At 40.8% G+C, this 71,414-nt stretch overlaps 2 protein-coding genes, 2 long non-coding RNA genes and 1 pseudogene across 6 annotated transcripts; 3 read left to right on the top strand and 2 right to left on the bottom strand.

Moving 5' to 3' along the window:
- Nucleotides 1-3,599: 3,599 nt before the first annotated feature.
- LOC118352243 (uncharacterized) lies at nucleotides 3,600-7,195 on the bottom strand. The gene is made up of 3 exons (XR_004809085.1): nucleotides 6,971-7,195; nucleotides 5,167-5,311; nucleotides 3,600-3,932 (listed from the first exon to the last, which is right to left on the bottom strand). It is a non-coding gene; the product is annotated as an uncharacterized LOC118352243 (long non-coding RNA).
- Nucleotides 5,620-6,554, bottom strand: LOC112673757 (HIG1 domain family member 1A, mitochondrial-like; annotated as a pseudogene).
- Nucleotides 7,196-14,877: 7,682 nt separating the features above from the next.
- Nucleotides 14,878-19,174, top strand: DEFB121 (defensin beta 121). 2 transcript variants are annotated; one of them, XM_025469626.3, is made up of 3 exons: nucleotides 14,878-15,084; nucleotides 16,305-16,458; nucleotides 16,752-17,214. In XM_025469626.3, exons 1-3 carry the CDS (start codon nucleotides 15,027-15,029, stop codon nucleotides 16,849-16,851), a joined length of 312 nt encoding a protein of 103 aa, XP_025325411.1. In that variant the 5' UTR covers nucleotides 14,878-15,026; the 3' UTR covers nucleotides 16,852-17,214. The 2 variants fall into 2 exon arrangements, with proteins under 2 accessions (XP_025325411.1, XP_025325412.1); XM_025469627.3 differs by lacking the exon at nucleotides 16,752-17,214 and adding an exon at nucleotides 17,223-19,174 and having other exon boundaries at nucleotides 14,894-15,084.
- Nucleotides 19,175-25,597: 6,423 nt separating this feature from the next.
- Nucleotides 25,598-38,814, top strand: DEFB119 (defensin beta 119). 2 transcript variants are annotated; one of them, XM_025469624.3, is made up of 2 exons: nucleotides 25,598-25,890; nucleotides 27,037-27,322. In XM_025469624.3, exons 1-2 carry the CDS (start codon nucleotides 25,836-25,838, stop codon nucleotides 27,261-27,263), a joined length of 282 nt encoding a protein of 93 aa, XP_025325409.1. In that variant the 5' UTR covers nucleotides 25,598-25,835; the 3' UTR covers nucleotides 27,264-27,322. The 2 variants fall into 2 exon arrangements, with proteins under 2 accessions (XP_025325409.1, XP_025325410.1); XM_025469625.3 differs by lacking the exon at nucleotides 27,037-27,322 and adding an exon at nucleotides 38,557-38,814 and having other exon boundaries at nucleotides 25,684-25,890.
- Nucleotides 38,815-41,852: 3,038 nt separating this feature from the next.
- On the top strand, nucleotides 41,853-49,340 carry LOC118352229 (uncharacterized). Its single transcript, XR_004809019.2, has 3 exons — nucleotides 41,853-42,574; nucleotides 45,463-45,553; nucleotides 48,369-49,340. It is a non-coding gene; the product is annotated as an uncharacterized LOC118352229 (long non-coding RNA).
- Nucleotides 49,341-71,414: the final 22,074 nt, after the last annotated feature.

Below are 71,414 nucleotides of genomic sequence, written 5' to 3'. Positions count from 1 at the left end.
AAGGGGGTCCTATTTTCTGGGGTTGTTGTAGAAGCTAAAGAGTTAAGCAGAAAGTTGTATTTATGTGTTTTCTCTCTCTCCATCTGTAGGTCTGTGCAATTCTGACACTTAGCACATACATCAGCATGTATAGTTTAGTGGGCTATCTTCACCCAGAAGGTGGGTACTGCCTGGCTTCATATCTTTTTGCTACTCTCAGCTAAAAGCTTGGCCCTGCCCTGGCCCAAGAGTCAGAACTGAGAAGGGGTTTCAACAGCATTAGCCCTGCAGTTTGGGGCTTGACACCAGGACTCCCCCCAAATGTGGTTCCTCTTCTGGCTCTGATTCCAAACCTGGGCATTCACTGTGGGGCTGAGTACTTGTGTGATTCATTTACCAGCTACTAAGTCCTTTCTACTTTCCCCCTACATACCTGTTCCCTGCCTCTTATCTACCCTTTCCTCACCCCAGGAGAGTTCTCCATCAGTGTGTACAGGAAGTACAACTTTGTTTTTTATAACACAGTCTGTATCACTTATAAACCTTCATTCCTCCAGATAGTGGAAATTTGATTTCTATCAAATCAGGGTCCCCTGATTTCCTAAGCTCCTCAAGGAACTAAGAGGGGGGAGTGATAGCATCAAAATGGTGACATAGGTCATTCTCAACTTCAGTCCTGTTCACAAAAAGACCAACTAGCAACTATCCATAGACAAAACAGCTCTGTGGAAATTCCAGAACCTGGGGGTGAGATGGAAACAACCCCTGGACCTCAGAAACAGAGAAAAAATTTACACTCTGATGGTACCACCCCTCTCCCAGGCCAGCATAGTGCTATACCAAGAAGGACCCCATGGGTCTAGGGTTTCTCCAGGGAGAGAAAGAGAACCTAAAGTGGACATCCAGCTGGGCCATATGGGATGCTTTCAGAGGGGCTCACTGGGGTCTTGCTTCATGGGGATTACTGTGAGAATCTGCAGGACTTGACTACAGAGAAACAGATAGAGATGGAGAAGGGGGCAGGGCTTATAGTAACCAGTACTCAGCTCTTGGATTGCACTGTTGCTTGCGGCAGACCTGAGCAGAGATCCCAGCCAGCATTTCTGGCCTCTGTAGAGCCAAGCCAGTGATCCCAAATGGCTAGGGAGCTCAGTTAACAGTTCACTTGATTTATGTTTCCAGCCAATGAGCCACACCAGCCAGAGTGCACGTCCTATGGCCTGCCCAGGCAGGGAAGCAAATTTGCAGTCCTGCCCAATTGTTGAGGATAGCCTCCAGTTCTGCTGACCAGGAGTCTGGCCAGAGGACCTGGGCAGCCACAGAGCCTATCCTACAGTTATGTTTGGGCAGGGAGCCAAGCCAGCAGCTCTGCCCAACTGTTAAGCATATAGCCTCTGGCCTGACAAAACCAGGGAGCCTGGACAGTGACCTGGGTAATTTCTGAACCCAGTCTATGGTACTTCCCAGAGGAGGAGCCTAGCCCACATCCTTGCCCTGCAACCCAGCCCAGCCCAGCTTACAGCCTTGCCCAGTTGTTGAACATAGCCTGTGACCTCTCGCAGGCAGGGAACCCAGCCAGTGACTCCACCCACTTGTCACACATAGGCTATAACTCCTCATGGGAGTCTGAACAGCAACCCCACTGACCATGGAGTACAGCCTCTAGTGCCACCCAACTGTGGAATACATCTGGAGGCACTGCTTGACCAGAGTATGCCCAGCAGCTTTGTCCAACTTCAGAGCAGGCAGTGGCCTTGCTCAAGTTTAAGACACAGCCTAAGCCCCATCTGACTGCAGAGCACAGCCTGAGGTTTCATTAGACTGCACCACAAAGCCCTGCTGCAGCTTGACCTGAACATGGAATCCAGTCAGTGGTGCCATCTGGCCTGGGAGTAAAACCCAAAACCCCACTTGACCAGAGGTGATTATGGAGCCCAGCCTTAGCCGGGCCCAGCTGCAGAGTATACCCAGTGGTATCATCATGTCAGGAAACACAACTTAAGATTTCATCCAACCAAAGGTGATTGCAGAGCCCTTGTAGTGGTCCCATCTGACCATGGAGCACAGTTAGCAGCTCTGTTTGAATGCAGAGCCCAGCCAACAGGCCCACCCAATGGTGGACTCCAGCCAGAAAAGGCATTTCCCCCACCCCCATCTTTCCCCTTTCCATCTCAGAGCATGTCATACTTAGCTGTGAAAGTTTCCTCAAATCAGGAAAAAGACAAAGGTGCCCACTCTTACCACTTAAATTTAATATAATACTAGGAGTCTTAACCAGAACAATCTGGCAAGAAAAAGAAATGGAAATGAAAGGCATCCAAATTGGAAAGGAAGAAATAAAATTTACTCTGTTGATGGATGACATGATCTTATACATAATACATCCTAAAGGCTACACCAAAAAACTTAAATCTAATAAACAAATTTAGCAAAGTTAGAGGATACAAAGCCAACATAAGAAATCAGTTGTGTAGGGCAGCCTGGGTGGCTCAGTGGTTTAGTGTTGCCTTCAGCCCAGGGTGTGGTTCTGGGGACCCGGGATTGAGTCCCATGTCGGGCTCCCTGCATGGAATGGAGTCTGCTTCTCCCTCTGCCTTTGTCTGTGCCTCTCTCTCTCTCTCTGTGTCTCTCATGAATAAATAAATAAAATCTTTAAAAATAAAAAGAAATAAGTCATGTAAAAAAAGAAATCAGCTGTGTTTCTGTGCACTAACGAATTATTTGGAAAATATAGAAATAAAAACAACCCCATTTACAACAACATAAAAAGCTATAAAGTACTTCAGAATAAATTTAACTAAAAAGGTGAAAGATCTGGATACTGAAAACTACAAGACTTTGTTAAAAGAAATTGAAGAAGATACAAATAAATGGAAAGATATCTCATGTTCATGGACCAGAAGACTTAGTATTGTAAACATGTCTCTACTACCCAAAGACATTTATGGACTCAGTGCAATTTCTAGCAAGATTCCAATGACATTTTTTTTTTTTTTACAGAAATAGAAAAGACAATCCTAAAATTTGCCTGGAACCACAAAAGATCTTGAATATCCAGAGCAATCTTGATAAAGAAGAACAAAGCTGGAAGCATTGTACTTCTTGATTTAAAACTATTTTACAAAGCTATCTATGGTAATCAAAACAGTGTGAAACAGACATAAAAACAGACACATAGATCAATGGGACAGAATTGAGAGTCAAGAAATAAGCCTACACCTATATGGTCAACTAATATTTGACAAAGGAACCAAGAATATTCAACGGAGAGAAGATGGTCTTTTCATAATTGGTGATGGGAAAACTGGGTACTCACATGCAAAAGAGTGAAAATATCTTTCACCATTCACAAAAATTAACTCAAAATGGATTAAAGACTTAAATGTAAGACTTGTACCATTAAACTCCTAGAAGAAAACAGGGAGCTGTTTTAGGAAATTGCAAAGGTTTTAGGAGCTCAGTCCAGGAGACAGGGACAAAGACCAATATATATATTTCTTTTCTTTCATAATGGCCAACCTTTATTAGTAATTACTATGTATTAGACACTCTACAAGTACTTTATCTGTATCATTTTTGTCAAAGAAAAACTGGACTTGAACGTAGTTAAAAGTGGTAAAAACAGATTTTATTCAGGATTATTGCAGCAGGGGAAAAGAAACCCCATGGTAAAATGGGGCTCAATTCTGAACATGGTGTGGGCAAGTGGGAATTTGCAGCCAGGGAGCAGGGTGAGGGTTACAGGTTGGAAAATTGCCAAGAAGAAATGTCTTAGTCCATTCATGTTGCTACAACAAAAATACATAAACTGAGTGGCTTATAAACAGCAAACAATTATATCTCACAATTCTGTAGGCTGTGAAGTCCAAGATCAAGGTGCCAGCAGACGCAGTATCTGGTAAGACTCTTCCTCTGTAGGCAGTTGTCTTTTCTCTAAGCTCGCATGGGTACAGCTGAAGGATTGAAGGAGCTGTCGGGGGTCTCTTTTATAAGGGCACTGATCTTATTCACAAGAGATCCCCCCTCATGGCCAAAAACCTCCAAAAGACCCTACCTCCCACACAGTGGGCATTAGGATCTCAACATACAAATTTGGGAGGGGGATGCCACGAACATTTAGACCACAGCAAAACTCATCAGGGGTGGGTGTGGGGGCAGATTCTGGCTAATATGACCCAGCAGGATTCTTGCTGAAGGCAGTGTGAGCAGACATCATCTGTGGGACAGTGGAGGCTGAGGAACCCGATGAGATATCAAGGGTGATCAGATATGGAGGATGGGGGGATTCCAGTTAGACCAATTTAGCAGAATTCTCGCTAAAACTGGGCAATGCAGAGACAAACTGGAAAGCCTAAAAGTTGAGACCCAGTTGAAAAAGAGTTTGGTTGAGACCAAATTGAAAAAGAAGCTGAGCAGAGTTTGGTTGAAAGAGAGAGAGTGTTCATCACTTTGTGTAACTGAAGCTATACTTTTTTGCAATTTCAGCTATTGTTTTATTATCAACATTATTATCAGCAGCGGTGGATGCTGCTGATGCCTTGCCAGACTCCTTCGTGACCAAAGGTTCCCATCCCCAGTTGCTGCTGCAAGGGTCACAGCTGCTCCCTTTTCAGGAGAATTGCCCTTGGCTAGATGACATGGGCACTGCCTTACCCAGAGGCTTACATAACCTCCTCTCAGGGGCAGTCTGTCCCCCAGGCTGACTGACACAGAAATGTATGAGGATGGTCTCCTTGCCTCAAGGTAGGACCAACTCTGGTACAATTCATGCTGCAGGTTCCCTGTGAGGTCAGGCTGAAGATGCTCTCCAGCTGGGAACACATCCTTGCCTAGCTCCTTGTACACACACAAATATATATATCACCCAATTAATAGGGAGGTAGACCTAGGCTATCACCCAGATAAGTCTACTCCCAGTGCCTCTGCTCTTAACCATGGCAGTATCCTACCTTAGGTGCCTTGGTTATCTTAGGTTCCAGGTTATTAATGAGGGTTCAAATTGAAGGACCACCTAAGTTTTCTCTGACTCAGAACATGTTCAAATTTGGAGGGAAACTTTGTATAGATAAGCTACTGGGCCTTACACTTCTTTAAACATCTCCTTTGAAATGTTTGCTGCTTTATTTTATTTTATTTTATTTTTTTGCTGCTTTAATGAAGGAAGAGAAGTATATTGAGAGATCTCACCAGAATAAGAGATCACGTTGCCCTGCATTCAGTGTGGAGAGAAGAAGCTTGGGATGTTTAGTTGGAGAAGAAAAGACCAAACAGACCCATGGTAGCTGTTTTCTAGTACTTGACACGGAGTTGTTTCTAGTCTCATTCTCTGTAGCTGTTAGGGGGCAGAAATCAGGATGATGGGTAAATGTCACAGGAAGGTAAATTCTGGTTCAATAGAAATAACCTCCTAAAATGACAGGAATCCAGGGATTGAATGTGTTATCTTGACATGTACTAATTTGTCCATCACTGGACATGTTTTAAAAGAAAAGATGAGGATTGTTTAGGGTCAATTTTTGCTTCTGATCTGTAACAGATGAGACAGCCTCTTAGTTCTGAATTCTAAGAATCTATGCTCAAAAAAAAAAAAAGCCTCCATATTGTTAACATCACGGATTTTCTTTTCTTTTTTCTTTTTTAAGTATTTTTCATTTACCTTTGCATTAGTACTTAAAATACACATTTCTATTTCAAGATGACATTTAAAAATTCTAATACAACAGCAGCATAAATATAACTCTGCAATTACAAAAAAAGCTAAACTGGGATCCACAGTTAAGTTATTCTCATGTTTACAAGTATGATTCTGAAATAAATACTACTTCTAAGCAGCTGTTATCGGCTTTTTGGGTTTGGTTTAAATACACATATTTTCAGTTGTGGGGAAGCTTATATTCTTTGCACTGTTCTGAAAGGATTAAGAGCCCTAAAAACTGAAGTACTCAGTCTGCAAAACAGGCAGAAAAAAGTTAAGTAGGATTCCTATATAACATCAAAAGCATATGATATTCTGCAGCAATTGGAAGTACTTCAGAATTGGCAAACTGTCCTCTTTACAACTAATTTTAACAGAAGAGTTTAAGAAGGAGAATATTTTCTCACTGCATGTAAAAGTGACATGTTTCTTTAGTGCTAATTTGACTCCCGTGAATGACCTAGCTAGTTAATTGGTCACAAGTAATTTGGTTACCAGGCAAATCAAACCTAACTAAAAAGCAAGCACCACCAACAAAACCAAGACAGCTTTTCTTCTTCTAAGGTTTAGGCTTTGCCCAGAATTCCTTATACATGGAATAGCCCATACCAAGAGTCATTGCTCCCACGACAAAGCCTTGGGCTGCCACACGCATGTGGATCAGGTGAACAGACATTTTAGTATTTCCCCTGCTCTTTAATTTATATAATCCATATGCGACGATTGCTGCAAACCCCGCCATTCCAATGGTAACAAATGGTGCCTCTCTAGCTTTTCAGATAAGTTTAGATCCCTGATCTTCATCATATGAAGAAAGAAAAACATCTGTGCCAGTTGACATTGTGACTGAAGAATCCTCCAAAGACAACGCTCTGCCCAAACTCCAACCGGCTTCTGGCTCTCACCCATGCCCGCAGTGCAGCCGCAACATCACGGATTTTCAACATGTTTTTAAAGCCACAGAAAACTTTTAAAAAGCAAAGACCTGAATGGAATTCAGACAGATCAAAGGAAAGATGCTTAGGTTAAAGCTGGAAGAGAAAGGGAGGGGCCAGAGCCCTACCTTCTTAGCCTCTCTGGATTTTCTGATTTTGACCCCAAAACCAACTCTAAGTTTCTTATATTTGCGTTCAAGATTTTAAAATCCTTAGGGCCAGGCAATTCTGCAACATTATATCATGCATGAACTCCCAGCTATAGCCATGCCATATTTTCATTGTTTCCAAATGGCTCACAAGCCCTCCAGTCGCCACTGCTCTGCTCAAGGGGCTCCCCTACCCACAACAGCTCCCCTACCTGCAATACGCTCTTATACCCTCCTCTCTGCCATTTCTCTGAAGTCTGTCTTCTTTCAAGGCTCTGAAGAAGGTCCTCCATGAAGCTCTGCTGACCCCTCTGGCCTTTGCAGATTGTCCCATGTTCTGTTCTACTGGAATATGGTTTTGTTTTGTTTTTGATTGAACACAGACAACTTTGTATTGTTTTTATTCATGTGGCCATTCCACCTGACCACTGTAATGATGTATGTAGAGGTTGTTAATACTATTCAGCAAATATTTCCTGCTTTCTGCATTTAGTATCTCTGCCCTCTTGTGGTTGAATGGGGCCTAGGCCCAGGTCACTGTTGTAGCCAGTGAGTTATGTCCAAGGTCAGGGCATGAAACCTGCAGTTGAAGACCCACCAGAGGTCTGTTTTTCCTCTGCCATGGTGATTATCAATGACTGAGTCGCTATCAATCAGTTTGGTTTCCTGAGTTAAAAGATGTAGAGCAGGGTCCTCAGCCAACCTGCAATGGACATGTAGCATGAATGAAAAATAAACTTTTGTTCTTATAAGCCATCAAGTCTTGTCTTCCCCCTTCACTGCATCATAACTGTTGGGCCGATAAACCACCAAGATTTGTGAATCCGATAAACCACCAAGGAGCCGACACTGATGCAAACACACGAGGGTTTATTTACAAGCTTGAGCTTAGGTCCAAGTTTGCCCTACACAGTGGAGCAGGGACTTGGACCCCGAGACTAAGAGGCGTAGCAGTTTTATAGGGGCCAGTGGCAAATGGGATTGTAACATACGCAGAAAGTTGCACAGTCATGTGGGTCCACACGCAGGTGGCCAATTGAATTACATTTTACCCTATAGTATCCATTTGAACTGGCCTATTACTTTGGTCAGAATTGGCGGGCAGTTTTGGTGGACACAAGGCGGGGTTACATTGTTATGAGCCGGTGTCAGGTAAGGGTGTGCCCAGCAGCCTTAAGCAATAAGCAGGTCATGTGGGAGTGATGCAGGAGGTGGTGGGTGCAGCACAAAATGGAGTTAGTCCTGCTCTGCTAGTCCAGGGGTAGGGGATTTTTGTTAAATTTCCTGGGTCCCACAATAACCTAGTTTATCCTAATACAGTTGACTACTGGGGGATAGTATCCTATAATGTTTTGTATTTCTGATGCTCAACAGAGCACCTTGTTCATAGTTGATGCTCAATCAAGATCTGATTTATTTAGCGAACATTTCTTAAGTGTTTTTTGAAGTTCATTTAAGAATGATTGCTTTCCATTTTCCTGAAGAAGCTGTGAGCATTTTAGGGACAAGAACCCCTTGGATAGTTCCTCTGCCACTGTGTCCTGGGTACCAGTCCACAGGAATATAAATTGAGGCCTGCATAGGGGGGATATGTTGTGTGTAGGGGCCAGTTAGAGAAAGACATTCTAGGAGGGATGGAAACATGACCTGATCTGGAGACAGCAGTGGTTGGTTCCTGGGAAAGAAGACAAATGAAATGATGCATTGAGAGAAAGAGCAGCTTCTAGAAAGGTTTGGGCTGCAGCAAGGAAGCCAGTGAAGTAATCCTAGGAGGCACAAGAGAGCTAGAAACAAGGATACACTTGGAAACTCTGATACAGTCTTTCACTGGAGCTCAAACAGAGATACACTGTATATGCTCCAGACACAGAAGACAGATCAGTCCTTGAGCCTGGATTCTGGGTAAACACTCTGGATCTTAGACTTGACATTAGTTTAGTTTTGAAATTTTCAACCTTGATTTGAAAAAGCACAGTGAGCAGAGAGGTCTCTGAATCACTGACATCCTTGCCCCCTTTATTGAATACTGATTTTGTCAACAAGGGAGGAGCCAGAAGAGTCGCAGGGAGGAAAAAGGTCAACAGTCATATGCTCCAAGAAGTCCAGGCAGGTGAGAATTCATGGTAAATACTGACAGCTATGTCACCAGGGCTTTCCTGTATGCCAGACATTGCTCCATGCACTTTATGGGTATTGCCTTATTAATCTTCACAGCAAACCTCTGAGGTCAGCAGTGCTGTCTCTATATTAGAAATAGAAAACTGAGGTTCAAGGACATTAATTGGCTTAAGGTCACATGGATAATGATATATATATATATATATAGTGGAATATTAGCCATAAAAAGGATTAAATCTTGCCATTTGCAACAACATGGATGGAGCTAGAGTATAATGTTAAGAGAGATAAGTCAGTCAGAGAAAGACAAATGCCATATGATTTCACTCATACATGGGATTTAAGAAACAAAACAAAGGAACAAAGAGGAAAAGAGAGAGAGAGGCAAACCAAGAAACAGACTTAACTATAGAGAACAAACTGATGGTCACCAAAGGGGAGGCAGGTGGGGGATGGGTGAAATAGGTGATGGGGATTAAGGAGCACACTTGTTGTGATGAGCACCAGGTGTTGCAGGGGTGCTAAATCGCTGTATTGGACATCTGCAACTGTATGTTAGCTAACTGGAATTTAAATAAATATAAATAATAAAAATTATTTTATCATTTATTTAAATAATACAAATTTAAATAATTATAAATAATAAAAAGTTAAAAAGAAAATAATTATAAATAATAAAAACTTAAAAAGAAAAATAATTATAAATAATAAAAACTTAAAAAGAAAAAGTCACGTGGCTGAGAAGTGAGAAAATGAGGATTTAAACCCAGATCTGTTTGTTTTCGAAACTTTCTTCTTCTTTTTTTTTTTTTTTTTTAAATTTGCCCCATGCTGGCCCTGGTGATAGGTTGTCATACATCATTTCAAGAAACTTGAAGAAAAAGTGCCCGCGTATCTGCTGCCATTGCTAATTACTCATAGCACCAGGAGCCAGAGAGCAGGAATGTAATAGAGATAAACATAGAAAGCCAGAAAATCTCCAAGCATCATGTGGGCCAGTAGTCTCATCATCTTTCCCCACCAATCTCCAATGTCCCCACTCCCAAAGACTGCAATGAAGCAAAATGTAGATGGGAGAGTCTCCTCTACTACTGAAAACCAGTGTTGATTCTGCTAAATAATGCACATAATGGTTGCATGTCCTTCCTTTGTTAGGCCATTTATTCTGCTAATCAGCATCCATAAGAACAAGCACACAGGGTTATGATGAACTTCTCTACTAGGAGAAGTAGATCTTGAAACAGTTTAGTGGAGAAAAAACTCCATGCTTTTCAGGGTTCTTTGGATGTACAAAGGAAGTCCCTTTAAGCCTAAGGCTTCTGCATGAATGGGGCTCCCACAAGATGCCCTCTTCTCTCTCTCCAGTCTTTAATGACTCTAGGAACAATCTTCTTCTCAAGAATGGAGGAAGTTGTGCCTTGGTTTTGCCTGGAGTCTTGTAAACTCAAATGGCACTTTGGGTTTCTTTTCAGCCACCTTTCTGGAAGGAAAGGAAATGAATTCTAGTCCATAGGGCTGATTTCCTTACTAGTAATCCATAGAAGAAAAAAGCCCTTGTCAAGGAGCACTTTTTTTTTCTTTTTTTTTTTATTTATTTATTTTAATTATTTTATTTTTATAAATTTATTTTTTATTTGCGTTCAATTTGCCAACATATAGAACAACACCCAGTGCTCATCCCGTCAAGTGCCCACCTCAGTGCCCATCACCCAGTCACCCCCACCCCCCGCCCACCTACCCTTCCACCACCCCTGGTTCGTTTCCCAGAGTTAGGCGTCTTTCATGTTCAGTCTCCCTTTCTGATATTTCCCACTCATTTTTTCTCCTTTCCCCTTTATTCCCTTTCACTATTTTTTATATTCCCCAAATGAATGAGACCATATAATGTTTGTCCTTCTCCGACTGACTTATTTCACTCAGCATAATACTCTCCAGTTCCACCCACGTGAAGCAAATGGTGGGTATTCGTCATTTCTAATGGCTCAGTAATATTCCATTGTATACATAGACCACAGCTTCTTTATCCATTCATCTTTCGATGGACACTTTCTTTTATTTACTTGACAGAGAGATAGAGAGCCAGAGAGTGCGCACGTGTGCGTGTGTGAGTGTGTGTGTGTGTGTGAAATCACAGAGGGAGAAGGAGAAGCAGGCTTCCCAAAGAGCATGGACTGGGGGCTCCATCCCAGGACCCTGGAATTATGACCTGAGCCAAAGGCAGATGCTTAACTGACTGAACGACCCAGGCTCCCTGACTATTTTCTTTCTTTTAGTTCTCTGTTGCAAGGATTGAGTTAATTATTTACAGCAAATTTGTTGTTGTTGGTTTTATGCACAGCCCTTCTCTTATTTTATTTTTACTGATTTATTGATTTTTTTAAATCCCCACAATCAACTCCCAACCATGTCCTTCATAGGCAACTCTTCCAATGGTTTTTGTATTTTTTTAAATATTTAATTTATTTATTCATGCAGGGAGCCCGATGTGGGACTGGATCCCAGAACTCCAGGATCATGTCCTGAGCCAAAGGCAGATGCTTAACCAGGCGTCCCTCTTCCAATGGTTTAATGTGTACCTTTTTAAAATGTAGGTATTTTTATTTTACATAAGTAGCTTTAGGTCGTATATGTCATTCTGTTGCTTATCTTTTAAAACTAGCACTAGTTTTTAAAGAAGTCAACTTTACTCAGCTATGATTTCCACAAAATAAAATGTACCCATTTTTAAAATTGAAATTCATTTGCCAATGTATAGTAAAACACTATACTTACATCAGAATGCACCTATTTTAAGTCGGTAAATTTTAATGAGCTTTGACTCCTACGTGTAGAACATTCTTAAAGTTCTCTCGTGTTTCATTTCAGTCAATGCCTACCCTACCTCTTCTCACCAGCCCCAGGGAATCACTGATGTGGTTTTGTCTTGTTTTGTTTGTTGGTTTGTTTGTTTTTTTGTCACTGTAGATTAGACTTGTCTTCTCTAGAGTTTCATACAAGTGGATTTATTCAGTATATTCCCTTTTGGTGTGGCTTCTTTCATTCAGTCCAATGTTTTTTAGATTCCTGCATATGATGTACAGCAGCAGTTAATGCTTCTTTGTTGATGAGTAGTATTCTATTAGATGGATAAACTGCCATTTATTTCTTTGCTACTTGATGGATATTTAAGTTGTTTCTACTTATGATAAATAAAGCTGTTATGAAAATGTATGTGCACTTTTTGGGATAGATGTAACTCTTTCTTTATCTTGGATAAACACCTAGAAATGGAATTGTTGGATTGTATGCTAAGTGTGTTTAACTTGATAAGAAATCATCAAACTAAAAAACAAACAAACAAAAAACCAGGGTGCCTGGGTGGCTCAGTGGGTCAAGTGGCTGACTCTGGATTTCAGTTCAAGTCATGATCTCAGGGTCCCGGAATTGAGCACTGCGTCAGGCTCAGTGCTAAGCATGGAGCCTGCTTAAGATTCTCCCTCATTCTTCATTTGCCTCTCTCTCCCCTACCCCTGCCTCTCTTTCTCTTTTTTCTAAAATAAATCTTTAATAAAACCCCTAAAACCAAACCAAACCAAAACCCCCATCAAAATGACTTTCAAAGGGGTGATATCTTTATAGTGAGCACTGGTTTTCAACATTCAACCATATTTATTTTTGTGCATCTAATTCTCCAGCTTATGATAGCTCTCACCATATTCCCTAATGGAAAGTGTGGAGATTTCTTTGGACCATTTCTGGGTCACAACAAATGCTTAAACTTAATTCAACTGCATGTCATTAGATTCCTTCCATCTCAGAGTAGGAGCTAGGTTTTGTGGGGCCTGCCACTTTTAGAATTTGAGGATTCTTTTTAAGAATAACAGAAGGGGTGCCTAGGTGGCTCAGCAGGTTAAGTGCCTGCCCTCAGCTCAGGTCATGATCCTGGAGTCCAGGGATGGAGCCCTACATCAGGCTCCCTGCTCAGTGGGCGTCTGCTTCTCCCTTCCTTTCTGCCCCTTCCCCTGCTCCTTTTCTCTCTCTGTCAAATAAATAAATAAAATCTTTAAAAAAAAGAACATAAAATTACAAGCTCAAAATTAGGTCCAAAAGTGAGTATGTATTGAGAATGAGCTAAGCAATTACAATAGATGACTGAGACCTTTTAAGATCATTAGCCTGAAATGCTTACTTACTAACATTTCCTGATTACAGCCTGTTTCTCCTCTTTAGCTAGAACATTCTAGAATTCTTGACACTCATAAGAATCCAAGCAAGCGATAGGCCTTGAACCTACATGAGCTTCATAGTCTTTCTTCTTCTGGTCCACACTCCACCAGCAGTACATGAGGATTCCTCTCTTCTCATTTCCTTGACCTCATTTGGCATTATTCAGCTTTCTAACATTTGCCAGTCTAGAGCCAGCCTGCTGCCTGATTTTGCATGGCCCATTAGTTAAGATTGGTTTTTACATTGTTGAATGGTTGAAAAAAAATGAAAGGAATAATGTTTAGGGAAGTGTGAAAGTTCTATGAAACTCAAATTTCAGTGTCTATAAATAAAGTTTGATTGGAACACAGCCACACTCATTTGCTCATACACTGTGGTTGCTTTTGGTCACTATCTGGGCCTTTGCAGAAAAGGTCTGATGACCCGAGGCCTAGAGGGTTAATTTTTCCTGGAGACAACAGTCCTATTCCATATATGAGAGGAGATATTCCTTCTGTTGGTGTGCCCCCGTTTCTGCCCATTTTGAAATGATAGCTCTTCCTATTATTATTGTTATTATTATTATTATTATTTAAAGATTTTATTTATTTATTGATGAGAGACACAGAGAGAGGCAGAGACATAGGCAGAGGGGAGCCTGATGTGGGACCTGATCCCAGGACCCTGGGATTATGACCTGAGCCAAAGGCAGACACGCAACTCCTGAGCCACCCAGGCATCCCAGTTCTTCCCATTATTGTACTAAAAAGCATTTGGCTCTTTTCTGATCTATGTGCTGGCCTTATGTACCAGTAAGCCATTACTATATATCCTTCCACTCCCAAACTCAGGGCCTTAACACAGAAATGCTTTATTAATACTCAGGTGCCTGCAGCTAACTGGACTTTGGCTGGATAGCTCTGCTTGGGGCTGGAGTAGCTGGGCAGCTTTATTTCTCACTGCAAATCTATGGGTCAGCTGGAGTAGCTCTACTCCATGTATCTCTCATCGTCTTTGGACCACTGGGTATGTTCTTCTCATGGTGACAGCAGAGGCACAAAAAGGCAAGTGAAAACATTCATTGCTTCTTAAAGCCTAGGCTCAAAATTGGCACATTGTCACTTCTGCCCATGCATCATTAGCGAAGCAAGTCACATAGGCAAGACAAAAGGGAGGGAGAGCGAAGCACATCCCTCCTGGAATGAGACCTTACAAATGTGTGGATTCAAGGAGGGGTGTAAAATTGGGGCCAATAGTACAGTCTACCATGTGTCATAGGAAACACCACGATGGGAGCAAATGGCCTTTCCTTTGCCACCTAGGAAGATGCTACTTGTTCTTCTCGAACACACATGTTAAAAGTAAGGTCTGTGGCCTTCCTGCTCATTCCACTCCACAAATGCTGATATGTGAGCTTCTAGTGGCGATGGCCATGGAGCTATTAGGTATTTCCCTCTGCTTCTGCCCCTTCTTTACTATCGTCTAAATGAACCACCAACATATGGGACATCCAAGGGTGACCTCACGGCTGGAGGGAACCCAAGGAATACAGAAGTATCAGTCCTTTTCTGTCTCATTGCTCTCTCTTTTCTTTTACCAGACATCATGAATTAACAGTAAAAACGTTTCCCCCTTCTTGGCTCCCCGGTTATATTATAAACCTCTTCAAAGGCAAGCCTATGTCTTTGTTAACATCTTTGTTAACATCTCTTCCCCCTGTCCTGACCTCCTCTGGAAGTGCAGACAAGGAGGTATATTCAGTAGCCAATCAACCAGTGTGGTTGACTACTTGCCTGTCTGTCTAATCTTAAATGACTGTTCCCTTTCTGGTTCACTGATCATGGGCCTGCTATGTTCCCCGAGGCAATAAATAGCAGTGTGGACTGCCCAGAATGGAGACCTCTGCCTGTCTTGCCAGCCCAGAAGCCTCAAGCCTCCTAATCTTCCCCTGAGCATCCAGCTTTCATGAAGCTCATTCTCCTGATGTTGGCTGTTGCCCTGCTCCTGGTCCAGGTCACCCAAGGTAAACAGGATCTCTCCCAAGGAGCAGTGGGTCATGTTCAGGGAATTCTGGGGGGCCCTAACAGCCTGGGCGAGGAGGATGGCAGGCTCCCTGTAGGCCTTCGGATGATCTCTGTAGCCAAGGGAAAATTTGAGCTGTCTGATACCAACTGATTTTGCCACTGCCCTTACTTGACTGCTCTGATCTTCTTTGCTCTGGAAGAGTGGAAGATGATGATCTAGGAAGAGGATACATGGAAGAGAGATTTGGATGTGGAATATAGAGAAAATGGGTACTTTTCCAAAAATATTGAGGAGGGGACTTGAATTTTGATCTAGGGTTGCCTCTATGAAAATGTTCCTGAATTTATTTTCTTTTAAAGTTTCCATCTATTCATTTGAGAGAGAAAGAGAGTATGCACACTAGTTGGGGGAGTCAGGGGAGGAGCAGAGGGAGAAGCAGGTTTTCTGCTGAGCAGGGAGGCTGATGGAGGGCTCGATCTCAGGACCCCAGGATCATGACTGAGCTGAAGGAAGACACCCAACTGACTGAGCCACCTGGTAACACAGTTCCTGAATTTCTGATTGAGGATTCTAATTCCTTTCTCAGGCAACTTCAATTTATCTGGGCTCTTTTAGGTTCCTCAGAGCAGCTGTTCCTAATGATCTTGGCTGGTTAAGACCAGTGAAAAGGTCTAGGATGTTGTGGAGTAGGGAGTACAACATTCTTGGGAATTTTACGATGCCCTAGAGGATTTGCAGATTTCCAGATGAGTGTATTTTGGATTCCTGTCCCATCTCATTGATATGGTTAGAGAGGGTACTGAGAGCAAAGGGGAAAGGTAGCTGATACTGGGCACCTGCTTCCATTATTCTATGGGGGAGATGAACCGTTGGGAGAGAGGGGGACCTCCTGTCTTCCCCAAAGAAGCTGGCCAGGGAGGGGAAGCTGCTTCATAGGTCCCAAGCCACCAAGTGGGGAGGGCTTTAGGGCAGTGACTGATGACACAAATGAGAAAAGAAAGGATAATGGCCCATAATCTCTCCTAAATCTGGAGGATGCCTTGTAAGGGCTTCTTCCCCACATATGTCCTATTTTCCTCACTAACGTTTTCTCTGCTGAACTTTGACCTCCTCCTTCCCCAGGCTTCTGCTTTATTTCAAGACTGATCCTGCTCTCTCCTTTTTAAAACAAACAAAAATTTTTTTTGTTGTTGTTCTCTCCTTCCCTTTTCATTTCAGCCATGTCTTGCTGGGGTAAGTTGGGAAGGTGCAGAGCAACGTGTGAGAAGAATGAAGTATTTCATATATTGTGCACCAATGAAGCTAAGTGTTGTGTACACCCCAAGCATGTGCCTATTGGAGCTGGATCCTCAAGCGCACCTGAAAGCCTGGGGTAACCTCTGCAAGCTGTCCCCTCTTGCTTAACTTTGAGTCCAACATCATTAGAGCCCACTGTTCTATTAAATCATTCTTGGCTGTACCATCTGTGTCGGGCAGTTCTGCCTCATTAGACTTACGAATCAATAGCAAAGGAAGGTATGTGTGTGCAGATTGAGGAGAACAGGGTGGACCAGTAGGTAGTGATAGTCTGTTTTGCACAAAGCTCCTAGCCTGCTGGCCCATCGCTTGTCCCAGATGCTGTAAATGAGGAATGTTCATTCCAGCCATTTGATTCTTGTTTTCTAGGCCAGCACTGCTGGTAGAACTTTCTGCAATGATGGAGTGTCCCAGCTCTGTGTTGTCTAATATGGTAACTACTAGCCAGAAGTGGCTATTGAGCATTTGAGATGTGGCTAGTGAGTAAGTGCGGGTCTCTACCTGTTGCACCCTTGTTCGAAATGCAAAAGCCAACCCCAAAAACGTTCCAGATGTCCATCAGTAGGGAAAAGAAGGATCTATGCTAGTGACTACTACATATCACTGAAAAAAGATGATGTAAACATACCTGACTCCAAAAGACCTATTGTGGGATGAAAAAAGAAAGACATTCCCTGAAATGGAAAACAAAACATCAACTAATATTATATGTTTTCTAAAGGTACGTGTACATGTATCTAGTCAGCAGCAGACAAAAATACAGATGCAGATCACTTGTTTTTTAAATCATTCATAAATACATATTATGTGATTTTCATGATATCTCTTCCCCCACAAAAGGCATTAAGCTCCATGAGGACATTAAAGAAGAAGAAGAAGAAGAAGAAGAAGAAGAAGAAGAAGAAGAAGAAGAAGAAGAAGAAGAAGAAGAAAAGAAGAAGAAGAAGAAGGAGGAGGAGGGGGAAAAGAAACATGGCTAGTTGTAACTGGGGAATTGAATATTTAATTTAATTTAATCTATACTTGAGTTTATATAGCTAAAGGTGGGTAGTGGTTATCATATTGGACACTGTAGATTTAGGGTCTTGAGATACAGACTGCTTCCTTTTCTCTAGTTTCATCCCAAAAGGCTGCAACCCTCCCCTGATAAGACTTGCAGTTCTCCTGTTAGGGGTTCCAGGATTGTGTCTCACAGTTTTCTTCAAGCTGCAGAGAGCTGGTACCAGGCTTCATGTGGGTTCCTGCTCCATGTCTTTCCTTTCCTCCCAGTTGAGGCCTCATGATACTGAATTGTGAGCTAGTCTTTTTCTAGGACTGATCCTGAACTGAGACAATGAGGATCTTCCCATCACCAGCCCCATGATTTGAGTCATGGTCTCAAGTATTCCCAACCCTTGCTGCTTATCTGACTAATCATAAAGGACTTGATTCTCTATTCTGAATTGAGAGGTTCTATTCAGCATTACCTCCTCACCATCCAGTCCCTTCATATGAGAACACTAAACTGGCCTCAGCCAGTTTTGAAGGTCTCCGTTCAAATCCGTGATCATATATCTGCTGCGTGATGCTAGGCAAAGTCATTTAACCCTCTCTGTTTTATCTTCTCATCTCTAAAGTGAGGATTCATTCTGCCCGAGGCACAGGATTGTCGTAAGATTAAATGAAATATTTAGGTAGGAAATGCCCAGCATAGACGGTAGTGCACATTCGATCCTGATAGGACTTTGAATGCCCTCCTCTTCCCTTCTCATATCAGGTCTGCCATCTTGGCCCCTTGAATGTTCCTTGGCAATGCCTTTGTACACACCCTATTATTTCCCACTGTTTTCAGGGCTGCTGTCTCCACTCAGTCCTTCCTTGGCATCCTCCTTCTTCTTTCTCACACTCTAGGCTTTCTACCTTGAGTTTTGCTGCTGATCTTTTCATCTCCCTCACAGGTCAGATTGTCCCACATCCTGGCACCCAATTTCACAAGGGTTCCTTATGGCATACGGCAACATTCTTCAACATATTTGATGATAACATACCTTAAACATGTCATTGGACGTAATGATTTGAGTTCATCAGAGACAAAGTTAAACAGAAAGGGCCTTTCTTGGAAGGATCCCATGTAGCTCATAAAACCTATAGGTAGTCTAGACAATTGAGCTTGAAGGACCAAGGGAGAGTGAGCTGCAGAAGTAATCTACTGGGATCCCACCAGAGCATTGCCATCCTGGCACTGGACATCTGGAGTCTTGCCTGGACTTCTCCCACAGTGGCTTCTGCCTGCTGGATACCATGTGAGTATTGTCTCCATCTTCTCTGTGGTTTGAATTTAGTCCTTTAGGATTCAACGTTCTTTGCTGGAGCATCCAGTTGGCTGAGCCTGGGTTATATGCCTGCCCACTAACTCTTGAAGTGGGGCAAAATAATATTTGCCTTTAGTGTTTTCTGTAGTAGGACATCAGCCCTCCTTTCCATCAAAAGCCAAAGAATGGAAAGTTTCTCAGAAGCTGAGTGTCTGAAGATGCTGCAAGTGATCCCTACCAGGGAATCTTACCCCAAGCCTTTGCCTTCACTTGGAATGTTTCTTTTCCACTTTGACCTTTCTGACCGCCACATCCTTGATTAGGTGAGCAGGGGGAGGTGTTATGGTGTAACATAGAAGGGGGCACTCAGGGATCCCTGGGTGGCGCAGCGGTTTGGCGCCTGCCTTTGGCCCAGGGCGCGATCCTGGAGACCCGGGATCGACTCCCACATCGGGCTCCCTGCATGGAGCCTGCTTCTCCCTCTGCCTGTGTCTCTGCCTCTCTCTCTGTGTGTGTGTGACTATCATAAGTAAAAATTTATTTAAAAAAAAAAGAAGGGGGCACTCACCCTCAGGGTCATGTGAGTGTCTCCTTGTACCTCCTTCGCCTCCCCCCAGTCCCAGCATTGCCAGTGGCATTTTGCACCATGCACCATGCCTGTGTTTATATTTGTTCAGTGTCTGTCTTCATGATAGACTGTCATTCCCATGAGGGCAGAGACCATGGCTGACTTTTTTTCTGTATCTCAGGACAGAATCTAGCACAAATTGAGCATTCAGTCAATATTAGTTGAACAATTTTGACTTAATTAGATATATGTTTGACTTAAAATAGATAGCAGGAATGGTCTCACAAGAGAATTCCCTCTTTCAGGCATCATTTCACAACGGAATAGAGTCAGTGTTTGACAGTCAAAAACCACAGAATGGTATTAGAGATACACATTGCGATTGTAAGACTAGACACTTAGCAGGATGGGTACAGTTACACCTTCCATCACTGTGATGGCCATTGGGCAACACTTCCATTATGGGATTGGATTGAAAGGTGCACTTGTGTGAGTCAGGTGATGACTTCTCCAAATGTCTGGAGTATTTGTGGACACCATGCTTTGTCTTAAAAGTAAAATCATTATGTATTAATGAGATCAATTATACAAATATACTTTGTATTTTTAAAACACCTGTGACAGGGTGACATATTAAGAATTTATTTTTTTTAAGATTTATTTTTTATTTATTCATGATAGACATAGAGAGGCAGAGACACAGGCAGAGGGAGAAGCAGGCTCCATGCTGGGAGCCCGACATGTGACTCGATCCCGGGACTCAAGGATCGCGCCCCAGGCCAAAGGCAGGCGCTAAACCGCTGAGCCACCCAGGGATCCGCCATATTAAGAATTTAATGTAGCAATTACCTGATAATTTTTTCCCCATGTTACTTGAGCAAGCATCAACATAGAGAGGGAAAGGATCTTTTTTTTTTTTTCCCCTGCCCAGTTATTGGAAGGGGGGCCAAGATTTTATGTTCTGAATCCTGATCTTCCTTTGCCACTGGGGAAGTGAAAAAAAAATAGGTGTGTGTGTGTGTGTGTGTGTGTGTGTGTGTGTGAGAGAGAGAGAGAATGAGAGAGAGTTAGAGTTTCAGGGGCTGCCCTGAAGACAACTCTCCTTCCTCCCCCATCCTCATTTCCTTAGAGAGGCCCAGGCACAAGGAGGGCTGTTAGATTGGATTGTTTTAGGAGCAGTGGGATGGAGATTTTAGCTTCAGGTTCTGGAGAGGAGTGGCCTGGTATTTGGAGGTGTTGAATCTCCACCCAACTGGGAGAAGAGATGGGGGTTTGGCTCCCAGGCTGTTTGATAAAGTGCCCTGAGCTGATAAGTACTTGCATGGGACTGCCGGCATGGAGACAACCATTGCGGAGACAGCCACTAAGGTGTAGTCCTGGGAGAAACAGCAAGGCCTCTGGGGTTGGGCCCTGGGGAGGAACAATTCTCCAATGCCCAGAGCTGCCTGATTAATGTCAGGTGGAATTCATTAGCAATAACCTGAGCATGAGGAGCAAGAGAAATGAGCATCATCATGATGAAGCAAGGAACAGGTTCCTCTTCATTTCCCGGAATCATGGAGTCCTGATAGGATCAAGTGGAGGAGGGCAGGAAACCCCAACAGCAACTGACATTGGACATCTCCCCAACTTCGCAAGTTGTGTCTTGGAGCTGAGATTGAAATACATATAAATAAAGAAAGCACTCGTTGAGGCTTGAGTGTTGGCAGAGCATTCATAACTGGTATGTGATCATTAATGTGTTAATGACTTTTAGAAGCAACACGCTCACTAGCATCTGCGTCATGGCACATTGCTTGAAGCTTGCAAGACACAATGGGGGTTATACTGGTGTAGGGGTTCCTCCTGCTGCCAGCCCCCCTGTCACAGCCTCGCCACACTTTTATGCAAACTTGGCCTCATATCACCTCTCGAAAGCCAAAACCCCTCATCTGGATACTTTTCCTGCCTCCCTGGGAAAAGTAAGGGGAAGATGTGAGTGCATGCAAGTCAAAGAAATCTGTAAAAGGCTGTGATTTATGGTTCTAGTTTCTTCCACCTTCTTGTCATTTATCTTTTAAAGATATATGAGCAGGGAGCCCAATGCAGGGCTCGATCCCAGGACCCCGAGATCATGACCTGAGGTGAAATCAGACGTTTAAGCCACCCAGGAGCGCCTCTTCTTGTCATATAATTAACTTCATAGGTTAGAGGGAAGGTTTGTGGAGATAAAAAGGCCTGTGTGGGACCTGCTGGGAACTTGCACTAGCATTGTCTCACCCTCTGCATCATGGGATTCAGGCTGCGGAGAGTGGGCAGCCTTTCAAGAGCTGAAAAATGCAATTGTGCAGATTTCAGGGAGTGGGTGGTGCAGGTCTTAGGGAACTGGCCAGGCCGGGCTGTACCGTGTGGGAGGCAACAGAAGCTACGGTTTGTTCTGGTCTTGGCAGGATGTGGGAGATACTACACAGTTCCCACGGGCCAAGCTGGCTCTCTGACCAAGGTCTGCCTCTTTCCCTATCTCCTGGTCTCTTCTCCCACAGTGGCTTCTGCTTGCTGGCCACATTGGCAGCCCCTGCCCCCTCCTGCCCACTTCCCTTCACCTTGGCTGGGGTCTCCTGGCTTAACAGAAAATCACCATGGAACTGTCATGCTCCAGAGTCAGAGCACTGTCCCAGTGGGGCTGAACTGGACAGAACCCTAGGTCTTGCCATTTGATGATCTGAGAACAAATATGCATACGCACACGCACTCAAGAATACACAAACACCCACCCACTCAATTACACGTCTACATGCAAATGATATGCAAGTATAAACATACTCACTTGTAAACATTCACATACTCAGATATATAAAATACGAATAACCCAGGCATTCAAAATATACATGAAACACACAAAATGTAAGCCTACACAGCTATGCACAAATTTATACACACGCATAAATACACAGAGATACAATGCAATACAGATGTAAACTCAGATACCCAACTAGAGATGTGTGGTTGCAATTAACCCATCTTTTTGCGTTTCTCCTTTTCTCAGTCAAGGCTGTTTCTCTGAATCTTCCCCATGCTTCCTGGCAATCTGTGTCTGTGAGGATTTGAGGATTCGTCAAGGGGCTTAGGAAGCATTGCCAAGAACCATCATGGGGAGGGGCCGGGAGTCCCCAGGGTGGAACTTTGCAATAATAAAGCAGATACTTTAATTGCAATTGGGAAGTATCAGATGTGTGCTGTGTATTCACTACATGCTTTCTGTGTATTCACTCATTTGGTCCTCATTAACAACCTCATTAACAACAAAATAAGTACTATTATCACCTCCATCCTATAGCCAAAGAAACAGGTTCAGAGTTGATAACATTTTCCAAGGTACTACTGCGAGGAGACTAACTTTGGAACCCAGGCTTGCCAACCTCCTGCTCTGCTGTCTTGTTCTGTGCTGGATCCAGCAGACACTGAATGACATCCTCAAGGACACACAAGCTGCTCAGTTCCCAGTCCTGCAGCAGATGGAATGCTTGAGGTCTCCACTGCACTTGCTGGATGTTTACTCCTTTTACACCCTTTCTTTATGTCTACACTCTTCTGGCTATAACGCAGGCCTTATAATCTCTCCCCGGAGGAGAAACAGCCTCCTCGCTAGTCTTTCCTTCTAATTGCCTCTGCCCTGGCAATTCTCTTCAATATGGGCTGCCAGAGTGATTTTTCTAGGAAAAAAATCTGACCATGTCCCCACAGGCATGCCCACTCTCTAAAAGATCTTACTATTCCCCGTTGCCCACAGGATGGATGCCCCAGCCTTGATCATGGCATCGAAGAGGATCCCCTTCATGTGATGATGGGGTGTCTGCCTCATGTCTCCCTCTGGGTCTCCCCTTCTGTCTCAAACATTCACAACCATAACTGTTTGCTGACCTTCTCCTGACCATCCTCTGAGGAAATTGGCTTTCTGTCTTCTGTTCTCCCTGGGAAGCCCCTGAGGGTTCATGTCACCTGCCCAACCTCACTTTTGTTAGAAGTGAGTTGGGAAAAAAAAAAAAAAGAAGAAGAAGAAGTGAGTTGGAGGTTTATTTATTTATTTTAAAAAAGATTTATTTTTTTATTCAGAGAGAGAGAGGGGCAGAGACACAGGCAGAGGGAGAAGCAGGCTCCATGCATGGAGCCCAACATAGGACTCGATCCTGGGCCTCCAGGATCACACCCCAGGCTGCAGGCGGTGCTAAGCCTCTGCGCCACCCGGGCTGCCAAGTTGGAGGTTTATAATAACCACTTCTGAGGATAACAAAAAGTATAGATATGAAGATGACAATGATAATAATAAAGACAATGAAAAACAACAGTAATAATAGTTAACAATAATTCAGCACCTACTATGTGTCAGGTACTTTGCTAAGCGATTTATATAAGTTATCTGTCCCACCTAATTAAATAGGGATAGTTATAATTTTATTGTAGGATGCTCAGGAAATTTACCTTGCTTCAGGTCAAAGGTATCAAACGACAAGGCCAACACTCAAATTCAAATCTATATGAAATCAAAACCTATCCTCTGGGGTGCCTGGGTGGCTCAGTGGTTGAGCGTCTGCCTTCAGCTCAGGTCATGATCCTGGGGTCCTGCATCGAGTCCTGCATCGGGCTCCCTGCACAGAGCCTGCTTCTCCCTCTGCCTGTGTCTCTGCCTCTCTCTCTCTCTCTCTTTGTCTCTCACGAATAAATAAATAAAATCTTAAAAAAAACTCAACTATCCTCCAATGCTGGTATTCTAGGATTCTATAATTCTTTTCTTTTTTCTTCTCCCTTCAGAATTTCTGAGGTTCTGCAGGAAACCCAGTCCTTATTCAGTTTCTTGAGATGCTGACTGAAGGGACACAGTCTATGTGCTTTCTCTACTCTCTAAAAGAACTTGAGTTACTTCCCCAATAGGTCGCTTCTCACAGGTCACTTTCGCAATGTATGTTATTTATTCAGACCATAGGTATTAATTAAGTACTGTGATGTGCTGGGTGTGTCAGAGGTCGCTAGCTCTTCCTCATTACCGTCCTTTTCTTCTTAGTGAGACTACCCCTGAATTTTAGGTAGGCGTGGCTGCCCAGAGTAAAGAAAACGTTTCCAGCCTACCTGCAGCTGGGTGTGGCCACCTGAATGAATAAGTTCTGGCCAATGGACTGGAGTGGACGTGGTATGTGCTGATCCTAAGTGGTGTCCCTTAAAGGGAAAAGCGTGCACTTCATTTTCTCCTTCGTCCTTTCCAATGGCTACCATGGGAACTCGACAGCAGGAACTGGAGCAGCCCCCTTGGGTCATCAAACAAAGCTGCCTGTGGAGGATGGCAGAGGCATCAGGCCACAGGGGAATTTGCTCCTTGCAGCACCAGGAAGCTGCTACACTCAACTGCTTGTCCAGTCTTTTCCATAAGAAAGAAGCCAATGTCTATCTTTTGGAATCCTCGTTTGGGGAGAATATCTGTTGAAACACTTGAATTAATATCCTAATCTAACTGATGGTATGGGCAGTTGGGGGTTACAAGGCAAATTTCTGACATTCTAATGGAAGACAAAAGATTAACCATGTAAAATAAAATTGAGAAGAACAGATAAATCTATGCAGGTCATGAATCAAGTTATAATGACATAGAGTGACTATAGGTGGGGGTCCCCTTATCTAGGGTGACCAGGAAAAGCTTACCCAGGAGGTGACATTTGAGATGAGACTGAATGATTAACCGGAGCCACCCATGGAAGAATCTGAAGGAAGAACTTTACAGGAAGAATCAAATAAGAAATGCTAAAGCCCTGAACTGGGAACTAGATTGGCAAGCAAAGTTCAGAACTATATGCTTATTATGTATTCTTCTGTTAGAAAACTGAAAATAAGTATTTTTTAAAAATTAGGTGTTTCTTGATACATATTTACATAATTTTTGAAATGTATTTTTACATTTATTTATGAGAGAGGGTTGCCTGGGTAGCTCAGCTGTTGGGCGTCTGCCTTTGGCTCGGGGCGAGATCCCGGGTCCAGTGTTGGGCTCCCTGTGGGAGCCTGCTTCTCCCTCTGCTTATGTCTCTGCCTTCTCTCTGTGTCTTTCATGAATAAATAAATAAAATCTTAAAAAAAATTTATTTATGAGAGAGAGAGAGTGAGCATACGTAAGGGGGAGTGGGAAGGGCAGAAGGAGAGAGAGAAGCAGATTCCCCACTGACCAGGGAGCCCAATGCAGGCTTCCAGCCCAGGACCCCGGCATCATGACCTGAGCTGAAGGCAGGCACTTAACCAACTGAGCCACCCAGATACTCCCAAATAAATATTTATGTATTAATTAATCCTTTTGTGAGTCTTAAAAGGCCAAGGGGCCTTTATCTGTCTCCTCACCAGGAAAGCAAGCCACTCTTGGCACAGGTGCTGGCCAGTTTCCCACACTCTCATCTTGTGCTTTGCTGTGACATCTGCTACACACTGTCCTTCAGCCTGGCTGATCTCATATAAATCCTCTCCTGCGATAATTCACTGCCCACAAGCCTGCCAATAAAAGAGAGGCTCATCCCTGCAGCAGAGAACTCTATATCCATCCCCTGCAGCATAGCCACCTCCTTCTCCTGTGACCTGCCAGCCATGAAGTTTTTCCTCTTTTTTGTCATCCTTCTGGCCATGGAACCAGTGATATCAGGTAACTTGGGTCTCTCACAAGTGTCTGGGATTTTGGTCATGAACTTCTTGCTTTCCTCTTCTCTCTCCTGTAGGCAGCATGAAACTTTTTCTTCATTTTATGAAGCTTTCAGAGGTTTTCTCCTGATCAGCTCACATCCACATCTCTCTGATTCTTTTTTGCCGAGGTGGTGGGATGGTAGCTCTTTGGAGCACCTGACACTTAAGAGCAGGGTGGTTTTCTGGTGGGATCATGGGAGAGGATTTAGGGGTTACCAGTTGGGTGCAGATTAGGGGACTTATTGGGGGCTCTGGGGCATTAAGATTAGAGAGGCTAGGCATGAGCTGTGATGTGGAGAAAGACCTTGGGGTTGAAGTGGCAGGGGGAAAATTAGGGTGAGTCGGAGATAAGGTGTTGGGCTCCTATGATGGTTTGGGGTGGGTTGGGGAGGGGGAGGGGATGGGATTGTTGGATTGAGTGGAGATGGTGCTGGGGGTAGATTGGAGCTTGGGCTGAAGCTGGGAGTTGGTACTAAATAGTACAGGGTGTCTGATGACTGCTGCTCAGGATCTAGGTTGGTGACTTGATTAAATTTGGGTTTGGCTTGGAATTCAGGCTCAAGGGGCATTGAGCTGGGTAAAGTTGGGAGTTCTACTTAAGACTGGATGGGGTTTTAGTTTGAATTGGGTGAATATGGTTAAGTGGATTGGAGGTTGGGTTGTGGCTGGACCCAGGTGGGCTTAAGTCGGGTTAGGCTATTGATAAAGAGTTGGATCTGTTGAAGTGTGGGTGAATCCCCTCCATCCCCTAATATTACAGGTGTTTATTGTCCGTTCCCATCCTTCCTAAGCTCCATTGGGGCGGGGGGGATCTTCATCGGCATTACCTGATCCCAAAGTTAGGAGTAGCAGGTTGGAGCATAGGAAGATAGAGGGTGGGATGTCTGAAAAAGGCTTTCCTAAAAGCCTTGGAGTTTCCAAGGTTGGAATAGTCCCAATTCCCTCCTCTCTCAAGATCACTCCTCCCCTTTCCTGGGACTGTGTTCACTGTTACTTACACAGCTGTCTCCTCTTCTCCCCTTCCCTGTTCCTCCCCTTGCCCCTCTCACCTTGCCATTTGAGGAATACTAACATCTATCTGCTTACTGGTTGTTCCTGTGCCCAACAGAAGAGTGTTGGATGAATGGAAAATGCCGGTTGGTGTGCAAAAGTGATGAAGACAGTGTCGTACGCTGCGAAAATCGTAAACGGTGCTGTGTCCCTAGTCGCTACTTAACGGTCCAGCCAATGACTGTTGAAAGAATAGAACCTGAGACCGTTCCTCACACACCCAAACCTGTGAAACATAAGCACAGACCTGACAGTAAACAGAACAGAAATGTACATGGTAGATAGAAATGGCTTTGTTTCCAGGTTCCTTGGCTCCCACAGTCCATTAAAACTCATCAAGCTGTTTCTTGTGTTCATCAATCATGAGGAACGATGCTCCAAACAGATTGAGGGTGGGGGTGAGGATGGGTGGGTGGGATGGCAGGATGGAGGTTAAGAGGTAACAGAGAGACATTGCAATGGGGGTCATGGTGACAGTCTTGAAGGTAGTTCCTCATCTATCAGCTGCAGGAAAGGCTACTGGAGTGGACTGAGAAGCACACCTGGGGAAGCCAAGAGCCTGAAACACACAGCTGACACCAAGAGAGGAGGAGAGCCCTTGGGCGGGAGAATTGCTCCATCTTAGGGGTGAAAAGGCTAGGGGTGGACAGGGACCGAGTAGAGCCCAAATCCTTGGGTGTCTAAGAAAGTTGGCTGAGATGGCTTTTGATCCCACAACTCCAAGGATCACAAGGTTTCCAAGTGCTAAAAAAAGATAAAACATGTGAACTTACCCATTTATAGATGAGTACATCCACTGTTCAGTTCTTCTGTTCTCTCCTGGATTTAGATCTTCAGTCACCCCAGCTCTGCCACTTACCGCTGTCAGACTCTGTTCATACCCCTCTCCACACTCCAGATTCCCCAGCTGTGATTTTGGAACCCTAGAATCTATCTCAGGATTGGGGGAAGTGGGAAAGGAGAGAATGGAGCTTGCAGTGCCCAGGACATTGTAAGCCCTAATAAATGTTAGCTGTTGCTATCATCGCTCATTGATTTCTTCAAGCATTTAAGGAATACATGCTGTGTGCCTTCCAGCTGTGTTAGACTCTGAGAGACACAGAAGCCTGTCTCATTTGAACTAAGAATTTAGCTCGGGAGGAGACTAAGCCATGGGGAACATTTGATCAGGAATCTAGAGGGCCTGGATATCTTCTTTGCTTTATCTCAAATCCTGTTCTCTGGACCCCATTTATCCAACATGATTGTTCACCCCGGAACCTCTGCAGTTCAGAGGTCAGAGACCAGGAGTGTTCTGTAAAGCAGGGTGCATGACGGAGATGGATAGAAGGAGTTCACTCTGATCCATGGAGATAATTTGTTCTCAATTCAATATTTCTGCCTTTAGACTCTGGGAAGAGAGATGCCTCTTTCTCTGGCCCTGGTCCTAGTTAGGGCATCCTCTGGATTAAGTCCCTCCCCGCAGGGTTAGGAATCAATGGGAATGAGTGGGATATATCCATGCAGAGACTATGCCTTCTTCTCCTTCCAAGACCATGCTTTGAGGAGCTGGCCCTGGAAGCCCTGTCCAGAGAATACTTGTGCTTGCTTTCAGGGACCACATGGACTTTCTCTAATTCCACGCCTGGAAGATGGGGCCCACTGTGTGTGCACCTGAGCCAAGGGGTGCTCCTGTTTGCAGAGGCAGGGGGCCAGCTTGGCTGTTCAGGATGGAGTATCCATGTCTTGCATGAGAGAGTCTTCACAGTGTGGGGAAGAGTTGTGGATGAGAGAAGAAAGCTGGGCTGTGGGCTGAGCCAGCTCCTCTCATGCCCAGGACATTCATTTTTGCACAGAACTCTGAAGAATCCAAGAATTATAAATTCAAATCTGCTCTTTCAGGTCATTATGAAGAAGGGCCATGGGACAAACTTTATTTACCCCACTCATTAGCTTGCTTCATAGCTGTCAAGTATGCAGACATATGATAAATGAGCCTCCATTTGCATTCCTGTTCCAGGACCCACGGTAGGGTTGTGTCTGGAATTTGGATCGTGCTCTGGCTCACAACGCATCTCGAGGCTCTCTTCAGAGGCAGGGTCTGCTTCACCTGTGCTTTCACATTCTTAACACCTATGTGATCTGGAGAGACTCTCGATCTGCACAACAGAGCTACCTGGGCCCCAAGGTCCTGGAGGAGACCACCCAAAATATTTCCTCACTGGCTTCTCTGCCTCCAGATTTTCTTTACATTGGTGTCTATTATCAGAGGGATTCTTTCTAGGAAATTCATCTTACCATGTTACTCTCCTGCTTAGATAGCTTCTTTTGCCCCTTCCTGTCCAGGGTTGGGTATAATGGCCTTGGTAGCCCAGCTTCGTTTCCCATGACCACTGCTCACAGACCAACCCTCTACAACCTTGCCTTTGCTCATGGTTTCCCTCCACCTTGTCCTCACCACCAGGGTGATCTCTGTGATGAATTCCTTCTCACCCTCAAAGTACAGTTGATGTCCCTACCCATGAAAGCCTTCCATAAGCTCTGGTTCACTATTCCTTTTTTTAAATTTAAATTCAATCAGCTGACATAGCGTACATCATTAGTTTCAGTTGTAGAGTTCAATAATTCATCAGTTGTGCATAATACCCAGTGCTCATCACATCACATGCCCTCCTAAATGCCCATCACTCACCCCATCCTCCCCTTCAGTGACCCTCAGTTTGTTTCCGAGAGTTAAGAGTTTCTTATGGTCTGTCTCCCTCTCTGAGTTGTCTCACTATTTCTTAATAATTATAATACTAATAGCTCTAATAATAGTTCCCATTGTCACTCCTTATGTGTCAGACACTGTGCTTGGTGTTTAGGGGCCTGAAATCATTCCATTCCCCCAAAAGCCCTCTGATTATCCCTATCTTACTGAAGAAGAAACTGGGACCTAGACAACTGGTATAATTGGCCAAGGTCACACAACGGTAAGATAGAGCAGGGGTTCACAGTAAGTTCTGATCGGCTTCACAAAGTGTCACCCTTAAGCAGGGATGACACGTCACATTATCATAGAATTATGTTCGTCCCTGCTCACTTCTCACCAATCCCCTCAAACACATACAGACTGGGTGGAAATCCTCAGCAATTGAGACATCATCTTATTTATATCTGCATGCCTGGTGATGCCAGCTTCCAGGAATCAGGATGGGTTCCTTCCTGGGTAAGAGAGATCAGAGAGCTGTGGTATCAAAAACATATATATATATGGGTCTGGCTGGCAGTGTTAGAAAGGATGCAGAGCAGCTCTGGGGGCTTGCTCAAGTTGGTTCTCATCATTCACCAGTTAGTTTGCTCTCAGAAGACATAATAGATTTCAGAGTGGGAGGTGGTCTGGGGAGAGTCGAAGGGTGGCCAATACTGGGGCCTGGTGTTAATGTCTCCACACACAGCCATCACGCCCCCATCAAATTCACTCATAATTCATTACACATGCACATAGAGACAACTCTGGAAAGTGATAGGATGGGAAGGTGATAAATAGGCTTGGAACTCATCCTCGAGCCATGTGAAGTTTTTAAGTAAAAAGCAACTCCAGTGCTTAATTAACCTGGGTCTGAGTCTCTGCAGTTGGAGTCTGGGCATGTGAAATTTTGAAAATTCCCTGAGACTATTCCCTTGGGAGATAAAGCTCCACGCCCCCCCCAAGTCCCCTGCCAAACTTGTTTCTTTCGTCATAGCCCTCATAATGTGAGAATCTCTGATCTGGGCAATTTCCCCTTGTCTTTCTGTTTCATAGGTGAGGAAAATGAGCCCCAAGGAGGCACCATCACCTACATTCATAAATAGATTTGAGACAGTGCTGGGATTCCTAAACAGTTTCTCTGGTTTCTGGTGGGGGGCCAGAGGGGACATGGAAAGGATGTGATAGAGATGTGGGTGATACACTGAGTGGTGGCACAGAGTGACATGGAGCTGACAGGAGGCCAGGAGTTAGGAGCTGCAAACCCCTGACAAAAGTTTTGAAGCCCTTTCTTGGGTGCCACAGTCTCTTTCCAGGGGTAAAAGTTGAAGCCAGCTGGCCCATCTGATCCACCTTCTCAGATAGATGTACACCATGTACACCCCTCTTTTGGATGTTAATCTCACAAGGGCCCTTCTTCTCAGGGAAGATGGAAAAAGATCTTATCTCTGGGGGTTGTGACAGAAAGGGTGTCTTGAAAGGCTTCTCTGGTCAAAATTAAATGGAGTAGATCCTTGTTACTTAATACAAGGGATTAGGCTGTGTGTGTGTATGTGTGTGCACATTAGGCTTTGTATTAAGCCCATTTGGACACAAAGGACCCTATGTGCCTACCACCAAGTTCAAGGCCTGGCAAAGACTGGGTGCTGTTAATTGTTGTTGAATGGAGGAGAGGCCCATGCATGCCAGGTTCTGAAGTTTGGGCTTGACTTTGAAGATAATAGCTGGCCAGGGCTCCAGCTGTTACTTCCAGGGAGGTACCAACATTTCCCAGCCATGTCCCAGAATGTGGAGAAGGTGGCGCTGCACCTCCAAAAGAGTATGGGCTTGGAGCCATACTGAGTGGAGTCTGAGGCCTCCTTCTGTCTCCAACAGTTACGGGGCCTTTGCCAGAACACGGTTGCTCTGAGCCTCTGTTCTACAATGCAAGAAGGAAAAATAGAGATGTCTACTTCAGAAGGTTATAGTAAACATTTAACAACTTACCATAAATCACAAGACTCACAGTGGGTGCTTTGCAAATGGTAATGGTCATTATTTTTATTTTTCTTTCCAGTCAAAGGATCATTCCTGTTTCAGAGACCTTAGTCCCAAGGGGGAAGAATAGTAATATTAATGGCTAACATTTACTGAATGCTTACTGTAGACTAGGAACTGTGTCTTTGGTTTCTATGTGTACACAGCCTCCAAAAAAAAAAAAAAAAAAAAAAAAAAAACTTTGGCTACCACTGAGGGACTAAATGTCTAAATGTCTGTCTGATTTCATGAGTGTATTCCCGATCTAATCATTCATCGTTATAGCATAGGCAGAAATGGGTCCTTCAGAGAGGACCTTTATGTAATAATGAAAACATTTATTTAGTACTATGTGCCAGTCCGTAATTGCTTTCCATTTATTAAGCTATTTTTTAAAATATTTTATTTATTCATTCATGAGACACACACACACACACACACACACACACACACACACACAGAGGCAGAGACACAGGCAGAGGGAGAAGCAGGCTCCATGCAGGGAGCCCAACGTGGGACTTGACCTGGGACTCCAGGATCATGCCCTGGTCTGAAGGCAGCGCTAAACCGCCGAGCCACCCAGGGATCCCAATTAAGCTATTTTTTAAAAAGAATTATTTATTTACTTGAGAGAGAGAGAGAAAGACAGAGAACATGAGTGAGCAGCGGGGAGGGCAGAGGGAGAGGGACAATCTCAAGCAGACTCCCTGCTGAATGCAGAGCAACATGTGGGCTTGATCCCACGACTCTGAGATTGTGACCAGAGCAGAAGTCAAGAGTTGAACATTTAGCTGACTGCGCCATCCAGGCACCCCACCATTTATTTATTAAGCTATTAACACAGCTCTAAATGTGAGGGACTATTATAGGCTACACTCTGTAGATGAGGAAAGGGTGGAAGCAGGAAGTGAAGAAATTTGCTAAAGGTTATCCAGCACGTAAAGCAGGAGCTAGGATTTGAACTTGAAAGTTCTTGACTTCATTTCCTGTTCATTTAACCACTCCATAGTTCCTTAGGTTATTTTATTTGTGTTCTAATTTATTTCAGCTTTATTGAGATATAATTAGCATGTAAACATATAAGATATTTAAATTGTACATCTTGGTGATTTGATTGCAAAAGATTCCACTGTCTAGTTAATTCCCCACATCCATTGCCTCACAAATTTATCTTTTTGTGTGTGTGAGAGAATATTTAAGTTGTAGTCTCTTAGAAAATGTCAATTATACAATATAGTGTTATCAACTATGCTCACCATGTTGTACGTTATATCCTTAGACCTTATTCATCTCATAGCTGACTGTTTGTACCATTTAACCAACCTCTCCCTATATCCCCCACTCTACCTCTGGGCATTCACTTTTCCACTCCCTGTTTCTAGGGGTTAGACTTTTTTTTTTTATATTAAATGTATAAGTGATACTATGCAGTATTTGTCTCTCTCTGGCTTATTTCACTTAACATAATTCCCTCGAGTTCCATCCATGCTGTTGCAAATGGAGAATTTCCTTCTTTCTCAAGGCTGAATAATATTCCATTATATATTTATACCACATCACCTTTAGCCATTCATCTGTTGACAGACACTTGGATTGTTTTCATAGGTTTGCTACTGTGCATACTGCTGCGGTAGACGTAGGAGTACAGGTATATTTTTGAGAGTCTGTTTTCCTTTCCTTTGGGTATATACCCAGAAGAGGGATTGCTGGATCATACACTAATTCTATTTGTAATGTTTCAAGGAAAATATTGTTTTCTCTTGTGGCTGCACCAATTCTATATTCCCACCAACAATGCACAAGGGTTCCCTTTTCTTCACACCCTTATCAATTTTTTATTTTAACTTTTTATTTTGAAATAATTGTTGATTCTTAGGAAGTTGCAAAGATAGTACACAGAGAGGTCCATGTACCTTCCATGCAGTTTTCTTCCCACCAAAGATTATATTATACGGAACTATATATGGTACAATATACAAACCAGGAAACTGATACTGCTGCAATGGGTGTGCAGACTTCTACGATATTTTATTGCAAGTGTAGAGTTGTGTAATCACCACTGTGATCAAGATACAGAGCTATTCTATCAGCATAAAGATCTTCCCTCTACTAGTCTCCTCCTCCCCCGCTCCGCCCCTTTTTAAGATTTATTTATTTCTTTTAGTGAGTGAGAGAGCCGGTGGAGGAAGGGACAGAGGGAAAGAATCTTTGAGCAGCCCCAACCCCCACGCCCACTGAGCGCGGAGCCCAATGCTAGGCTCCATCCCACAGCCCATGAGATCATGACCTGGCTGCTTAATCAAGTGAGCCCCCCAGACACCTCGTTTCTCCTCCTCCTTTATAGCAGCACAGACTCTCTTCCTGACTCCACTCTCTGCCACTATAACCTTTGGCAACTGCTAATCCATTTCTTATCTCTCTAATTTCTATCATTTAAAAAGTGTTATATAAGTGGAATCATATGTAATCTTTCAAGATTGGCCTTTTTAAAGTCAGCACTATGCTCTTGAGATTCATCCAAGTTGTGTGGATCAATTTTTTTTAATCTTTAAAAAAGATCATTCCTTTTAAATCTGAGTAGTTCTAGCCAATGCATTCGAGCAAGGAAGAAATAAAGGCAGCCCCGGTGGCTCAGCAGTTTGGCGCCGCCTTCAGCCTAGGGCGTGATCCTGGAGACCCAGGATTGAGTCCCATGTCGGGCTCCCTGCGTGGAGCCTGCTTCTCCCTCTGCCTGTGTCTCTGCCTCTCTCTCTCTGTGTCTCTCATGAATAAATAAATAAAATCTTAAAAAAAAAAAAAAGGCATATGGGTTAGAAAGAAAGAAAGAAATCTGCCTATTTACAGATGTGATAATGGTTTCTGTAGAAAATACCTAGGAATTTACAAAAAAAATCAAGAACTAATAATTCAATTCAGTAAGGCCACAGGATACAAGATAAACATAAAAAATTTATTACATTTCTATATTCTATCATCGAACATGTGAACATTCAAATGAAAAATACAGTACCATTCACAATCACTCCAAAAAATATAAATGCTTACATGTATATCTAATAAAACACGTGTAGCAATTGTATGCTGAGAACTACAGAATGTTGATAAAAGAAATCAAAGATCTAAATAAATGAAGAGACATATCATGTTTATAGATTGTAAGATTCAACAAGCAGGAGCAACTGGGTGGCTCAATCAGTTAAGTGTTTGTTTTCAGATCAGGTTATGATCTCAGGGTCCTAGGATTGAGCCCCACATTCTGATCCCCACATCTGGCTCCCTGCTCACTGTGGAGTCTGTTTCTCCCTTTCCCTCTGCCCCTCCCTCTGTTCCTGCTCTCTCTTTCTCTTTCTCTCATACTCTCACTTGCTTTCTTAAATAAATAAACAAAATCTTCAAAAAAAATTCAACAAGCAAAGATGCTAATTCTCCTCAAATTGAGACATTCTTAACACAATTTATTTATTTTTTATTTTTTATTTTTTTTAATTTATTTTTTATTGGTGTTCAATTTACTAACATACAGAATAACCCCCAGTGCCCATCACCCATTCACTCCCACCCCCCACCCTTCTCCCCTTCCACCACCCCTAGTTCGTTTCCCAGAGTTAGCAGTCTTTACGTTCTGTCTCCCTTTCTGATATTTCCCACACATTTCTTCTCCCTTCCCTTATATTCCCTTTCACTATTATTTATATTCCCCAAATAAATGAGAACATATAATGTTTGTCCTTCACCGACTGACTTACTTCACTCAGCATAATACCCTCCAGTTCCATCCACGTTGAAGCAAATTACTTAACACAATTTCTATCAAAATCCCAGCAACATCATTTGTAGATACAGATAAGATTATTTTCTCTATATCTTGCTTGTAGAGAAATTGACAAAACAATGAGAATAGCTAAAACAAGTTTAAAGAAGAAGAGCAAAGTCAGAGGAAGCATTCTACCAGATTTCAAGGCCTATATAGCTAAGATAATCAAGACTGTGTGGTATTGGTAGAGAGATAGTCATATGGGTCAATGGAACAGAATAGAAAATCAGAATTAGTCGCACATATGTACAACTGATTTTTCAAAATGTGCAAAAACGATTCAGTGGGAGAAAGATGCCATTTTCAAAAAATAGTGCTGGAGCATAAGAAAGAAAGAAAGAAAGAAAGAAAGAAAGAAAGAAAGAAAGAAAGAAAGAAAGAAAGAAAGAAAGAAAGAACCTCAATCTCAGCCTCACATATGAAATTTACTGAAAATGGATCATAGATTTAAGCATAAGATATAAAAATATAAAACTTCTAAAAAATATAGGAGAAATCTTTCAGACCTAGGGGTAGGGTGAAAAGTTCTTATATAAGAAAACACAATTCACAAAAGAAAAAAATCAATAAATTGGACCTAATCAAAATTTAAAATGTTCACTCTGCAAGAAGGCCTGTGGAAAGGATAGATGGAAAGACATTGCAGAGTGGAAGAAATATTTGCAAGCCACATATCTGACAAAGGACATGTATCTAGAATATAGAAATAACTCTCAAAACTCAACAGTAAAAACCAATCAAACTAGAAGGAAAGACATTCCACTGAAGAGGATATACAGAAATAAGCACATAAGCAAATAAGCACACCAACAGATGCTCAGCATCATTAGCCATTAGGGATACGTGCATTAAGACCACATGATATTTCACTACATAACTAGTTGGAAAGCTAAAATTAAAAATAGTGGCAATATCAAACGCTGGCAATGATGCTGAGAAACTGGATCTTTTACACGTTGCTAGTGAGAGTGTGAAGTGGTTAAACTCTGGGAAATAGTTCTGTAGTTTCCTTTTTATTTTATTTTTTTTTACTTTTTTATTTTTTAAAGATTTTATTTATTTATTCATGAGAGACACAGAGAAAGAGAGAGAGGAGTGGGGGCAGAGACACTGGCAGAGGGAGAAGCAGGCTCCGTGCAGGGAGCCTGACGTGGGACTCAATCCCTGGTCTCCAGGATCACGCCCAGGGCTGGGCTGAAGGCGGCGCTAAACTGCTGAGCCACCCGGGGTGCCCTGTAGTTTCCTTTTTTAAAAGTTAAATATACACTGACCATGTTACCTAGCAAATCACTCCTGGGCATTCATTCCAGAGAAGTGAAAATTTAGTTTTGAAACCTTGTAGATGAATGTTCATAACATAACAAACATAACATAACATAACATAACATAACATAACATCTTTATTTGTTTTTTAAGGGATTCTTTAAGATTAAAAAAAATTATTTACTTGAGAGAGAGTGAGAGTGAGAGAGAGCACAGAGGGAGAAGCAGACTACCTGGTAAGCAAGGAGCCCGACGTGGGGCTTGATCCCAGGACCCCAGGATCATGGCCTGAGTGGAAGGCAGACACTTAACCAACTGAGCCACCTGAGTGCCCAGGGCTGGCTTGCTTGCTTTCTTTCTTTCTTTCTTTCTTTCTTTCTTTCTTTCTTTCTTTCTTTCATTTTTTTTTAAAAGACTTTATGTTTTTAGACCGGTTTTAGGTTCACTTCATAATCAAGAAGAAGGTACAGAGATTTCCCACACACCCTCTGCTCCCACTCATGCGCAATCTTCCTTATTATCAATATTCCCCCACAGAGTGGTACATTTGTCCAACTGATGAGCCTACACTGACACATCATTAAAGTCCACGTTTTACCTTAGGGTTCACTCTTGGTGTTGTACATTCTCTGGGTTTGGACAAACGCGTAAAAACATGAATTTATCAATAGAGGATCATATAGAGTAATTTCACTGCCTTCCAAATCCTCTGTTCTATCTATTCATCTGTCTCCTACCCCAACCCCTAGCAACACTGATCTTTCTATTGTCCCCATAGTTCTGCCTTTTCCAAAGCGTCGTATCGTCGGAACCACACAATATGTAGTCCTCTCAGATTGGCTTCTTTCGCTCGGTGATAGCCATTTAAGATTCCTCCAAGTCTGTTCATGACTTGGTAGTTCATTTCTTTTTAGCACTGAATCATATTCTCTTGTCTGGATGTGCCGCAGTTTATATCCACTCACCTACTGAAGGGCACCTTGGTTGTTTACAAATTTTGGCAGTTGTGAATAAAGCTACTACAAACATCATGTATAGCTCTTTTTTTTCATGGTAAAGACTGCTTTTTTTTTTTTTTTTAAAGACTGCTTTATTCGTGGCAGTTAGTATAGTATAAATCAATAAATATTGATCTTCAAAGAAGCACTCAGTAATTTATTCATTAGTGGTCCATAGAGAGCTACATGAAACTGATCCTGCTGAGATAATAAACTGAAATCACTCCTGCTTCTTGGGAAATGGAGCCACAGCTAGCTGATATATGGCATATGCTGTTCCACCAACTGTGAGCATCGTCCAGGATGCATCACACAAGCTCTATACAGGAGGGCATCTGCCCTTTAGATGTGCTGGAATTCCATTATCCTCCTAAAATAGCTTTTGTTTCTCTGGAACTTTATTTTCAAACTGTCTGCATGAAGCAGCTCATGTGCAGATCTTTGTGTAGACATAAGTTTTCAAGTTCTTTGGGTAAACACTAAGAAACACAATGACCAGATTGTGTGGTAAGCGTAAGTTTAGTTTTGTAAGAAACTGACCAGCTGTCTTCCAAAGTGGCTGCATCATTTCTCACTGCCATCAGCAGCATGTTAGAATTTCTGTTGCTCCACATCCTTGCCAGCATTTGGTGTTGTCAGTGTTCCAGATTTTGGTCATCCTAATAGGTGTGCAGTGGCATCTCATTATCATTATTTTGACTATGTTCCTTGATGCCTCACATCTAGGTTGGTGTTGAGTGGAAATTAACTATTTGTATTTTGTTTGTTTGTCTCGGCCAGGCAAACATCACATCCTTCGATGCATGGGAAACACCGGAATCTGTAGACCCTCTTGCAGAAAGACTGAACAGCCCTACCTCTACTGCCTAAATTATCAGTCATGCTGCCTCCAGTCCTACATGAGGATAAGTATTTCTGGCAGAGAGGAGAAAGATGATTGGAGTCAACAGAACCGCTGGCCAAAAATATCTTGAGTGCTGGTGATCACCATCTTCAACCTGCTGTCAAGACCCCTTATTAAAATTCATGCATCTGTTACCCTTGTCTGTCTTTCATCCATTGGAAAACATGGTGAGAGACTGAGTTTTGTATGGTGATCCATCCCATTTCGGATCCAGCCCTACAGGAGAGAAGGCTAGAAAACTGTAGGGAATCTAGACAAACCATGGGAGATGGGAGAGAATGTCCTGAGACCACCGAGGGAGGGTTGAAGAGTCTGGGCTGAGCCATGACTTCGTCTGTTCTATGTCAGGCTCAGAGGGGGCCCTGGACTAGTGGGATGGATGCACAGGGCAGTGGGTGGAGGTCTTGTAGACAAATGTGTCTTAGTTTACAGAAGAACCTCCTAACCAGAGGTTATAAGGTAAATACATTGTCCTGTCAAAGTTTCAAGGTTGTGAGGCTAGAGGTCTGTTTGGTGATCATTAAGGAAGGAATTTGAACATTAGATGCTATTGTTCTTTTCCATGATTCTGTTAAGGACTTTTAATTCTTGAAAATCTAGGAGGCTTGTGCCCCCATTTACAACCAACGCTAGCTTTTTAAGGTCAAATTCTCATTGTGCTTTTTATGTCTTACCTCCACTAATATCTCATTTTTTTCTCCACCTTAAGTTTCAAATTTTGTCAAAAGGAGAGGAGCTACATTTGCTGATTATCTTTCTCTATCTGCTGTTTCTCCTCAACTCATTACAATTGGTTTTTGTGTTTCTTGTTCTATTGAACTGGCTCTGGCCAAGCTCATTGTCGCACCTCCTTTTTGAAAGGTTCATGGATGTTGCTCATCTTGCATCCCACTCTGCCTCTTGGTAGCATTTCCACCTGGAGTTCATTGTCTCCCTAGAAACAGGAACTTGGTTGGTTTCTATGATTTCACTCTTTGTTTTCCTCCCAACTTCTGGGCTGTTCCTCCTCCATTACTTTTGGAGCTCCTCTGCTGTCGTTTGCTTCCTTGCATTCCTCTGGAATCTCTCTTGTCCTCTGAGAATCAAAACCCTCCATATCCCTAGCATAAAGGTTCTATAGCCACGTTAAAAAGTAAACACCTTGAGAGGTTTGAAACCTTTCTCATCCATCAGTGACAATTTGTTTCGGTGAACACACCTCTGGAAGCCAAATCATCAGTGAGAGCATTATAGTTTGAAGATCAGTTAGAGTTGGGTTTACTTCAGGGTCAACACTTGTAAGTTGTCATCAACCCATTTCTGCATCTGTAACCAACACCACTCCCCCAGGATCATTTCCTCAAATGCTGTATAAGTTCAGCACTTTATTCTGCTTAATGAGCCTATGTATGATCAGCATGGCTCTCTTAAATAAAAGAGAGGAATAAAAAGAAAACAATCATTTCAGCATTTTGGCTTCAGACTCTATCAGTCCCCTCCTTTGACAATTCTCTTCTCTTCCTTCCTTCTGTGCTGTTGCCCAGACTCTCATAACAACAAACCTTATGATCTGGACAAAACTGGCAGCTCTGACCTCTGTTTCTGGAAGAGTAATGGTCTAAGAACCCAGATGAACCTTCTAATTGAGAATATTTAAAATCATCTCCCTCTGCCTATGTTTCTGCCTCTCTCTGTATCTCTCATGAATAAATAAGTAAAATCTTTTTAAAAATCATTAATTATTAATTTAAAATATTAAAAAAAAAAAACCCTTTAGGACACTTGGGTGGCTCAATGGTTGAGCACCTCCCTTCAGCCCAGGGCGTGATCCTGGAGTCCTAGCATCAAGTCCCACATCAGGCTCCTTGCAGGGGGAGCCTGCTTCTCCCTCTGCCTGTGTCTCTGCCTCTCTGTGTCTCTCATGAATAAATAAATAAAATCTTAAAAAAACCCTTATGCATCCTTGACCTTCATAAAAAGTAAAGACTATTAAAGCCAAGTGAAATCAGTTGCTTTTCTGAAGGCAGTAACTGAGGCTGGCTTTTGTCTTGAAAGCATTTGCTGAATCAGATGAACTTGAGCTTTGATTTCCATGGCTTTGGCCAGGATCAGGTGTAGAAAGGGGAGAGGAGACAGTGCCTAGGGTCTGAAAAAACGGGAGTCTTGTAGGAGACTCCTACATAAATCTCAGTCCTGAAAGTGTTACACATGCTGTGTAAGGAGGATAAAACAGATGCAATATTTGTCCTCCTTCACTAGGCATTTTTCAAGGAATACTGTCTGGTCTTAAACTTTGGTACTCATTACAATGAAAAAAAAAATCTCTGTGGAGAATTTACAACCTCAGGTTGGCTCTCACACAGCTTCTCTCTTTTTTAATATTCTTTTTTTAAATTAAAAGAATTTTTAAAGATTTTATTTATTTATTTGAGAGAGAGAGAGAGCAAGCAGTAGCAGAGGGGAGGTGCAGAAGGAGAGGGAGAAATAGACTTCCCACTAAGCAGGGAGCCTGATGTGGGGCTCGATCTCAGGACCCTGGGATCAGGACCCTGGGATCATGACCTGAGAAGAAGGCAGAGGCTTAAGCAACTGAACCACCCAGGTGTCCCTTCTTCTTCTTCTTTTTTAAAAATTTTTTTATTTATATTTATATTTATTTATTTATTTAAAAAGATATTATTTATTTATTCATGAAAGACACACAGAGAGAGAGAGGCAGAGACACAGGCAGAGGGAGAAGCAGACTCCATGCAGGGATCCCGACACGGGACTCGATCCAGGGACTCCAGGATCATGCCCTGGGCAGAAGGCAGACGCTAAACCGCTGAGCCACCCAGGGATCCCCTTCTCCTTCTTCTTCTTCTTCTTCTTCTTCTTCTTCTTCTTCTTCTTCTTCTTCTTCTTCTTCTTCTTCTTCTTCTTCTTCTTCTTCTTTAAAGGATTTTATTTATTTATTTGAAAGAGAGAGAGCACATGTGAGAGAGCACAAAAGAGAGAGCATGAATGGGGGGAGCAGCAGGTAGAGGAAGAAGCAGGCTTCCTGCTGAGTGGGGAGCCTGATATGGGGATCAATTCCAGGATCCTGAGATCATGACTGACCTGAAGGCAGATGTTAACCAACTGAGCCACCCAGGTGGCCCATCTCTCGCTCTCTCTTTTTTTTTAATTTATTTAAGTAATTTCTACACCAGTGTGGGGCTCAAACTCATGACCCCCAAATCAAGAGTCACATACTCTTCTGACTGAGCCAGCCAAGCGCTCCTCTCACATAGTTTCTTGGTATACAGATGGTCTGAAAAAAAAATTAAGCTGAGATTTAGCTTAAAGTTGTCCCAAAGTAGTAGCAACAAAGATGTGTGACAGAAGCAAATGAAGGAGTGGATCTTTAAGTCATGAGTCAGCTAATTTACTCAGATAAGTTCCAAGGAAAATGCATAGCTTAGAGCCCCAAATCACAAAAATCACAAGGAAATAAGGCACCATGAATTAAAGCCAGCAGAAACCACAGGCCAGATATTCAGACTTCAAGGACTTCAAATATCAGAATTATTAGTAGCAATAATTTTAAGAATAATTTGAAAAAATAAATTGATGAGATTTGAATTTTCCATCATTATGTGGTTATTACCTGATCATTGTGAAAAGCATTCCAGTACTGGGTGGAAATGATATATTCAAAGCAGAGACTCAGTAGATCTGAAAGGCATAAATAACCTGTAGGACCAGGTGGCTCAGATGCCTGTGCTTTGTTTGCTCTCCTTCATATACACTAATGGTGTCACAGAGAATTCCTATGTTTAGATAACAAAGGAGGAAAAGGAAAACCAGGCTTGTGGAGTGGCTTACACCAAATACTAGCACTGGCCAGAAGTGATGCCTTATAGCCTGATTTAGAAGTGACCCTGAAATTCAACAGTGAGTAAAGGAAATCGTTTCTGTAGAAGGAGGGATGCTGGATCTATAGTAATTCATGGACAGTGATAACATGCTGACTGGTGAGCTAATCAGTGTCTTAGAACAAGATTAGAAGTTAGGTAAAAATGATGTGTGTGGTGGTTATGTGAGTGGGCCTCTCTGAAAGTGCACAGAGTGTGTAGATATTTTTGTGCCATCAGAGGGAGATAAATAAAGCTCTCAATAACCGAGTGGACAAAATGACCCATCAGGAAATGGGCTTATGAGACCAACCTTTCAATAGCTTCTCTTCTAAACTGGAAGCAATTGGAGCAAAAAGGAGTCCTCATAGCTTACACCTGGGTCGCCATTTTCCTACAGTGAGTGATAATATAGGCGTTTAGGAACAAAGGTGGTGAGTAGTAAAATGAGTGCATTCACCTGAGGTGTCTGTTGTTGTAAAGAAAGGCTTTAGTGTCCTAGAAGCTACTCTTATAAATGCAAGGATTTGTAACTTTGTGACAATTTTTGCTGCCATCAAGAGGCAGGATGAAACCCAAAGGACGCCTCTACTATACCAAAGCACGTGTTGAAAAGATAGGACAATGGAAAGAACAGGAATGGAATACCAGCAAACAAGAGACAGTAAAAATGGTTTAAAACTTGCCGTACAAAAATTTTGAAATTTTGAGAAAAGCACTGGGAGTTTATTTGTTGGAAATATTGAAAAATTTTAGACTTCTTTAGACAGCTGTTTTTATCTAGAATTACACATTGATATTGGGTCGGGGTGGATCACTGTGGTATTTTCAGTGCTTTATTGTTATGACTTAGTTGATCCTTCTGAGGATGGGGCTGAACGACAGACAGCCAAGAGGAAGTCATGAGCTTTGATGAACCTCTCAGAGAAAGTTCTAAGTTTCCAGTTCTGAGTCAAACTTTTCATTTTCTTTATTCATGGTACTTATTTCAAAACTAGGTGTGGTGAGACTTGTTACCATTGTATCAGTAATATCGAATAGAAAATTATATATGTGTGTGGGAGAAGTGATAGGAAACTTCTGGGCTGGAACACAGCAGACTTGATAATGTTGACATGCTGTTTTTATCACTTCGTCAGCTTTGCAGGTTTTCCTGCAGTATCCAGATTTGTGCCAGCATTTTTTTCCACCATAGGCTAAATAACAAAAGAAGATAATGGTTATTTTAGGCTACTGATGCTTTTAGTTTTATAAGCATGACTGACTGTATCTTTGGCATCCTATGACAACATCATGGGTCATAATTAGATTCTGGTCTTAAGACTCCCAGCTCAGGCCTGGTAAATACCAGGTTTCTAAAAGTACCTTTTCCAACCTGCCCATTTTTTAACTTTTCTGAAAGTGAGATGAATCTTACCATAAATGAAAAGAAATTTGCTAGTCACAAGAAATTTGAGCTTACTATAACGAAGCTGCCTGGGGCTGTGAGATGTTGTTCACACAAAGAAAGTTGATCTGTTGTCACTGTTGTAGAGGAGTTATTTGCATTGGTCATACTCTATGTGGTTAATTACTTTAAATATATATTCAAATGAACCTATAAAACATACTAGTAACAATAATGTGAATACCCATATGCTTGTATTCTCATTTTTTATTTTTTTTTATTTTTTTTAAAAAATTTATTTATGATAGTCACACAGAGAGAGAGAGAGGGGCAGAGACATAGGCAGAGGGAGAAGCAGGCTCCATGCACCCGGAGCCCGATGTGGGATTCGATCCCGGGTCTCCAGGATCGTGCCCTGGGCCAAAGGCAGGCACCAAACCGCTGCGCCACCCAGGGATCCCTGTATTCTCATTTTTAAAAAAAGATTTTATTTATTTATTCATGAGAGACAGAGAGAGAGAGAAAGGCAGAGACACAGGCAGAGGGAAAAACAGGCTACATGCAGGGACCCCGACATGAGACTCGATCCCAGGTCTCCGGGATCACACCCTGGGCTGAAGGCGGCACTAAACCGCTGAGCCACAAGGGCTGCCCTGCCTGTATTCTCATTAAGAAGTAGAACATTACTAGATACTTAGAAGTGGAATGTTACTAGATACTTAGAATAGTGTAGATATTCCTACATGAGATGCTTTGTTTGCTTAGGTATTAAGGCAGTGCTTCTTCAATTTTGTAATGTGCATGTGAATCATATACAGACCTTTTTAAAATGTAGATTCTAATTCAGTTGGTGAGGCAGGGCCTGAGTTTCTGCTCTTCTAAATCCTCTAGGTGATGCCAACACTGCTGCTCCAAGGCTTACATTTTATAGAGCAAGGTTTCTGGCCATAAAAAAACCTCAGTGAATTTCATGTGTTTAATATTCAATAGTGTATTAGTATAATTCAATAGTGTTTAATGTTTATGTGTTCTATGCTTTCCAACTAAATGCCATATTAGAACTAAAAATTTCATGTGTTTAGAAATTAAATAATATGGTAAAAAATAAAACTTAAATTAGAAGAATAGTAAAATAAAGTCAGGAATAATGAAGTCAGAATAAATGAGATCAGAAAACTTCTGGAAAGACTAAGAAAAAAAGGAAGACAAAAATGACAGCTATAGTGAAATGGTGAACTCAAAACAGATTCACTGTATTAAAAATAACAGAAGAAAATTATCAATAACTGTACACCACTAAAATTAAAAATCTAGATGAAATGGGTAAATCCTGAAAAATATTCCAGGGATGGCACAGGAAGGAAATGTAAACTTGAATAGATCAATGAGTGTTAAGAAACTGGGTCTATATTTATGAACAAAATGGAGCTATAATTATTTTTCCCTCCTGTTTTCTGGAACATTTTATATAAGGTAATACTTGGATTGATCTTCTGTGAAATTAGGAGAACTCACATTTAACATTATCTGTCCATTAACAGATGAATGAACAAAGAAAATGTGGTGTGCACATGCAATGGAATAATACTCAGCCTTTAAAAGGAAGGAAATTCTGACACATGCTACAATGTGGTGAGCACTTAAGTCATAATGCTAAGTGAGATAGCCAGTCACAAGAGGACAGATACTATATGAGTTCACTCGTATGAGGCACCTAAAATAGTCAGATACAGAGAGATGGAAAGTAGCATGGTGGTTGTCAGGGGGATGAGGAGGTCACTTTCTATCAGGTACAGAGTTTCAGAGTTGCAGTGAAGAGTTTTGGGGAGAGATGGCGGGGATGGTAATGCAGCAATGTGGATGTGTGTAATGCCCCTGAACTATAAACCTAAAATGGGTTAAGATGGTACATTTTATGTTTTATGTATTTTACTAAAATTTTAAAAATCATCCAGGGCTGAGGTTTTGGGGAAGAAGAGGTTTCTTACTGCTATTTCTGTTTCTTAACACTCATCGATCTATTCCATACTGTAACAATGACACCATGGCTCAAGGACGAAAGCATAGATGATTCAGCATATAGTTCTGGGAAAACTGGCTCACTCCATGAGAAAAATCAAAAGTGAATTTACACATTTCATCTCGTGTCTTGATCTGAATGTGAAAGGCACAGCAAAAAAGTTGTTAGAAAATAGTATCAGAGCTCAACATCACTTGGTGTGAGGGAAATGCAAATCAAAACTGCAATGAGATACCACCCCACACTGGTCAGAATGGCTAAAATTAGTGACTCAGGAAACAACAGATATTGGTGAAGATGGGGAGAAAGGGGAACCCTCTTACACTGTTGGTAGGAATGCAAATTAGTACAGTTACTCTGGAAAACAGTACGGAGATTCCTCAAAAAGTTAAAAATAGAGCTACCCTACAATCCAGCAATTGCACTACTAGACATTTATCCAAAGGATACAAACATAGTGATTCAAAGGGCACAAGCACCCTAATGTTTATAGCAGCAATGTCCACAATAGCCAAACTATGGAAAGAGCCCATCCATCAACAGATGATTGGATAAAGAATACATGTGGGTATATACTTTTTAACTTTTTTTATATATACTTTTTTTTGTGATTTCACTTATTTATTCATGAAAGACAAACAGAGAGACAGAGACATAGGCAGAGGGAGAAGCAGTCTCCCGTGGGGAGCCCTATGTGGGACTTGATCCCAGGACCCCATTATCACAAACTGAACCAAAGGCAGATGCTGAATCACTAAGCCACCCAGGTCCCCTAAATAAAAAATTTTTAAAAAGAAAATAATGTCAGACATTATTTTTGAGACATAAGAATGGGGAAAAAACTTCTTTAATAAGATGACTGAGCAGGGACGCCTGGGTGGCTCAGTGGTTGAGCGTCTGCCTTTGGCTCAGGTCATGAGCCCGGCATCCGGGATGGAATCCACATCAAGCTCCCTGCAGGGAGCCTGCTTCTCCCTCTGCTTATGTCTCTGACTCTCTCTGTATCTCTCATGAATAAATAAAATCTTAAAAAAATAAAAAATAAAATGACTGAGCATTGCCCACAAGGCAAAAAAATTGTTGAATTTGATTAGACCAGAATTAAGTATTTCTGTTCAATGAACGACATATCATGGGCAAAGGTTATAAGTAGATGACAGTTTGGGAGATAATATACCCAATGACTAAAGCTGACTGGAGAATCATATCAAAGATAAGGAATTCCTGTAGATCAACAAAAAAGCATCACCTGCACAGAAGAAATAATGGCCAAATGCCACAAATAGGCAATTAATAGAAGTGGAAAGAGTCACTTGTTCATTCATTCAACAATTTTTATTAAGTGTTGACTACATATCAGACACTGTTCAAGATACAAGAGGATACATCCATTAACAATATAAATGAAAAGTCCTGCTATCATGGAGATGTTGGTCTTTTCCGGAGATAGTAACACAATAAGTAAGAGAAAAAGGTGATGCTTTCTTTCTTTTTTTTTTTTTAATTTTTATTTATTTATGATAGTCACACACACACAGAGAGAGAGAGAGGCAGAGACACAGGCAGAGGGAGAAGCAGGCTCCATGCAGGGAGCCTGACGTGGGATTCGATCCCGGGTCTCCAGGATTGCACCCTGGGCCAAAGGCAGGCGCCAAACCGCTGCGCCACCCAGGGATCCCAGCTTTCTTTTTATTAGACATAGTTAAATACAGACAAGCATTATGGAGAGTGGTGAAGCAGGAAAGTTTGGGCAGGAAGTGTGTGATTGAAAGGGAAGGTGTAAGAGACTTCATGGAGAGGACGTGAAAGAAGGAGCTTTGATGCTAACTGTGGGAATGGTGTACCAGGGAGGAGAAGCAGCAGGTACAAAGGCCCAGAGGCAGGATCTATCCTGAAGTTTTGGAAAAACAATAAGGTAGTGATGCTGTCAACAGAATAAGTTAGGTGGAGAGTAACTAGAGAAAAAAAATGGAGGTTAAGATCTCAAAGGGTCTTGCAGGTCATTGAGAGGAAGCCATTCATGTATTTTGATCATAAGAGAAATGCAAATTAAACAATGGTGTAAGGGCACCTGGGCAGCTCAGTTGATTAAGTACCTGCCTTCAGCTCAGGTCATGATTTCAGGGTTCTAGGATTGAGCCCCGCATGGACTCCCTGCTCAGTGGGGAATCTGCTTCTCCTTCTCACTCTGCCCCTCTCCCACATTCATACTCTCTTTCTCTCTCTCAAATGAATAAATAAAATCTTTAAAAAATTAAATAAGCCAATGGCATAATATTACTTTATGCCCATGAGACTGGAAAAAATAATGTGAGTGTTGGAAGGAATATGGTGATATGGTAACCCTGGTGCACTGCTGGTGAGAGGTGGGGAGATTTCCATGTTTATAAAAATGTCACTAATATTTATTCTTGTCTTTAAACTTAGGAGTTGTCCAAGATGAAACATGAAGACTTTATGCTTCTTTCATCCTTTGAACTATTCCTTCAAGGGAATGGATCCAAATTTATCTCTTACCAGAACCCTCAGACTTGAAACCCCAGAACATGTAATATTTCCCCACATGCTCTGAGTTCCCATGATTCATGGATTGCTTTTACCAAATCTTTCACATCTGTCTCTTTCCTAGTCTCACCACCCTCATCAGAACTCAAAGCAGACACAATTGGTTCCATGTGGACCATCTGAAATTGTCCCTGATTGTGTTTAGAATTGCAACCAGAGTATTACTCAAACCCCATAGCTAGCAATTTTTATAGGCAATGTCATAAGAGGTAAATAAGGGAGGAATTCATGTAAGAAAACATTTTACACTGACCTTGAACCTGGCCATTTGACTCCCATAAATCTATTCTATATCAATCTTTTTATATAAGTATGATTACTGATGTGTTATTAGAAAATTAGGAAATTCTCAAATGACTACCTAAATTATGACTTATCTTACAGTGAGATTTCACAACTTTACAAAGAATGAGGTAGATCTTTTGGTGACGTTATAGAAAGATAATCCCAAAATACTGTTAAGTGAACAAAAGAATGCTGTATAAACTTGCATATAGTATGTTTACATTTTTCTTTTTAAAATTCTTTTATTCAATTATAATAATGCTAAGTGAAATAAGTCAGAGAAAGGGAAATATTATATGACTTCACTTATATGTGGAATTTAAGGAACAAAACAAACAAAGAATAAAGAGACAAACAAAAAACCAGACTCTTGGGACACCTGGGTGGCTCAGTGATTGAGTGTCTGCTTTTGGCTCAGGGTGTGATCCCAGAGGCCCGGGATTGAGTCCCACATCAGGCTCCCTGCATGGAGCCTGCTTCTCCCTCTGCTTATGTCTCTGCCTCTCTCTCTCTCTCTGTGTCTCTCATGAATAAATAAATTTTAAAAATCTAAAAAAAGCTTTCTCAAAACTTTTATGGCAAAAAATATAGGAAAGAGGGCTTTGGAATCATTTTCAGGCTGGCACCAAATGGAAAGAGAACTGATGTGCGTCAAGCTCTCATCTGGTTCCTTAGGTGGCAGCTTGGAATATAGAACCCAAAACAACTCTGGATGTTGTGGTTGCCCCTGTCTATTGAGGACAACTTGTCCTACCCTTAGGTTCTACCCCTGCCAGGGACATGGGCCCAGTGTAGGGGCCATGGAGATGCCCAGGTTGGAGGGGTCCAGTAACATTTTGAACACTCTATAGGTCAGACGGATCCTGCCTCCATTTCTGCAACCTCCCTGGGTTCTGATTACCTGGGATCACTTGTGGTAGGAACACAAGAATAGCAAAAGTCAGGAACAGGAGTCTCATGGTCCTTGGGAAGCAGAAGCCAGTGGATCCAGGAGTCCAGAACACTTGGTGCAGTTCAAACCTGATCTCGAGTTTTATTGGCCTCTCTGGGGTGGGGCTGAGGGCTGGAGCACTGAACTGGACAGATACAGACAGATATGTAAGAGCTAATCCATGCAGAACATCAGTCTGTTGGCTGGTACATTGATTGAGCATCTGTTACAGACACTGAGAGAAGATGTGGATGATTAAAGCCACAGCTTTTGGGAAGTGACTGAGGATGGGTGTCTGGGTGGCTCAGTCAGTTAAGCATCTGCTTCAGCTCAGGTCATGATCCTGGGGTCCCGGGATTAAATCCCATGTCCAGCTCCCCGATGGGGAGAAGGTCTGCTTCTCCCTCTGTCCCTCCCCTGCTCATGTAGGCGTGCACTCTCTCTCTCAAATAAACAAAACTATTTTTTAAAAAAGGGGAGTGACTGGGGACATGGAGAGGGAGGGCTTGCCCACAGGCCATCTTTCCTGGCTTCTCCAGGAGTCCTGCCTTCCCTGTTCACAGTCCTGCTCACACTGGCATAAGCCCACATTTGAACTGTTTACTTGTCTGTCTCCCCACACTGCACTGTGAGATTGCTGAGAATAAGGACTGTCTCTCATTTTTTAATCCCTCCAAGGTACATAGCATTTTCTCAGTGATGGTTGGTGGAAATAAAGGTTAAAAACACATGCTAATCTATAGTCCAAATTCCTCACTTACATATGTGCCTACCAGGGGAAGTGACTTGCCCGAGACAACAGAGCTGGCTTGCTGTAGAGTTTGCAGGAGATAATTTGTAATAGGACTCAAAGGGGGATAATATCCAATGTCATCAGAAAGACTCCCTACCCAAGGCAGCTCCACAGTGACTTGGGATATTACTTTTGACAAGGGCACCCTGGAGGCCATTGGAGGTCTTGAAGTCATCGTGAAGGCCTTTACATTCAGATCTGCCTTTGAGATGCAGATGATGTGATCCTTACAGTTGACTAGCTTTATCTTGCCTCCTTATAGCATTTTCACACCACATCAACTCGTTTCCTCTTTTTTACTTGGCCCTAAAAGTCCCTGTAGAGCTTTAGAGGGGGTTGCTGATTCTACTGGGATCAATGACCATATCTGCAGGAGAACAGTCTGCAGGAATTTGCAGGGCTGGCATGTGTATAAAGAAATTGTTCTCTTATTGGATGACCCCATGTAGAGTGCCCAGGATGGTGATGGGCTAGTTCCAAATTAATTTTAGCATTATATTAGTTATTATTATAGTTATAGTTAATATAATTTTAGTATTATATTATTTAGTATTAGGCTGAACTCTCTTACTAGGACATGGCTGCCCAGAGAGGTCAAAGGTATTCTGTAACTGACTTGGTCAAGTTGAGGCTAAGTAATGGAGTAGAACTTTCTACATAGGATAAAGAATAGCTTTTCTGATTCCATCCAAGCATAAAAGCTTATGTTTTAAATGTTATGAATGGTGTGTCCCTATGTCTTGATGATGAAGAGACCCCTGACCCTTTCAAAATGGAAGGCTTTGAGGAAATCATTCTTTGTCTTACTACAGAAAACCAGGAGCATTTGAGTCACCCCACTCCAACTCATAGTCTGCCCTAATGTCTGAGATGGCAGTGGGGGGAGTGCAAAAGGGTAATTCCTTAAAAGGGGGAAGAGCCTATTACAGGGGAGAAGGTAAGTGGGTGTGGCCCATGGTACCACTGTCTGGGGCCCTGTGCCCACTTTCAGCCATTCTTTTTGTGGGGATAAGTTGGGATCTTACCCATCAATAAATATACCTGGAGGATATTATTTAGTTATTGTTTACCTATCCATTGGGCTTTCATGTTGCTGAAAGCTATAAAAGAGCTGTACTGAGGTATAATTAACAAACAATAAATTGTACATATTTAAAGCATACAATTTGATAATTTTGACATGTATAATTAATACATGTCAAGATAATTAACATATCTACTATTTCCCAAAGATTCTTCATGCCTCTTTGGAATCCCCTCCCCCCCTTGCCTCTGCCTGTCCTCTACCTCAGGCAGCCTCTGATCTGGTTTTTGTAATCATGCATTAGTTGATTAGTTGTATTTTCCAGAATTATATATAAATGTAATCACACAGTATATACTCTTAAAAAAATCTGACTTCTATACTTCAGTGCAATTATTTTAAGATTTATCCATGTTGTGACATGTTTCAGCAGTTCACTCCTTTGTGTATGCATACATGGTTTTGTTAGCCATTTTGTTTGAGTCTAGTTGACACACAATGTTACAGTACTTTCAGATGTACCACATAGTGATTCCATAAGTTTATATGGTTTACTCTTTTTTATTGCTGAGTAGTATTCCACAGGGTGAATATACCATTGTTTAGCCACTCAGACATTTGGATTGTTTCTAGTTTTGGCTATCACAAATAAAGATATGAATAAAGAGTCCAGAAATCAAGGGCCTTCATGGGGTTGGAAAATCAGACTGATACTAGGTCCCAAATAATAAGAGATGAGATTTAAAAGGCATTGAACAACTAAATCCCAGTAAAATATTTCAGGTGAGGTGGAGTGAGGGAAAAGATTAGAGGAATGATATGGACTTCCGGTTTTAGCCTGAGAGCCTCAAGGTGGCTACTACTCATGGGGAAGAGAAAGAGAGAGAGAAAAAGAAGAGAGAGACAGAAGAAGAGCGAAAGGGAGGGGGGAGATGGGAGAGAGGGAGGGAGGGAAAGAACAGTGCAAAGAAGTATAAAAATAATTTGAGAAGTAAGTGTAGAATGGAGCATAGGGTTTGGTTAGTTGCAGATGGAACTGATTAGAAGCAAATAGATTAGGAGCCTACTAAGTCTTCAAAAGTACCATATTGCCAGAGAAACTTTTAACCCTAGGCCAACAAAGTCTTTGTGAGATGTAAAACAATTTTTTGTTTTCCAGTCTTCCATAGGGAGGCAGGCTTCAGAGGCAAGTTCCCAAAATTCAGATATAGCCAAGAAGAATTATGTATGTAAAGAAGAAGCTCCAAGGGATGGATTTAGGGGTCACAAAGAATAAAGGGCAAGGGAACTCATCTCAGAGAACAGAATCAGAGCATCAGGAAGGGTTCTCCCCTGGGCACAGAGTAAGAGCTTCACAATTTGGGCCTAATGGCATTTCAGCATTGCTACAGAATAATGGCTGCTGGACTTTTTTTTTAAATAATAAATTTATTTTTTATTGGTGTTCAATTTGCCAACATACAGAATAACACCCAGTGCTCATCCCGTCAAGTGCCCCCCTCAGTGCCCGTCACCCATTCATCCCCACCCACTGCCCTCCTCCCCTTCCATCACCCCTAGTTCGTTTCCCAGAGTTAGGAGTCTTTATGTTCTGTCTCCCTCTCTGATATTTCCTACCCATTTCTTCTCCCTTCCCTTCTATTCCTTTTCACATTATTTATATTCCCCAAATGAATGAGAACATACAATGTTTGTGCTGGACTTTTCTAAATGAGAATATTTGTTGTAGTTGCTTTACTCCTCACCCAGCATTTTATATGATGTGGATCAGCAGATAACTTGTCTTTTTAGTTCATAGGTGTCAGACTGAGGAGATCCACATCTGGACCTGTGGTGAGGGCCATGCATCACTCAGGGCTACTGGGTTTTCAGCAGGATTGGATTTTGAACCGTATATCTTGGGAAGGTATTGAGTGTGTTATATTTGAGGAAGAAGAAATTAAGAGGATGTAACTACTTCAGCTAAGTTTTTGTCATGCAGCTAGGTTTGTGTCACATGACTGAGCTCTGGCCAATGGGAATAAGTAGAGAAATGATGTTTGTTGGTGGTTATAACCATTTCAGATGGGTTGATTAGCAGCTAGGTTGGTGTCATGTGACTGGGCTCTAGCAATGGGATTAAGTAGAGAAATGATGTAAGTCTTCCTGCTCTGACTCATAAGGATACTTCATGTGATTAACCAGCCTTCTTTTCCTGTGCTGTGATAATCTTAGATGCCACATGTTTCAAATGCTGTAACGAATACAAGATAGAGAAGGTGACCATCCTTGGACTTTTTATAAACAAACATAAATTATGGTTGTTAAACCACCGAGATTTTAGGGCTTATTTGCTATAATCTATCCTTTTGTCACTATACACTACCTAGCAAATATTCTTTGTGTTCTCTTCTTAGAACATTGTTCCTATGATTTTTTTTTCATGGCTATATGCTTTAGATTTTAGCTTGAATGTTATGTTCTCAGAAGGGATTTCTATGAATACTCCTAATTGAATAGGAGAGGTCCTCCTGTTCAAGTTGTCATTTGGTTTGAAGGCCTTCCTTGTTTCATTTGTATTAGCAATCACAAATCATGTATATTTTCACTTGTTTATTTTCCACTTTCTTTGCTAGACCATGAGCTTCATCAGATCAGCTAACAAGCCTGTCATCTCCAGCACTGTAGCTCCAGTGTCAACCACAGGTCTTTCAACAACCTAGGTATTTAGAAAATATTTGTTGAATAAATTAACGAAATTATTATCCCTTTCTGGCCTTAGTTTTCTCATCTACAAAATGTGATAGTACTAGTATGTCACAGGGGTTCTGTTCTGTTTTAGTGCTGCTAGGTTTTAGTAGTGTTTTATTCTTAGAACTCAATTGTATTTCCCCAAGAAGGGAAATTGAGCTCCTGGCATTGTAACATGTGAAGTTTAGATAGAATGGTATCAGCAGAGAGCTCATAATTATTTAGTAACAAAAACTGATTGGATTAGGGATACTGGGCTGGGAACTATCTGCAGGACAGTGGCCAGTAGTCTGGGTTTAATTGTACTTGCTGTTATAAGCTCTTTCTATTCAGGATAAGATTTTCTTACAAGTTCCCATACCTCGAGATTATCACACATTCAAACCATGAAGGGGAACTCAAAGTTCCTCATCCTGCTGATCTCCAAGAAGATGGAGCTGTGCAAAGATCAAAACCAAAATGGTGGAGTCCTCGAGGATTTCTAAGTGGTCCCTTGGAATGGACCTTTTAGTGGAGGTAACAAAAAGGGTATGAAATAAAACTGATATTGAGCTCTGTCCTCTCTGTAGTGCTTATGCTGGAGAATTTATTTGAGCTTTTATCCCCTTGTTTTTTTCTGGGTCCTCCTCTCCTTACACACACATCCTCAAGAAAGCAAGTATTATCATGTAGGGTTCAGCTACCTCCTGGATAGGCCCTTGGATTGCCAAGTATGATCTGAACTTGGGTCAAGAAAATAAGCCCCATGAAGTAGTGCCTGGCTTACTTGTTCAGAGGAGCATGTGACTCTTGATCTCAGGTTGTGAGTTCAAGCCCCACATTGGGTGTAGAGATTACTTAAAGAAATAAAGCATTAAAAATATATTTAAAAAAAGAAAAGAAGCCCAGAGAGCCTGAAAATCAACAGGGTTGTCTTTGTCATCTAGTCCTTAAGTAAAGGAGACAGAAGGATTCTTCAGAACTTTCCTCTGGCCAGCTGCATTCTAAAGCAGGATATCAGACAGAAGGCTTTTCTGTTTGTTTATTTATTTGGTGAAGTGGCTATTTTATTTTTAAGTGAAATAACTGACATAATATTGGTAAATTTAAGGTGTAGAGCATGTTGATTTGATACATTTATATATTGCAATAGGATTGCCATTTCAGTGATAGCACTTCTATCATGTCACATAATTATCTTTCTTTTTTTGTGGTGGGAATAGTTAAAATCTAGTCTTTTATCAAGTTTGATGGCTATACTACAATACTGTTGTCTATATTCACTATGCTGTGCATTAAATCTCCAGGATTTAATATTTACCTACTAGTTGCAGGTTTCTGACCTTAATAACCTCTCTCTTACCCCTGGTAACCTATCCCCCAGCCCCTGGTAACCACTATTTTACTTTCTGTTTTTACGAATTTGGCTTTTATTTAGAGTCCACATATAGGTGATATCATACAGGATTTGTCTTTTTCTATCTGATTTATCTCACTTAGCATAATGTCCTCAAGGTCCACCCATGTTTTGCAAAAGGCAGGATTTCCTTCTTTCTCATGGCTGAATAATATTCCATTGGATATATGCACCACATCTTCTTTACCCACTCATCCACTGGTGGACACTTAGATTGCTTGCTTCCATATGCTGGCTACTGTGCACAATGCTGCAATGAACATGGAAGTGCAGATGTCTCTTTGAGTTCCTATTTTCACTTCCTTTAAATATATGCCCAGAATTGAAATTGCTGGATCATATGGCAGTTCTGTTTTAGATGTTTTGAGGAACCTCATATTGTTTTCCCCAGTGGCTGCACACATTTACATTCCTACCGACAGTGCACAATGATTCCCTTTTCTCCACATCCTCACCAATCCTTCTTAACTCTTATCTTCTTGGGGATAGCCATTTTAGTGTGAGGTGATTTCATATTGTGATTTTGAGCTGAATTTCCCTGTTGGTTGGTAATATTGAGCATCTTTTCATGTACATGTTGGCCATTTGTATGTCTTCTTTAGAAAAATTGTTTTGTTCAGGTCCTTTCCCCATTTCTTAATCTGACTGCTTTTGCTACTGAATTGTTGTATGTTCTTCATATATTTTGGATATTAATCCCTTGCCAGATAAATGATTTGCAAATATTCTACCCCATTCCATGGATTTCTTTTTTATTTTGTTGACAGTTTCTTTTGCTATGCAGAAGAGTTTTAGTTTGATGTACTCCTATTTGTTGATTTATGATTTTGTTGCTTGGACTTTGGTATCACATCCAAAAAATCATTGCCAAGACTACTGTCAAGGGGTTTCCCCCTAGGTTTTCTTCTAGAAGTTATTCAGTTTCAGGTCTTCAGTTTCAGTCTTTAATCCATTTTGAGTTCATTTTTGTGAGTGGTGTAAAATAGGGGTACAGTTTCATTTTTTCTGCATATAGTTATCCAGTTTTCTCAGGACCATTTAATGGAGACACTGTTCTTTCTTCATTGAATATTCTTCACTGGGGCACTCTTGTTGAATATTAGTTGATCATATATGTGGGGACTTAATTCCAAGCTCTCAAATTTGTTCCATTGGTCTATGTCAGACAGACATTTACAACCAAAGATAGGTTAATAATAAATGGGATGCATTTATCTGAAATGTCTTCTGTTTTATAAAGAAATTCTTAGTGTCCTGGTAGCTATTGGCCAAAAAATCATGGAGCTACTTATGTTGAACCAGAAGGCAAGTATAAAACAAAGAATTTCCCAGATATTTCTCAAACTCATTGGTCTAGATGGAGAGAAGAGTACCTTTGACATGGGACACTAGCAAAGCAGGTGCAAAAGAAATGGAAAAATGTTTTTCTTGGATGAAGTAATTTGATACTTGATGTTTCAAAAAATTGAGGAAATTTTCATGGGAAACATTGAAGTTTTCTTCTATTATAGTGATCTATTATTGTTTTGTTTAGAATTATATATTGGTTAAGGTGGAACACCATTGTATTTTCAGTGAGTACTTTGGGCACCTCAAGGTCTTAACCCAGTCTTGTGAACATAGAGATGAATCACAGCTGAAAGGAGATCATGTGCATTAATGGACCCATGGAAGAGAGACTGAAATTAACAATCTCTGGCCTGACAAGTCCCAAATTTCTTCTGCTTCACTCTAAATTTTTCCTTGCCTCATGATGACTAATGGTACATGCTCCAAAACATCATTTCCTTCCAAATCAGTGCTTAAAATTTGAGATTTCCCAGTAGGAGCTTGGGTTAGTCTGTGTGGTTGAGAATCTGTCTTGCTTAGAATGCAACAATAGTCACCATTTTTACATGGCTTTTTCACCTGTTCACCAGATTTGCAGTTTTTCCTGCAGTGTCCTTTTATGATCCAGCAAGATTTTTGGCCCCTGCAGACTGAAAAGAGTAGAGTGTCAATTATCTCAAGATATTGATGCTTATATTTGTAACAATTAGAGTTATATGACTATATGACTATATTTGTAATCTTCACAACAATCCTGTGTTCATTAGGGAAGATTGTATAAACAAAGCAAGATTGATATATACCATATTTCTAAGCATCTTATCAATATCAAAATGTATCAAAGGAACTTGCTAGCCAGTAGGAACTGCAATTATTTGGTAAGAGGTAGTGTGATTATGTAAAATCAGCAGAGTGGGCTAACTGAATTCTGCTTTAGTGGAGTTATTTGCATTTATCATACCAGAAGTATAGAAGTTACTGCTTTAACTGAATCCATAAATGCCATGAAAATAATTGCTCTAAAAGGGAATAATAAAACAAATTAGTGTCTTATTTGGCCATCTCAGAAGCACAGCTATAGTAGATTATTACTGATTCTCACACTTGAGCATGTGTCACAACCCGCCAGAGGACTTAAGACACAGATTGCTGGCCCCACCCTCAGGATTTCTGATTCAGTATATCTGAGATGGGGCTTGAAAATTTGCATTTCTAAGAAATTATTAGACTTTGATGAAAGAAATTGAAGACACAAATCAATGGAAAGATGTCCTGTATTCAAAGATTAGAAGAATCAATTCTTTTAAAATGTCCACAGTACCCAAAACCATCTGTAGATTCAAGGCACTCTATAAAAAATACCCAATGGCATTTTTCACAGAAATAGAAAAAGCAATTCTAAAATTCATATGGGACCACACACACACACACACACACACACACACTGCAAAATAGCCAAAACAATCCTGAAAAATAACAAAGCTGGAAGCATCATACTTCCTCATTTCAAACTATATTACAAAGCTATCGTAATCAAAACAGTAAAGTATTGGTATAATGGAACAGAATTGAGAGCCCAGAAATAAATCCTTACACATATGGTCAACTAATGTTTGACAAGAGAGGCAGGAACAGTCAGTGAAGAAAGGATAATCTTTTCAACAAGTGGTGCTGGGAAAACTGGATGTCTACATGCAGAAAAATGAAATTGGTCCCTTATCTTACACCATGCACAAAAATGAACTCAAGATGAATTAAAGACTGAAATTGAAGACTTGACACTGTAAAACTCCCAGAATAAAACCTAGATAAATATCTCCTTGACATTGGTTTTGGCAATGATTTTTTTTTGGATATTACTTCAAAAGTCCAAGCAACAAAAGCAAAAATCAACACATAGGACTACATCAAATGAAAAATCTTCTACACAGCAAAAGAAACTATCAACAAAACGAAAGGGCAACCTATGGAATAGGAGAAAATACTTGCAGATCACACATTTAGTAAGGGGTTAATATCCAAAATGTATAAAGAACTCATATAACTCAAAAGAAAAAAACCAAAACCAAACAAACACAAACAAGCACAAAACAATCCAATTTAAAATGAGCAAAGGACCTAAACAGATAGTTTTCTAAAGAAGACATCCAAGTGGCTAACAGGTACCTGAAAAGCTGCTCAGCTTCACTAATTTTCAGGGAAGTGCAAATTAAAACCAAAGTGAGATATCACTTCACACTTGTTAGAATGGACACTATAAAGAAATATGAGATAACAAGTGTTAGAGAAGGTGTGAAGAAAATGGAATCCTTGTGCATTGTGGGTGGGAATGTAAATTGCTATTGCCACTATGGAAAACATTATAGAGTTTCCCTCCAAAATTAAAAATAAAATTATATGATCCAGCAATTCCAATTCTGGGCATATATCTGAAGAAGAGAAACCACTATTGTGAAGAGATGTCTATATTCTTATGTTCATTATATCATTATTCACAACAGCCAAGATACAGAAATAACAGCCAAGATATACAAGTGTCCATCAACAGATAAATGGATAAAGATCACACACACATATATGCACACACACAGAGGAATATTATTCAGCCACGAGAAAGAAGGCAATCCTGTCATTTGTTACAACATGGATGGATCTTGAGAACATTATGCTAAATGAAATAAGTCAGACAGATAAATACAAATACTGTATGATCTTATACATGAAATCAAAGCATCAACCTCATAGAAACAGAGATTAGGATGATGGTTACCAATGGGTGAGAGAGATGGGGAGATGTTGGTCAAAGGGTATAAACTTCTAATTGATAAATAAGTTCTGGGGATCTAACATACAGCATGGTGATTATAGTTAACAATACCGTATTACATACTTGAACATTGCAAGGAGAGTAGATGGTAAATGTTCTCATGACAAAAAAGAAATGGAAATTACATGACACGATGGAGGTGTTAGCTAACTTGGTGGTGGTAATCTTTTGCTATATATAAGTGTATCAAGTCAGCACAGTATACACTTTAAACTTACGCAACATCACAACTTAATTGTCAATTATATCTCAATAAAGCTGGAAAAGTTTGCATTTCTAACAAGTTCCCAGGTGATGCTGATGGTGGTAATTGAGAGACCTAGCATCCTATAAGCAAAATCTATAACATATCTGGAGGAAATGTCCACACATTAATAAATTCTGGAAGAGCAAAAACCAGGAATTGTACAGAATCTCTGAGGATGGAATATCCTCACAGTTACATGAAAATATGTTTCCTTTTAATTTTGAGATATTCAGGAAAAGCCTATTGGTCACTTCACAGAAAACAGATGGACAAGACATAGAATTTTCCAAGTTTTATGGGATAGGGTACATTTAAGTGACAAGTTTTACCTGTTGAAGCATAATCCCTAGGTATCCCCAAACTGTCAAAATTTGACTCTTAATTGTTAAGTGAATCTAAGTAGATTTTCTAATAACACATATTTTAATTGAGAAAGATAAAATTTAAAAATTGAGAAATGCAACAGATATCATTGTATATTTCATTGTGACCTGATGTTTTATTATTAATCTTAAAAGTTCCAACAGGATTTATATACAGTTTTAAAAATATTTTTTTTAACTAGATCCAATGCTTAACTAATAATGGCTAAAATTTGCTACTCTAAACACTTCAGTGATACCAAATACAGTTTCAAATGAAAGAAGATATTCAGGAATCAGGTTGAATATTGAAAAAAAAGGAGAGAAAAAGGACACACGGAAGGTAATCTAGATAAAAAAACAGAAGGTATAAATCTAGAAGCTATTTATAGCAAAATTATGCTTGAATTTTTAAAGTAAAATTTTAACTCAAGCATAACATGTTCCAGAAATATGCACTAATTATTGATGTGCAACTGGATGGATCATCATAAAACTACTCATATAATCAGCACTAGAAAGCCCCTTCATGTCTTCTTTCAGCCATTAATGTTCTTCTCCTCCCCATCCCCCCACTGCCCACCCTGATTTCTAATATCATATGGTAGGCTAACTGTGAAAAAGTCCCCCAAATTTTCACCCCCTTTTGGATCCACACCCTTTGCTCTATAATTTTATGATTTTCTTCCATTATGGTTGAGGGGCTCTGTCCCACCATTTGACTTAAGGCATATACATGTGACATATTTGTTAGCATATATAATTTTTTATACATATCAAAGTTTATTTAGCAATGTGCTATTTTGTTTCCAAATAAATAAGTTATTTGCTATTCTTTTATTATTAATTTCCAATTTTATTCGTTGTACTGGGGAGTATGATCTTTATTATACTATTTTATTTATTTACTTATTTATTTACTTATTTATTTATTTATTTATTTAAAATTTCATTTTATTGGAGTTCAATTTGCCAACATATAGCATAACACCCAGTGTTCATCCCATCAAGTGCTCCCCTCAGTGCCGGTCACCCAGTCACCCCAACCCCACCTCTCTTTCCACCACCCCTTGTTTGTTTCCCAGAGTTAGGAGTCTTTCATGTTTCGTCTCCTTTTCTGATATTTCCCACTCATTTTTTCTCCCTTCCCTCTCATTCCCTTTCACTATTTTTTATATTCCCCAAACGAATAAGACCATACAATGTTTGTCCTTCTCCGATTGACTTATTTCACTCATCATAATACCCTCCAGTTCCATCCACATCGAAGCAAATGGTGGGTATTTGTCGTTTCTAATGGCTGAGTAATATTCCATTGTATATAAAAACCACATCTTCCTTATCCATTCATCTTTCGATGGACACCGAGGCTCCTTCCACAGTTGGCTATTGTGGACACTGCTGCTATAAACATCGGGGTGCAGGTGTCCCGGTGTTTCACTGGATCTGTATCTTTGGGGTAAATCCCCAGCAGTGCAATTGCTGGGTCGTAGGGCAGGTCTATTTTTAACTCTTTGAGGAACCTCCACACAGTTTTCCAGAGTGGCTGCACCAGATCACATTCCCACCAACAGTGCAAGAGGGTTTCCCTTTTTTCACATCCTCTCCAACATTTGTGGTTTCCTGCCTTGTTAATTTTCCCCATTCTCACTGGTGTGAGGTGGTATCTCATTGTAGTTTTGATTTGTATTTCCCTGATGGCAAGTGATGCAGAGCATTTTCTCATATGCATGTTGGCCATGTCTATGTCTTCCTCTGTGAGATTTCTGTTCATGTCTTTTGCCCATTTCATGATTGGATTGTTCGTTTCTTTGCTGTTGAGTTTAATAAGTTCTTTATAGATCTTGGATACTAGTCCTTTATCTGATACGTCATTTGCAAATATCTTCTCCCATTCTGTAGGTTGTCTTTTAGTTTTGTTGACTGTTTTTTGTTTTTTGTTTTTTGTTTTTTTTTTTTGCCGTGCAAAAGGTTCTTATCTTGATGAAGTCCCAATAGTTCATTTTTGCTTTTGTTTCTCTTGCCTTCATGGATGTATCTTGCAAGAAGTTGCTGTGGCCAAGTTCAAAAAGGGTGTTGCCTGTGTTCTCCTCTAGGATTTTGATGGAATCTTGTCTCACATTTAGATCTTTCATCCATTTTGAGTTTATCTTTGTGTATGGTGTAAGAGAATGGTCCAGTTTCATTCTTCTGCATGTGGATGTCCAATTTTCCCAGCACCATTTATTGAAGAGACTGTCTTTTTTCCAGTGGATAGTCTTTCCTGCTTTGTCGAATATTAGTTGACCATAAAGTTGAGGGTCCACTTCTGGGTTCTCTATTCTGTTCCATTGATCTATGTGTCTGTTTTTGTGCCAGTACCACACTGTCTTGATGATCACAGCTTTATAGTACAACCTGAAATCTGGCATTGTGATGCCCCCAGCTATGGTTTTCTTTTTTAATAATCCCCTGGCTATTCGGGGTCTTTTCTGATTCCACACAAATCTTAAGATAATTTGTTCCAACTTTCTGAAGAAAGTCCATGGTATTTTGATAGGGATTGCATTAAATGTCTAAATTGCCCTGCATAGCATTGACATTTTCACAATATTAATTCTTCCAATCCATGAGCATGGAGTATGTAGCTTTCTTTGTGGTCTTATATGTGAGATATTTTTGTAAATTTTGTAAATTTTTTGTGTTCTTAAAAGAATGCTTACTCTCTGTTGAGCAGATAAATGTCCTCATATAAATATATATATATCCAATAACTTAGGTTTATTTAATACACTGGTTGGATTTTCAGTGTATTCTTATCAGTTAAGTGGTAAAATTGAGTTAAAGTTCTTCAAATGCCATTGTTTGCTTAACTATTCCTCTCTGAAGTATCATTTATTGTTTTTCTTTAAAAATTTTTTTTAAAGATTTTATTTATTTATTCATGATAGTCAGAGAGAGAGAGAGAGAGAGAGAGGCAGAGACACAGGCAGAGGGAGAAGCAGGCTCCATGCACCGGGAGCCCGATGTGGGACTCGATCCCGGGTCTCCAGGATCGCGCCCTGGGCCAAAGGCAGGCGCCAAACCGCTGCGCCACCCAGGGATCCCTAAAAATTTTTTTAATTTTAATTAACATATAGTATATTATTAGTTTCAGAGGCAGAATTTAGTGATTCATCAGTTGCATACAACACCCAGTGTTCGTTCCATCAAGTGCCCTCCTTAATACCCATCACCCAGTTACCCCCAACCCCCACCCATTTCTCCTCCAGCAACCCTCAGTTTGTTTCCTACAGTTTAGAGTCTCTTATGATTTGTCTCCCTCTCTGACTTGTTTTTCAAATCTGGAAGCTGAAATTGTAAGTGCCATAGGTTCTTATGACCCAATTATTTCTTTTACCAGTAAATAACCAGCCTCTGCCAAGTATTATATATTTTGCCTTAGAGTTTTCTTTGCCACATATTAAGAATGCTACTCAGCTTTCATTTAGTTTATATATGCTTGATAAGGCATTTCATTATCTTAATCCAGATGTTTTTAGATCAAACATTTCTGTGCCTTGTAGATTACCTGTTGTTTGATCTTTCTTTCTCATTTGAAAGCCTAAGCCTTCATCTAGTGAGTTTAGTTCATTTACATTTATTGTAATTAAAATTACATTTGGATTTATGTCTGCTATCTTACTTTATATTTTCTACTAGTAATTTTTATTCTTTCTTACTATTTTTAATTAGAGAAATAAGGATTTTTCCAGCTGGCTTAAAATGTACTCATTTTATTTTTATTCTTATGCTATTTGTAATAACATAAAGCTCATGTCCATGAATACCTATCTTTATTAATATTGAAACTTATCTATAATTATGCCTTACTTTTAACAAGGCAAGTACCTTAGTAATGCTCTCATATTCCTGGCCTTTCTCTTCACTGACCCTTGGCCATCCCCTTCTGAATCACATTAATTATCTAAAATTTATGGGAATTATGGGATACATTTTCTTTGTCTATACCCCTCCAGTCCAGTTTTTCTTAAGTCAACTAAAAAATTACAAACTAATTGATAATTCTTACCTCTCATATCATTTCCAACATTCTTCTGGATTCATTTCTCTATATTTGAGTTCTTCCTCCAAGAGTGTTTTCAAAATGTGTCTTTGTGTGGCAAATATTCTCCAGCCCTCTATGCTTGAGAATATTTTTGTTATACTTCTATATTTAAATAGCGATATAATTCATTCAAATAGCAAAAAACAAACAAACAAACAAACAAACAAAAACAAATAGCATTACAATTCATTAATGAATGAATATAAGATTTCTAGGTTCATGGTTCTTTTCCTTCACTATTTAAAGAATTTATTTTCCTTTCATATCAGTGTTACAGTTGAAAAGTTGCCACAACTCTTATTTTTCTGGGTTTATGTAAAGAATGTCCATTTGGGTCTTCTGAAGCTTTTTTTGCCCTGGAAGGTGAATGATTTCTTTGGGTTATGTCTGACCCAAAGGAGACACAGAATAAGTACCCATGAAAAACAAAACCATAAACTTACTCTACCTAGCAAGTCCACCTCTAGGAGCTTTTAAAAAAATTTCTGTCCAAGTAAGTAAAAACATATATGCAAAAAGTCAGTTGCGGTTTTGTTTGTCTTACCAAAGATCTGGAAAGATCACATTTTACCCTGAATACGGATTAGAAGTACAAATTATGATCTATCTACATGATGGAATATATGTGATTCCTAGAAGCAATGAGACAAATTTTTATGTGCCGACAAGGAAGATGTCTACTATATATTGAATAAAAACATTTTAGAGCAATATATAGTTACTTTTTTGGTTAAAAAAATAAAACTATAAGCACACACATACTTATATGCATTTGTATGTGCATAGAAAAGAGGTTTGGGGTTTTAAAAAATATTTTATTTATTTATTTATTCATGAGAGACAGAGAGAGAGAGAGAGAGAGAGAGGCAGAGACCTAGGCAGAGGGAGAAGCAGGCCCCATGCAGGGAGCCAGATGTGGGACTTGATTCCGGGACCCCGGGATCATGCCCTGAGCTGAAGGCAGGTGCTAAACCGCTGAGTCACCCAGGCATCCCAGAAAAGAGGTTTTAAACATTAGACAGATGAAGGAAATTGTACCTTGTCTAAAAATTATTCAAGCCTTCATATATAGTAGTTTCACAGCTCTGGCCACTTGTTTGTAAAATCTTATTGTAAATCATTAACAAAATCACAAACTTTTATAGTTGGAAAGGAGCAGAAAGGACTGTGCTCTCTTCCACATGACTGCTCTGCAAACATTTTCATTCCAGACTAGAGCAGGATTTCATATGGAGAGATAACAGAACTTAATGTCTAAGAAGGCCTTCAGGACTCATGATCTGATAGGGATTGGAAAGACAGCTGAAGTCAGGCAGCTGCTCAGTTGGGTCCTTGGAACATTGGTGCCAAGTACCAAGGGATGATGGAGTTACACCTGAGTATGAGAAGGACTTTTTGAAAGACATCTTGCCCTACTCCATGCCTCTAGGGATCCTGGCTAGGTACACTTTCCCAGTATGGGGCCTCAGGTCTGTCCTGGGAGTACATTCAGATAAAGTCAAGCAGATTTCAGTCACCTCTGAAAACCTTGTCTCAGTGGACAAAAAAGATAATAAACCTTCCATGGGCAGTTCCCCACCCTAGCTCTCTTCCTTTTTCCTTGGTTCTGGTTACCTGGCAGTATCTGGAACAGGATCAAACATACAGTAAGGGTCAGGAGCAAGAGTTTCATGGTCTTTAGGAAGAAGGTGGCAGATCCAGGAGTCCAGAACATTCTGCAGTGGGACTCTGGGCTCAGGTTTTTATTTATTTTCATTGGGCGGGGTTCAGGGGGTGGGTCATGGGCAATGAAACAAAAAGAGGTACAAAGGAACGTTGGCCTATAGGCCAGAAGCATTCATTGATTAGACACTACTTAGAACCCTGTTCTGAGGGGAGGCAGAAGACTACAAGAGAAGGTGAAAATATCATGGCAGTATATAAAGAGAATCCACACACCAGGGAGTCTTCCTTGCCCCTTCCTCTACCCCACTCATGGGGGTGTTGCAATGTCTTTAGTGCTTCCCTTCTAAATTAGTTTCATTGCACTGCTTTGGGACCAACTGAAAACTCTCTCCCTTTGTACTGTGTTTCCAGGGACAGGGGCTCAAATTTAAGAGGGACTCAGAAAAGAATAGTTTAATGAAGTGAATAAACACATTTTTATACAATGCATAACATCCTGGAAACCTCTTATAATCTGGATCTTTGGATTAAGTAGGTCAGACTTCCTTATTTTATAGATGGAACAATGAGGTCAAGAAAGGAGTGGCCAGCAGGCAGGAGAGTTGGAGAGAGGACTCTCACAACAACGTCTGAGGTAATCAGACATGCCATGTTTCTAGGGCAGATGAAGCGCAATGTGGATACTTCTAAGATGGGCATCCAGGAAACAGCACACTAACTTCTATGACTACCTCAACATACAGAGCTGACTCTGGACCAAGCTGGCACACTGGGTACAGCTCAGCCTTGTGTTCCCGAGGTTTCATTTCTGCCTTGTATCAACCCTTGCAGGAATGAGTCATATAGCCATACGTCCACGTACCTGTTTGGCCACAGAAGTACTAATAAATCTTAAGAGGAAGTACCTGATGTTCTTGGTCTGAATGTTTCCAGGTGGTTTGTTTCTTCTAGTCTCTCTCTCCTCTCTGTGTATTCTCATGAATAAATAAATAAAATAATATCTTTAAAAAATTAATTAATTAATTAATTAATTAAGCTTTTCTTTCTTTTTTTTACTGTTAATCAAATTCCAATATTCTTTTTTTTTTTTAAAGATTTTATTTATTTATTCTTGAGGAACAGATCGAGAGAGAGAGAGAGAGAGAGAAAGAGAGGCAGAGACACAGGCAGAGGGAGAAGCAGGCTCCATGAAGGGAGCCTGATGCGGGACTCGATCCCAGGACTCCAGGATCATGCCCTGGGCTGAAGGCAGGCGCTAAACCACTGAGCCACCCGGGCTGCCCTCAAATTCCAATATTCTTACTTAATTTCTATTTACATGAACAATGAAATACATAATTGCATTAAAATCCCGCAAGTGTAATTAAGCATTTAATCAAATTCTTCTTATGTTAGATTTTAAATTACAAATTAATTGTGTTGCTTTATTTTATGGGGCATCAAGTTTTATGACGGTCACAACTTCTGTGTAGATTGCAAAATTTACATTTATTTATTTATTTACTTAAGTTAACAAACTGTTATATTAGTTTCAGTGCACAATATAGTGATTCAACAATTCTATATAGTACTCAGGGCTCATCATGATAAGTGAAGATTGTGAAATTCACTTTTACATAGTTAACTTTGTCTTGTCCTTGAATTCCACTCTGACTTTTGTATTCTGGTTGTGCATCTGATTTAGCATTTGCAGTTCATTCAATAATCTATAAAAATTATAGATTTTAGTTATAAAATCTGATGTTAGTTTCTTTTTCCTTTGTTAGTATCTTGTATTTTTTTGTCTGGAAGCTTCTAACATGAACTTTCTATTCTGAAAACGTTGATTCTTGTTGTTGTTGTTGTTTTACCAGTTTATGTCTAGCTGTGTGCTTTCTCTCATGGCTATGTGTGGTACTTGGTGAATCCTTTCAGTGTTAAAAGCTCACATTTTTCTTCAGTTTTGAGAAATTTCCTTCTGTTATGTTTCTAATTATAATTTTTACATGTTCCTCCTCTAATTCTTGAGCTCATTATTTGGAAAGGTAGCATGGAACTGTTCTTTAAAATACTTTTCCTTCCTGGAGTGGGTAACGGAATTCTTCCCATGAAAGCATTGAGGAAAGTACAGGAAGCATTTCCCCTGCTAACAATTTTAATTTTGTTGTATTTTGTTTTACATTGTAAAATATCTCTTCCATTTCATCACGAAGACCACCAGTTCAGTTTTTCTTGTGACCATCCTTTGTTTACTTCTTTTAATACAATTTTAAACTGACCATATTGCTTGGAGATCTAGATGGCATTTTGTGTGTGTGTGTTCTCCATTTTTATTTCCTTGGAAATCTTCATCATGTGAAAAAATTTTTTTATCCGATTCTTCTATTAGTTGCACTTCAAAGAGAATGTAGTAGGAGTAAACCATTTTTGTCTGTACAGCATGTCTCTTGGGGGAACGACCACCCTCAGTGAACCTGCTAATCACAGGACCATAACCTTATAATTGCTGGTGAGGACACATGAGCTGTAATGTGTGAGTGGATTTTCTGTGTGGGATTAGGATCTCAAGCAGAGAAAACTGGAGGTCACATGTCCCTCATGTTAGAGAGACCAGGACGCAATTTGTGGCCTTCCCAGCTCTGGGGAGGGAGATGTACTGTTTCATCTTGTCTCATATGATACAGAATTACTCAAATATAAGTTGGCTCAGATCTGGGGCATCAAAAACAGATGAGGTTGTGCCTGAGTGTCTCAGTCGGTTAAGGGATCAAACCCTGAGTCGAGTTGAGTCCCTTGCTCAGCCAGGAGCCTGCTTCTTCCTCTCCTTCTGCCTTCTGCTCCCCCTGTTTGTGCTGTGTGTGTGTGTCAAATAAATAAAATCTTAAAAAAAAAATGACAACTCTGTTTATTAATGATATAAATGCTATAAGATTTTTCTTTGTTATAGAGGAAAGACATTATTGGCATTTCCTTATTTTCCATGTAAATGGAAGAAATAAAATGATTTGCTGTTTCTTATTTCAATGAAGTTTTGAGAGACTTTGATCATTTAAACTAATAAATGATGCCATGAAGTAGATTATTGGTTAAACCCAGAAGAGAATTTATTTATTTTTTTGGAATTTATTTATTTATTTTTTAAACAAAATTTTATTGGAGTTCAATTTGCCAACATATAGCATAACACCCAGTGCTCATCCCATCAAGTGCCCCCCTCAGTGCCCATCACCCCGTTACCCCAATCCCCTGCCCACCTCCCTTTCCACCACCCCTTGTTCGTTTCCCAGAGTTAGGAGTCTCTCATGTTCTGTCTTCAGAAGAGAATTTAAAGCTGAAAACTAAGAGCTGTTAAAGGAAATATAAGATTTATCTCCACTTGAGTCTTTAAAAATACTTCTAAAGAAATATTTCCCCAAGAATCTATAAAGTCATTGGGAAATTTTTAAAAATGTTGTAGTTATTGCTGATTATGGACTTACGGCTTTTGCCCCATGTATGTTCACAGAATAGAGTTTTCGTTGAGGAGCCATCAGGAATAATCTTAGTGGAGGAAACCCTGTTTCTGTCCTCCTGCAATGGATTTTGTATGGATTTTTATTTTAATGCAATTGTTTTGAGTGTTGATTAGGGTAGAATTTTATCTGTTTCCAGGCAAGTAAGTTTTTTCTTACTTTTAAGAGTGCGTCTATACTGTTTGGGAATAAGGCCTTGGAGTACAGAGGATTCCAGAAACAAACTCCGTCATTTCAAACATCGCGTTTTCAGGATGGGGAGCTGCTGCCCCCTGGCGGTCAATAATTGAGTCACAGGACCGTTTTCTTTTCTGAAGAGCTGCTCATTTTCCTTGAAAAATAAGGGTTGCTTTACAATCTCCAGCTTGCCGACGAATTTGTACTTTCTTCTGTCGTTTGTGAGATTTTTCTTATATGTGAGGTCATGTGAACTGAGAGACCGGGAGTGGAGGATCCAAGAGGGGACTCTAATCCCAGGGTCTCTGGCTTTGTGATGCTTTGGGAGCTACCGAGTACAATAGAGCTGAAGAAGCCACGCATCTTTGAATATTGATGTGGAATGACTGAAAAAAGAAAGGAACTTCCTTTAAAAGGTATCACCATTTTGGATAGGTGAGGCTGCCTAAGGAGGTTATTGGAAAGGGTGTAAAGGTTTTATAAATGACCCCCCCCGGGGGGGGGGCGGATTTTAAAGATCACCCCCAAATTCCTAATGCCTCAAGTCTGCTAGAACTTTAAATGATTTTTAATTATTTATTTATTCATGAGAAACGGAGAGAGAGAGAGGCAGAGACACAGGCAGAGGAAGAAGCAGGGAGCCTGACCTGGGACTGGATCCCAGGCCTCCAGGATCATGGCCTAGGCCTAAGGCAGGCACTAAACCGCTGAGCCACCCAGGCTGCCCATGCTAGAACTTTAAGAAGAAAAAATATTCGGCCTAAGAGAAAGTGGCAAGCACTTGAGGGACTGAACCATCAATTAAGCCTTGTAACACGTGCAAATACATTAAAGAAATCCATGTTCAGGGGATCCTTGGGGGGCTCAGCGGTTTAGTGCCTGTCTTTGGCCCAGGGCAAGATCCTAGAGTCCCTGGATCAAGTCCCGCATCAGGTTCCCTGCATGGAGCCTGCTTCTCCCTCTGCTTGTGTCTCTGCCTCTCTCTATGTCTATCATGAATAAATAAAAAATCTTTAAAAAAAAAATCTGGCTTCGGAAAACTGACTCCCATAATGGTTTTTTACTTGAAAGGGTTCTTTGCAAATGAAAAAATTTAAGTGCTAAATTGGTTAAGGTCTTTTGGTCAAAAAGAATATTATACTCTTTCAGGGATGAAATTTAAAAAGTATATAAATAAAAATGTATAAAGACCTTTCAAAATCACAAAGTTCTTAACAGTGATTTAAATAATGTTCCTGTGTTCTAATATAAATACTTCCACTTAACAATTCCTTTGGATGAGATAAGGGAAAATCTAATTTTAATTAAATGATCTGAGTGTTCCTGCTGAGTATAACATAAACAACAAAAGATATGAAAGTCGACTTTAGGTTAATAATGAGTAACTGTCATAAGGCATTATGAAACCTTCTGTGAAGTTTTTCCACATTACTTGGAGAAGATAGAGATTTTACTATTCCTCCCGTTCTCATCAGTTATCCCAAGCAAGGGAAACCTTTTTATTTATTTATTTATTTATTTATTTATTTATTTATTTATTTATCTATCTATCTATCTATCTATC

This window comes from Canis lupus, chromosome 24 (assembly GCF_003254725.2).
Source record: "Canis lupus dingo isolate Sandy chromosome 24, ASM325472v2, whole genome shotgun sequence".
Classification (NCBI taxonomy): domain Eukaryota; kingdom Metazoa; phylum Chordata; class Mammalia; order Carnivora; family Canidae; genus Canis; species Canis lupus.
This window is presented reverse-complemented; position numbering and strand designations above follow the sequence as displayed.

Coding starts and splice junctions, on each gene's coding strand:
- DEFB121 (XM_025469626.3), top strand. CDS start 15,027: ATGAAGCTCATTCTCCTGATGTTGGCTGTTGCCCTGCTCCTGGTCCAG. Junction 15,085..16,304: donor CCTGGTCCAGGTCACCCAAG/GTAAACAGGATC, acceptor TTTTCATTTCAG/CCATGTCTTGCTGGGGTAAG. Junction 16,459..16,751: donor AGCGCACCTGAAAGCCTGGG/GTAACCTCTGCA, acceptor CTTGTTTTCTAG/GCCAGCACTGCTGGTAGAAC.
- DEFB119 (XM_025469624.3), top strand. CDS start 25,836: ATGAAGTTTTTCCTCTTTTTTGTCATCCTTCTGGCCATGGAACCAGTG. Junction 25,891..27,036: donor CATGGAACCAGTGATATCAG/GTAACTTGGGTC, acceptor TGTGCCCAACAG/AAGAGTGTTGGATGAATGGA.